The following is a 72,089-nucleotide window of genomic DNA, read 5'->3' as shown; positions in this document are numbered from 1 at the left end:
AGAGGTCTCAAAATGGACCCCGAGACTCCTCAGGGCCCCTTCACAGAGAGAGATCCCCGCGGGCACATCCGTCCTACCGCGCCATCTTCCGAAATACTTAACGGAAGATTTTGCATGATTCAGATCTGCCCCCGACGCTTGGGTGAAATCCCCAATGATGGCAAGCAAGGGACCTTGCCAGGCACGAGTCCTTACATAACAGCAAGGAAGTGTCGTCGGCGTACTGCGTCATCTTAACACGCAGCCCACCGCTCCCAGGGATCAACAAGCCCTCCACCCCTGTGTCTGCCCTAATGGCAGCCCCCAGAGGCTCCATGTACAGTACGAAGAGGAGGGCCGAGAGTGGGCATCCCTGCCTGACCCCAGACGAGGTCAAAAACTTCACCTAAGTGACTAGTTACACTAACTTGACACCCCGCTCCGACATATAATGCACGGATCCATCCTATAAACGTCTCCCCAAATCCTAATCTACCTAACACCCTGAATAGAAAAGATCTATTCACGCGATCAAAGGCTTTCGCCTGATCTAGCGCTGCTACCATTAAAGGCAGCCCTCTATCTTAAACCCAGGCGATGGAGTCCCTGATCAACTGTAGGTTCCATCTTATTGAGCGGCCCTCTACCCCGCACGTCTGATCCTCATGGACGACGTAGGGAAACCTTTGCAAGAATCTTGTAGTCTACACACAGCATGGTCAACGGCCGCCAGTTGCCAAGGTCAGTTGCTTCCCCCTTCTTATAAAGAAGTGACAGCACACCAACAGCCATTGATCCCCCGTCTCAAGGATGGCCTTCAAGACTTCGAGGACCACTGGACCAAGTATACCCCAAAACTTGAGGTAAAACTCAGCCGGCAGCCCATCCATCCCAGGCACCTTCCCTTTCTCCATCCTCCTAAGAGCGCTCAACCTCTTCTAGTGAGATCTGGGCCTCCATCACGTCTCTAATGTCCTCCGGCAGCCACCGGGACAAGTGTTCTAAACACGTTTCCCTGCTCTACATCTTTCTCCCTTTCTTTAAAAAACCCTCGGAAATGATCAGTTGTCTCCCTGACCATTTCCTCTGGTTTTCTAACTATACTACCATCTTCTTTTCTAACGCCATGCATTACCTTCCTACTTTGCCTGGCCCTAACCGACTTAAAGAACATAGCGGAACAAGTCTCATTATGTTCTAGAAAGCCACTATGCGCACGCTCCAGGAAAGCTCGAGCCTTCTGCTCCTGCAGCTCCCTGAGCTGCGCCTTTAGGGTTGCAGATCTCTCCCAGTCAATCGACCCGCCGAGGTTGCCTGCCTCGTACTCGAGTTCGATTAACCTTTGGATACGATCCACCTCCCTCCTTTCCTCCCTTTTTTTTCCTTCTACAATATCCTATTATAAAAGCCCTAATCCTCACCTTAACTAAATCCCACCACTCTAACACCCCCTCGCACATGGACCGGAGGCCGTCAAGCCTCCGAAAGAAACAAAAAAATGCGTCAACGAAGGCCTGTTCCTCCAGTATATCCCGATCTAACTTCCAGTACCCCCTACCGAAGAGGCAGACTGGCGACCCCACCTGCAGGAACACCCCGTCGTGATCCGTGAAGAAAACAGGCACCAGCCGCCCAGACAACCGACCCCAAAAACCTGGATACAAAAATGTAGTCGAGCCTCCGCGCAACCCCCCTGGAGTTGCGCCATGTAGGACCGACCATTGCCGGAGTAGTGTGCAGGCCACCATCAACCAGACCATGGCAAGCCATTAGCCCAGAGATGGCACCTGCACTGCTATCACCGCCTACCCCTAAATCTATATTAAAGTCTCCTCCTATCACCAAGTGCCTGTTTGTAACACACAGGGGCGCCAGACAGTCCACCATCTCCCTCCTGTCTGCCGCCACCTGTGGCCCATACACCCCAATTAACCTATATCTAGCTTCTCTAAACTTAACATCTATCCCCAAAACTCTACCATGCATTATTACAAAAGTGTTCTCTATTTTAACCTCTCTATGCCCACACAAAATCCCTACTCCTGTTGAGTGCACCCCTCCTATGCCCCAAAAAGATTCCCCCTTATCCCACTCCCTCTTAAATCTACACACATCCCCACCATCCCTCAGGTGAACCTCCTGTAAAAAAACTGAAATCAAACCCCACACCCTCTAAATAACAAAAAACCGCCCTCCTTTTAACATTATTCCTTAACCCCCTAACATTTAGACTAAAAAAAGAAACAGAACTATTCATTTAATTATTAACAAATAAAAAAACCAAAAACCAAAAAAAACAGGAGACTCACCCGATGCTCCCCTGGTCCATCTCCACCGGCGGGGACGTCCTCTCCTCTCCTGACGCCCCCCCGTCCTCCATCCCAACCCATGACCCAGGCAGTGTGTTGGGTCCTCCCTCCCCACCCACCATCCCCCCCCTCCCTGTTTGCCTCGGGGCTGCATGTAGGGTACCCCATCTCCTCAAACAGGAGTTGGGATCCCTCTAACAAACAGCCCACCGACCCCTCACTGGAGTCATCCACTAAAATGCAAGTGGCTGAGGCAAACCGTGAGGACAAATTACCCCCCCCCCCCCCCCCGCCACTCTCTTACCCCCCCCTCCACACCCCCCCCCTCTCACTTCCTGCCAAGCTCCCCCTCTTCATCCCTTTCTTCCTTGGTGAAGGAGGTAGCGGGGAGACAACGTCCCACCCCCGCTAACTCCTCCACCAAATCCCTCATTTCGACCTCGAGGAAGCCTGGCAGGCTGTCCCCCCATCCCCCCCTCCCCTCCCACCTCCACTCCTCCCTCCTTCTCCGTCACTGTCCCCGTTCCCTCTTCCACTCCTTCTCGTACCACTGTCCCCTTCTCCCTCTTCTCTGCTCCTCCACGTTCTTCCACCTTCTTTTTAATCTCTCCTTTTTCCTTCTTTCCATCTTCTCTCCTCTTTCTTTTCGCCTCTTCCTCCTTCCCTTCTTCGTCCTTCTCCATCCTTTCCCCTGTGCCATCCGTACAATCCGCACGCGTCCTTTCTTTTCTCCCCCCATCCCCCGCTCCCCCCCCAGCTGCAGACGCGTATGACCTGTGACGAGCCAGGCAATCACGCCACAGGTGTTCTCTGGAGCCACACCCATGGCAAGCCTTGGGCTCGTCACACTCCCTGGCCTCGTGCTCTTCCAACCCACAAAACCGACATTTCTTGTTACTGCACGTATGGCCATAGGCCATACAACGCCTGCAGAACGGGGGCTGACGTGCATAGTAGAGTGTTCCCCTGTCATCTTTCACCTTCAACTTCAGATGCCCCATCAGAATGGTCCTCGCAAAGGTTTCTCTCCCCCAATGCTCCATCTCTCTTTCCCTCCAAGAAAAACGCACCGTATTGGCCAGCCCAACTGCTGGAACCGACCGTGACGCTTTTTCCTGCGCCATCTCCGCAAGGAGAATAGCACACCTGGCTCTCCAACCTCTTCCAAAAAAACAAGAAAAAGTTAAAAACAGGAAACAAACCAAAACGGTGGCGCAACTAAAGGTGTTGACTCTCCACATCTATCATGACAACTGGAGCACTGGGCCAGACACTCTTAAATATAATCTGGACCAGCTCAGGTGAAAAACCTTCCCACTAACGAGATGGACAAGCCAGCACATGTGTAACACATACTGACTAACGAGGTAACACCAATCAGTGCTAACGAGCTAAAGTCCAACCTCAAAACATAAATGGAAAAACCAAAGCCTGGAACACCTTCCCCCTTAAGACAACAAATATATCCTATATTTTTGTTGGACAAGTTTGCTCACCACCAACAGAACTTCCATTTCACATTATAATCAACTAAAATGCTTCACCAATAAAAACATGGTGTCTACTGGCAGGCAACAATTAAAAACAAGAAAAAAACACATATTCCTAAATAATAATAAACAATCATATGATTTGTTTTTCCTTTTTCTAGAATCCTAAAACTCACTAGCTTCTAGAACTCTCGTTCCCTTGGAAAGAGCCCAAACAAAACTCAAATCAAATTGTATTAGTCACATGTGCCGAAACTCCTGCGATATCCGTAGTAACTTTCCACCTCACTGCGGAGCTTCTCTCTCTTTTCAGGGTTCACTCGATAGGCATGTTGCTGGATCGGGGCCCAGTCCCCAATGTCATCCTCTAGAACATTTGGTTTGGCACATGTGAGAATTAACCTTGATATTCTAAAAACAGGGCAACAAAAAAATGTCAGTGAATAAATGAATAAATATCACTACCAAATGTTACCTGAAATGTAAATATGAAATATTTGATTGCATAGTCATATTATAAACATCTTTTCAATTACATTTTGCTTGGTGGGATAGCCCCAATGTCAAAACACAGTTTTAACGTGTCCAAATCAATAACCAATATGCAGCAACAGTTTGAGATAAATTGAAAACATAACATGTGCTATATGCACACACATCTGCCACAATAATCGTATTACTTGTATTTTTTAAAACAAGCTCCTTATAAACTGCACAAGCACCAAAAACGCTGTTGTTTTGACAAGTAACAATAAATCACTGATATCAATTTGGGGGAAAATCAGGATGTACGTGTGTCACGTCCTGACCTTAGTTCCTTTTCTATGTCTCTATTTTAGGTTGGTCAGGGCGTGAGTTGGGGTGGGCATTTTATGTTTTGTTTTTGTGTTTAGATTTCTGTTTGACCTGGTATGGTTCCCAATCAGAGGCTGCTGTTAATCGTTGTCTTTGATTGAGAACCATACTTTAGGCAGCCTGTTTACCAACTTTTGTTTGTGGGTGGTTATTTTCCGTTTCAGTGTTTGCACCATATGGGACTGTTTCGGTTTTCATTTATTCTCTTGTTCTTTTGTATTTTGTGTTCAGTGTATTAAAAGTAAATATGAACACATACAATGCTGCGCTTTGGTCTACTGCTTCTTCCACCAATGACAACCGTTACAATGTGCTGTTGAAACTACAAAAAACACACGGAAATGGGAGATATTGTCCTCTAACCAGTGAGGTAAAAGATTTGTAGAAAACAGCTCACCACATTTTGAAGTGTTGCATTTTGATTCAAGTGGGTCACCAATGTGTTAAGTGTAACACAACTCTTTTTTTGTTAGTCACTTTTTGTTGGAACCACATACAGTGGGGCAAAAAAGTATTTAGTCGGCCACCAATTGTGCAAGTTCTCCCACTTAAAAAGATGAGAGGCCTGTAATTTTCATCATAGGTACACTTCAACTATGACATACAAAATGAGAAAATCCAGAAAATCACATTGTAGGATTTGAAATGAATTTATTTTCAAATTATGGTGGAAAATAAGTATTTTGTCTGAATTACAGCTGTAAAGACCCTTTGGGAAGAATTAAACTTGGTTAAGCTTCTCTGGTGTCCATGAGTTATTTACTCTGAAAAATTTGAACCTAACACCAAAATATAAAGAGGAGTGGGAGGCCCCGGTGCACAACTGAGCAAGAAGACAAGTACATTTGAGTGTCTAGTTTGAGAAACCAGACACCTCACAAGTCAACTCCGGGATGCTGGCCTTCTAGGCAGAGTTGCAAAGAAAAATGCATATCTCTGTCTAGTGTCTGTGTTGTTTTGCCCATCTAAATCTTTTATTTTTATTGGCCAGTCTGAGATATGGCTTTTTCTTTGCAACATCTCGGAGTCGCCTCTTCACTGTTGACGTTGAGACTGGTGTTTTGCGGGTACTATTTAATGAGTTGAGCACTTGTGAGTTTTTATTTAAAAAACAAGGACATTCCTAAGTGACCCCAAACTTTTGAACGGTAGTGTAACTTATAAATGCCTCAAATATTTCAACTGTCTTAAATCATCAGAAACCAAAACATAACCAAAAATTGCATAACTCCACTGTATAGCCTCGAAACCTGGTTAAACTACCATTATGACATCATGGAAGGCCAGTCGTGGTATTCATAGTGTAGTGAATTCAGGGGGTAGCCCTGAGCTGAACTCAAACCTGGGTCCAGCAACTGTCAAGCCAACACCCTATAACTGTTACGCCAAGATGTCTGAACCTCTTGACGAGGTCGCAAGATTTTGGGTTACGGTTGCTACAATAGCTTTCTCTATGAATTTGAGAACAGTAACAATTCCCCAGAAAAATCTGCAGTTGAAACAATATCAAAGCTGTAATTCCACCACTGTTTTGGTAATAAGATGATGGGGATGGAGAAATGTAACTACTCTCTATCACGTTCTGACCATAGTTCTGTTATTTTATTCTTTGTTTTAGTATGGTCAGGGCATGAGTTGTGGTGGGCAGTCTATGTTTGTTTTTCTATGTTGGTTTTTGTGTTCGGCCTAGTATGGTTCTCAATCAGAGGCAGGTGTCATCAGTTGTCTCTGATTGAGAATCATACTTAGGTAGCCTAGGTTTCACTCTTGGTTTGTGGGTGTTTGTTTCCGTGTGAGTGTTTTGGCCACACGGTAATGTTTCGGTTTTGTAAATTCACGTTATTTTTTGTTTAGTGTTCTGAGTTTGAATTAAAAACCGGCATGAACACTTACCACGCTGCACTTTGGTCCGATCCTTACTCCTCCTCAGATGAAGAGAAGGATATCCATTACACTCTCAAATTCATAGACAGAGCTATGGATGCAAGGACTGACCATCCATGATATCAACATTATAGTTTTAACCATGTAGAGGCTACAGTGGTGGGTTACATTGTTTCTAAACATAGGAGTGAAAAAAATATTATATTAACAGTTGAACTAAGCTCATGAGGCATGTGTTTATATTCTTCAAGAATCAATGGCTATAAATAAACAAATTTAAAATGTCTAAATATGGATGTAGCTATTGCAGATGTCCCCTTTAACACAACACATTAGTTCAACAACTGCAGAGTTTGTGCCTATGTTTTTAAGACTCCTCTATTTTTAAGCTTCCTCCCTAAGTTTGTTTTATTCACTGCTTTAGGACACTCCCTGATGTCCTAGTCGTGCCTGAATCATTCATTAGGAAGGCCACCAAAATTCCTGAAATTTCCATCTCCAACTATATCTTCCGACAAGATTGAACTGCCAAAGGGGGCGGAGTTGCAATCTACTGCAGAGAAAGCCTGCAGAGTTCTGTCATACTATCCAGGTCTGGACCCAAACAATTCAAGCTTCTACTGTTAAAAATCTACCTTTCCAGAAACACGTCTCTCACCATTGAACCCCTTCAGCCCCAATCTGTGCCCTGAAAACCATATGTGAATTGATTGCTCCCCATCTATCTTCAGAGTTAGTACTGTTAGGTGACCTAAACTGAGATATGTTTAACACCCCGGCCATCCTACAATCTAAGCTAGATGCCCTCAATCTCACACAAATTATTAAGGGACCTACCAGATACAACCCTAAATCCGTAACCATGGGCACCCTCTACGCAGACGACACCATTCTGTATACATCTAGCCCTTCTTTGGGCACTGTGTTAACCTTTTGTGACTAGGGGGCAGTATTTTAATTTTTGGGGAAAAAAACGTTTCCGTAGTAAACGGGATATTTTGTCAGGACAAGATGCTAGAATATGCATATAATTGACAGCTTGGGATAGAAAACACTCTAAAGTTTCCAAAACTGTAAAAAATATTGTCTGTGAGTATAACAGAACTGATGTTGCAGGCGAAAGCCTGAGAGAAATCCAATCCGGAAGAGCCTCATGTTTTGAAAGTGCTGCGTTCCAATGCGTCCCTATTGAGCAGTGAATGGGCTATCAATCTGATTACTCTTTCTCTGTATTCCCGAAGGTGTCTACAGCATTGTGACGTAGTTTTACGCATTTATGTTGAAGAATACCCGTAAGCGGCTATATTGCGCAAGTGGTCACCTGATGGCTCCCAGGAGGACTATCGTGTAAAAGAGGTAGCCATTACTCCAATCGGTCCTACTGAAAAACAAATTGTCCCGATGGATATATTATCGAATAGATATTTGAAAAACACCTTGAGGATCGATTATAAACAACGTTTACCATGTTTCTATCGATATTATGGAGCCAATTTGGAATATTTTTCGACGTTTTCGTGACTGCAATTTCCGGGCGATTTCTCAACCAAACGTGAAGAACAAACGGAGCTATTTCGCCTACAAAAATTATATTTTTTGGAAAAAAGGAACATTTGCTATCTAACTGGGAGTCTCTTGAGTGAAAACATCCGAAGCTCATCAAAGGAAAATGATTTAATTTGATTGTTTTTCTAATTTCCGTGACCAAGTTACCTGCTGCTAGCTGGACAAAATGCTATGCTAGGCTATCGATAAACTTACACAAATGCTTGTCTTGCTTTGGCTGTAAACCATATTTGGAAAACCTGAGATGACAGGGTGATTAAAGGCTAAGCTGTGTCTCAATATATTTAATTTGTGATTTTCATGAATAGGAATATTTTCTAGGAATATTTATGTCCGTTGCATTATGCTAATTAGTGTCAGTCGATTACGCTCCCGCATACCATGCCTTCGGGGAAACCGAACCCAGATATCAAGTTTCCTCCTCTTCATCTTCTTCTTCCAATGTGAGTCATCTCCACCTCCTCCTTCACTCCAAAAACTGCATCTTCCTCTTTCTCTTCCTCCTCTTCTTTTACTGTAACATCCTCCTCCTCTTTCAGTCTGAACGCGTCTTCCTCTTCTTTCACTGTAATGTCTTTCTACATTTACATTTACATTTAAGTCATTTGGCAGACGCTCTTATCCAGAGCGACTTACAAATTGGTGAATTCACCTTATGACATCCAGTGGAACAGCCACTTTACAATAGTGCATCTAAATCATTTAAGGGGGGGTGAGAAGGATTACTTTATCCTATCCTAGGTATTCCTTGAAGAGGTGGGGTTTCAGGTGTCTCCGGAAGGTGGTGATTGACTCCGCTGTCCTGGCGTAGTGAGGGAGTTTGTTCCACCATTGGGGGGCCAGAGCAGCGAACAGTTTTGACTGGGCTGAGCGGGAACTGTACTTCCTCAGTGGTAGGGAGGCGAGCAGGCCAGAGGTGGATGAACGCAGTGCCCTTGTTTGGGTGTAGGGCCTGATCAGAGCCTGGAGGTACTGCGGTGCCGTTCCCCTCACAGCTCCGTAGGCAAGCACCATGGTCTTGTAGCGGATGCGAGCTTCAACTGGAAGCCAGTGGAGAGAGCGGAGGAGCGGGGTGACGTGAGAGAACTTGGTAAGGTTGAACACCAGACGGGCTGCGGCGTTCTGGATGAGTTGTAGGGGTTTAATGGCACAGGCAGGGAGCCCAGCCAACAGCGAGTTGCAGTAATCCAGACGGGAGATGACAAGTGCCTGGATTAGGACCTGCGCCGCTTCCTGTGTGAGGCAGGGTCGTACTCTGCGGATGTTGTAGAGCATGAACCTACAGGAACGGGCCACCGCCTTGATGTTAGTTGAGAACGACAGGGTGTTGTCCAGGATCACGCCAAGGTTCTTAGCGCTCTGGGAGGAGGACACAATGGAGTGATGGCGAGATCGTGGAATGGGCAGTCCTTCCCCGGGAGGAAGAGCAGCTCCGTCTTGCCGAGGTTCAGCTTGAGGTGGTGATCCGTCATCCACACTGATATGTCTGCCAGACATGCAGAGATGCGATTCGCCACCTGGTCATCAGAAGGGGGAAAGGAGAAGATTAATTGTGTGTCGTCTGCATAGCAATGATAGGAGAGACCATGTGAGGTTATGACAGAGCCAAGTGACTTGGTGTATAGCGAGAATAGGAGAGGGCCTAGAACAGAGCCCTGGGGGACACCAGTGGTGAGAGCGCGTGGTGAGGAGACCGATTCTCGCCACGCCACCTGGTAGGAGCGACCTGTCAGGTAGGACGCAATCCAAGCGTGGGCCGCGCCGGAGATGCCCAACTCGGAGAGGGTGGAGAGGAGGATCTGATGGTTCACAGTATCGAAGGCAGCCGATAGGTCTAGAAGGATGAGAGCAGAGGAGAGAGAGTTAGCTTTAGCAGTGCGGAGCGCCTCCGTGATACAGAGAAGTGCAGTCTCAGTAGAATGACTAGTCTTGAAACCTGACTGATTTGGATCAAGAAGGTCATTCTGAGAGAGATAGCGGGAGAGCTGGCCAAGGACGGCACGTTCAAGAGTTTTGGAGAGAAAAGAAAGAAGGGATACTGGTCTGTAGTTGTTGACATCGGAGGGATCGAGTGTAGGTTTTTTCAGAAGGGGTGCAACTCTCGCTCTCTTGAAGACGGAAGGGACGTAGCCAGCGGTCAGGGATGAGTTGATGAGCGGGGTGAGGTAAGGGAGAAGGTCTCCGGAAATGGTCTGGAGAAGAGAGGAGGGGATAGGGTCAAGGGGGGTAGGGTTCTTCTTTCACTGTAACATCCTCACCCTCTACTTGTTTTTGTATTTTGACATCCTCTTCCTCCTCTTTCACGACAACGTTCAGCCACAGACCCTCTTTCTCGGTCCAGCAGACCTCCTCTTCTTGAACAGGAGGAGAGTAGTTGAGTGAACTCATGGTCGGGGATGTTTGCTATCTATCATTAGCGACTAGGCTAGTGCTAACTAAACCAGCCAGCTACTATAGCTGACTAATACAAAATAACGTAATATTAAATGAAACAGGTTAACAAGTTTAGACACAGAAGTGTGTCTCAAACACAGTAGCTCATATACACCGAAAGCGTATAAATAGCTTGAATCTTTCGGCTATGTTGTCTAGCAAGCTACCGAGGTGGCTGACTAACTGTTGCTGCTGTTGAAAGAAGCGTTCAGTCCACTAGATTTTACATCACACTAGCAGTATGGCCTTAAAGCCCCACACCAGACCTAGTCTGTTCATTATATACATCTACATGATGCATTGTTACACCATGTAGGAGCAGTATAGACCTAGTATTTTCATTGTATACATCTACATGATGTATTGTTACACCATGTAGGAGCAGTATAGACCTAGTCTGTTCATTATATACATCTACATGATGTATTGTTACACCATGTAGGAGCAGTATATACCTACAGTAGCTAGCTACTTATTTAGATTTAGTATGACTGAATGAAACTGCCTTAAATGTGCTGTAGTAAACATTTTTTATTCACACTAATCAATCAACACATTCCTGTCTTTTTATGTCGCAATTTAATAGTATTATTGAATTAAATCCATTTAAAATCATCTTTGTCTGAAAATAAAATATGATCCTCAACTGCGTTTCCCCTCCAGTCAGCAGACGGCGATGTGCGTCTTTCAGGCGATGCTGCCAGCGTGACGTATAATCTAGTGGACGGTTCTTCAGAAACATAGCCGAACGATTAAACATAGCCAACATAGCCGAACGATTGAAGTTGTTACGCTTTCGGTGTATATTAGCTATTGTGTTTTAGACACACTTCTGTCGTATCTACTTGTTAACCTATTTAATTTAATATTACGTAATTTGTATTAGTCAGCTATAACCTGCCAACTATTAAGTTAGCACTAGCCTAGTTGCTAATGACAGCTAGCTAGCTAACATCCCCGACCATGAGCTCCATTAACTACTCCCCTCCTGTTAAAGAAGAGGAGGTCTGCTGGACGGAGAAAGAAGCTCTTGTGAAAGAGGAGGAGGAAGAAGAGGATGTCACAGTAAAAAAAGAGGGTGAGGCTGTTACAGTGAAAGAAGAAGAGAAAGATGTTTCAATGAAAGAAGAGGAAGACGCGTTCAGAGTGAAAGATGAGGATGTTACAGTAAAAGAAGAGGAGGCAGAGAAAGAGGATACAGTTTTTGAAGTGAAGGAGGAGAAAGAGAGAATATTGACAGAGGAGTCAGGAGATCTGATTACCACCCGTAAGTACTGCCTTAAACGGGCTCTAACTCTCCAAAGGTTTTTGAACGAATGTGTGTTTTTATAACAGCATGCTACTGAAATTCTATACTTGAAAATGTTGTTCTCTACTATAGGAATTTATGTTATAATATAATGTTAAAGCTACATTTTAAAATAGGTGATAAAGCCCTGAATGATGATTGGCTGACTACTGTGGTATGTCAGGCCGTATACCATGGGTATGACAAAACATGTATTTTTACCCTTCTAATTACACTGGTAACCAGTTTATAATTGCAATAAGCCACCTCGGGTTTGTGATATATGGCCAATATACCACGGCTAAGGGCTGTATCCAGGCACTCTGCGTTGTGTTGTGCATAAAAACAGTCTTTAACCATGCTATATTGGCCATATACCACACTTTCTCGGGCCTTATTGCTTAACTGTGACATGTGTAGAGAGTCCCCCCACCCACCACAAAATCACAACTTAATTGTCTCACAGAGTGGCAAACAAGTTATAAATGAAACGTTTGACGCGTGTCTATTGTAGACCTTGCATGGCGTGTGTATACCCACAAAAAGCAGATTTCTAAATAATGTTGGAGAAATACAGAAAATAAGAAGCATTATTGACATGAAATGGACAAGTGTTTTGGGGAGACTGAATATATTAGCAAAAGGACAAGCGCTTTGGGGAGACTGAACATATTAGCAAACGTTTTTTAGTCGACAAAAAACATGGGCAAAATAGTAATTTCAAGGAAAGGCTGAACTAAAGAATTATCATTTAGAAAAGATAGTAATTATAACTTTAGAGATGAAGTGGGCCACCAACAAAATGTTACTAACATTGGATCAAATGCAGCCTATAACATTGACTGAAATAGTAATATATGTTATTATAGAGCTCTGCTCAGCCTGTAAACATGACATGATCTATTAATATAGAGCTCTGCTCAGTCTGTTGACATTACATTATATATTATTATTGAGCTCTGCTCAGCCTGTAAACATGACATGATCTATTATTATAGAGCTCTGCTCAGCCTGTAAACATGACATGATCTATTATTATAGAGCTCTGCTCAGCCTGTAAACATGACATGATCTATTATTATAGAGCTCTGCTCAGCCTGAAACATGACATTATCTATTATTACAGAGCTCTGTTCAGTCAATAAACATGACATTCCCTGAGAAATTAGATTTGGAGCTCTACATCATCTGTTTTTAAATCTCACCGTCACCAAGTTTATTATTAATGATGTAATGTTGTGAAGACTGACCTTGAGTTATTGAGGGATCTAGTCTGGATTAAACCTCATAGGAAGACAGTTTTATCATGTGGAGATTTCATTCAGGTCTCTCTTTAGACAAATTACTCTTTCTTTGGCAGGAGAGAGACCAGACTCTCACTCTGACAGCAGAAAGAGTCCTTCAGAGGAACCAGACACAGAAATGCCCAAACCAGCGAGATGACACCACTGCTCCTACTGTGGAAATAGTTTTACCCGATTACTACATCTGAAAGCACATGAGAGAATACATACAGGAGAAAAGCCCTTCCACTGTTGCCAGTGTGAAGAGTTTTAGGTTGTTAACGAGTCTGAAAAAGCATGATTGGACACACACACAAGAAAAGCTCTACCAATGCTCCCTGTGTGGAAAGAGTTTTACCAAGTCAATGTGCCTGACTAGGCATGACAGGACACACTCAGGAGGGGATAAGACCTACCACTGCTCCCAGTGTGGAAAGAGATTTAACCGGTTAAGGCATCTGAATAAGCATGAAATAATACATAGACAGAAGGAGAAGACATACCACTGCTCTCAGTGTGGAAAGACATTTTCCCAGTCAAGAGTCCCTGACATCACATGTGAGAATAGAGAGACTGTGTTCTGACTTGTGTTTTTGACTGGGAATTTGTGTTTTTGTTTGTCACATTAAATCATATTGTTTAAATGAAATCGGACATGAAAATCTGACCAAAACAACAGGCCTGTTTCTGTTGTTTATTCATCTTGATCGTGTCTAAAAATCAAATTAAATATTTTAAAATGTGTATTTCATTTTGAACTTTGATTGATTGTATGCAAGTATAAACCCTCTGATGTAATTCATAATATGATTTGGATATTGCTAAATGTAAATTATTATATAAGGAAGGAAGTAGCCTTGGCTTGTAGCTGTTTCTGTAATGTGATGCAGCTTGATGTACAAGTACTTCCCCTGGACAGGACTCTAGTCTATTAAGTTATTATATAGATTAATTGAATTTTGCTACTCTTCACTCCAACCTTGAATTTGATTTTGATATATGATTTGGATATTGCTAAATTACTAAATTACAGCTGCAGCCAAATATATTGGCACCCTTGCACTTAGATATAATTCCCTATCTCTTCTCAAGTCAGTTGAAATTGATGGTGGTCTAGTACCACTACTTTACTATGATGGTCTCCACCTTGTTATTGTACTAGTACCACTACTATACTATGATGGTCTCCACATCTTATTGTACTAGCTCCACTACTATACTATGATGGTCTCCACACCTTGTTATTGTACTAGCTCCACTACTATACTATGATGGTCTCCACATCTTATTGTACTAGGTCCACTACTAGTACCACTACTATACTAGGATGGTCTCCATCTTGTTATTGTACTAGCTACACTACGAATACCACTACTATACGGTCTCCACACCTGGTTATCAAATCTATTTTTATAAAGCCCTTTTTACATCAGCTGATGTCACAAAGTGATATATAGAATCTCAGCCTAAAACCCCAAACAGCAATGCAGATGTAGAAGCATGGTGGCTCCCCAATTAAGGTTCAACCAGCTGCCTGTAGTTGAGAGGTAGTTCTGTAGTTTTATACATCCAGACTGGAAAGGTTCATGCAGATTGTTGGTAGCGAGGTAGTTCTGTAGTTGTATACAGGCAGACTGGAAGGGTTCATGCAGATTGTTGGTAGAGAGGTAGTTCTGTAGTATCTAGTCAGACTAGAAGGCTTCATGCACATTTTCTCAAGTTTGGTTTGATGGAGGCAGTTTTAAGGGAATTAGGCACAGTGCCTGAATTAAGAAAGTGATTTATGATTGTATCCTGTGGGAACAGGGTCCAAGGGGCAGGTAGTTGACCTCATATTATGGACCATTTTAGAGACAGATGTTGGGGTGGTCAATGAGAATGTGGTGAAACTGTAGCTGGGAGGCTCAGTGTGAAGCAGGGGGGCAGGTCTGAATCAAGGGGTAGATTGTACAGTGAAGTAAATGCTCTTTATTTTGGATTTTAGGATTTGAAAAATGCATGAAAAATAGTACTTTTATTCAATGGAGTGGGTAAAGGAGGAGTTAGCGAGTGGTTGAACTAATTTCTTTACTACAAAAAATATCATTCTGGGGTTCCCGTCACCAATTGCAATGAGATTGGTAAAGTATAACTTGTGTTCAGTGCCTCTTTGTATGCAGTCTGTTGAAATACCAGGGCCTAACTGCATCAGTTAACTGGAGAATAGCTTGAGGAAAACAAAGCTTTCTCCCAGCAGCTTTCATAGAACGTAGATCACTGTTAAACTAGGCTGCAGAGCGTTTGTTTGACTGAATGAATATGACATTGCCTTAAATGCAGCGTTAGATGTAAAGTTTAAATTCTCATTCATTACAAATCTTCACTAATCAATCAACACATGCTTTCATTTCGACATATCAATATAATATTATTATTTAATGACACATTTTAAAAAATACCCTTTTTTTGTCAGGAAATAAAATAAACATTTACATATACTGCGTTACCCACTCCAGTCAGCTGATAACAATGCTGCCAGTGTGATGTATAATCTAGTGGACGGGACCCTTCAACAACAGCGAGTCAGTCACTTCAGTAGTTTGCTAGGCGACATGGCCTAAACGTTCAAGCTTTTTAGACTGTTTCAGTGCATATTTGCTAATGTGTCACTACATACTTCTGTTTTATAGTTAGTTGCCCCATTTATTTTCATATTTACGTTGTTAGTCAGGCAGATGTCTAAAATTTTCCTAGCACTAGGCTAGTCGCTAATGATATCTAGCTAGCTAACATCCCCGAACATGAGCTCCCTAAACTACTCTCCTCCTGTTAAAGAAGAGGTCTGCTGGACGGAGAAAGAAGCTCTGGGGCTGAACATTGTTGTGAAAGAGGAGAAGGAAGAAGAGGATGTCACAGTAAAAAAACAAGAAGTAGAGGGTGATGCTGTTACAGTGAAAGAAGAATAGAAAGACGTTTCAGTGAAAGAAGAAGAGGAAGAAGGGAAAGAGGAGGATGCAATTCTTGAAGTGAAAGAGGAAGGAGAGGAGGAGGAGACAGAAGGTCAGATTAACACCAGTAAATACTAATATTTAATAACGTGGGCACAAACGCTGCAGTTGTTGAACTGATGAATACAAACGTGGTTTTAAAGCAGCTGTGGTTTTTGTTTTGCATACATTTTAAAATGAAAAATCAGAGTCTGGTGTAATTTTGTTACTCTGGAATTGCCCAGCTCCTAACTTCTCAACAAATATATAAACGCAACAATTTCAAAGATTTTACTGACTTACAGTTCATAGAAGGCCCTAATCTATGGATTTCACGACTGGGCAGGTGTGCTGCCATAGGCCACCCACTGGGGTGCAAGGCCCAGCCAATCAGAATGAGTTTTCCACACAAAAAGGCTTTATTACAGACAGAAATACTCCTCAACACCCCCTCCTCAGATGATCCCGCATGAAACATGGGACCAACACTTTCCATGTTGTGTTTATTTTTTTGTTCAGTATATAAACTTAGGAACACATGTCAGCGTAGAGCCCTGAACTATAATAATAAGTCAGCAGTTTATCTGGCAGGACATTGTGGTGTGTAGTGATGTTTTGTGATATGGAGGCACTTTGGTGATTCTTGATGTTCACTTGTACAACTATTCATCATTACTATTGTATTTAAATTAATTATTTTAACGCATTGATTAAAAGACTCTTGTCACAAAAATGTGATTACATGGAGCAATATACCACATTACTTCATGCTTACATTTCTTGTTTTACAAACATTGCCAAGCTGCTCATTCATTTCTTGTTGTGATTATTGGTGTAGTCAGTCAGTGCAAAAAAAATATTTGGTAGAAAATCAGTGGCGTGTATTTACTTTCATCTGCCTGCTACACTGGCTGGTGGACCAACAAGACAACAGGACCAACAGGACTTAGAAAACATTTGTCAAAGTTTAAAAACATTCACTACATTAACTATCTGACTTTCACACAGGAGAGAGATGTGACCATCGTGGATCCTCTGGGGAGTCTCAACAGCATCATGATGCTGACGAGGCAGAGAAGAGTCTCTCCAGATCAGAACACCTCAAGAAACACCAGCAGAGACACACAGGAAAGAAACCACACTGCTGCTCTGACTGTGGGAAACGTTTCAAATCTTCATCAGAACTTAAAAATCACCAGCGAGTACACACAGGAGAGAAGCCTTATAGCTGTAATCAATGTGGGAAGAGTTTTACTCATTCAAGTAATCTGAAAACACACCAGAGAACACACACAAGAGATAAGCCTTACAGCTGTGAACAGTGTGGCAAGAGTTTTACTCAGGCAAGCAACCTGGTATCACACCAGAGAACACACACAGGAGAGCAGCCATACAGCTGTGATCAGTGTGGCAAGAGTTTTACTCAGTCAAGCAACCTGGTATCACACCAGAGAATACACACAGGAGAGCAGCCATATAGCTGTGAGCAATGTGGGAAAAACTTTTCTCGGGGAGAACGCCTTAAAGAGCACCAGAGAACACACACAGGAGAGAAGCCTTATATCTGTGACCAGTGTGGCAAGAGTTTTACTCAGTCACGCAACCTGCTATCACACCAGAGAACACACACAGGAGAGCAGCCATATAGCTGTGAGCAATGTGGCAAGAGTTTTACTCAGTCAAGCAACCTGGTATCACACCAGAGAACACACACAGGAGAGCAGCCATATAGCTGTGAGCAATGTGGGAAAAGCTTTTCTCGGATAGAACATCTTAAAGGACACCAGAGAACACACACAGGAGAGAAGCCTTATAGCTGTAATCAGTGTGGGAAGAGTTTTACTCAGTCAAACAGCCTGAATAGACACCAGAGAACACACACATGATAGAAATCGTATAGCTGTAATCAGTGTGGGAAGAGTTGTATCACCAGAGAGCACACACAGGAGAGCAGCCATATAGCTGTGAGCAATGTGGGAAAAGCTTTTCTCAGAACACCTTAAAGGACACCAGAGAACACACACAGGAGAGAAACCTTATAGCTGTAATCAGTGTGGGAAGAGTTTTACTCAGTCAAACAGCCTGAATAGACACCAGAGAGCACACACATGATAGAAATCGTATAGCTGTAATCAGTGTGGGAAGAGTTTTATCACCAGAGAGCACACACAGGAGACACTGCTCTGCTCTGACTTTGAAGAGCTTTGCTTCCCTAAGAAACCTGACACAACACCAGAGAACACACACAGGAGAGAAGCCTCGTAGCTATGATCAGTGTGACAAGAGATACTCTCATTCAAGTGGTCTGATTAAACATCAGAAAATACATGCAGGAGATCCACAGGGTGTAGAATGACCAACACCAGACCTATATACAGTGCCTTGCGAAAGTATTCGGCCCCCTTGAACTTTGCGACCTTTTGCCACATTTCAGGCTTCAAACATAAAGATATAAAACTGTATTTTTTGTGAAGAATCAACAACAAGTGGGACACAATCATGAAGTGGAACGACATTTATTGGATATTTCAAACTTTTTTAACAAATCAAAAACTGAAAAATTGGGCGTGCAAAATTATTCAGCCCCTTTACTTTCAGTGCAGCAAACTCTCTCCAGAAGTTCAGTGAGGATCTCTGAATGATCCAATGTTGACCTAAATGACTAATGATGATATATACAATCCACCTGTGTGTCATCAAGTCTCCGTATAAATGCACCTGCACTGTGATAGTCTCAGAGGTCCGTTAAAAGCGCAGAGAGCATCATGAAGAACAAGGAACACACCAGGCAGGTCTGAGATACTGTTGTGAAGAAGTTTAAAGCCGGATTTGGATACAAAAAGATTTCCCAAGCTTAAACATCCCAAGGAGCACTGTGCAAGCGATAATATTGAAATGGAAGGAGTATCAGACCACTGCAAATCTACCAAGACCTGGCCGTCCCTCTAAACTTTCAGCTCATACAAGGAGAAGACTGATCAGAGATGCAGCCAAGAGGCCCATGATCACTCTGGATGAACTGTAGAGATCTACAGCTGAGGTGGGAGACTCGGTCCATAGGACAACAATCAGTCGTATATTGCACAAATCTGGCCTTTATGGAAGAGTGGCATGAAGAAAGCCATTTCTTAAAGATATCCATAAAAAGTGTTGTTTAAAGTTTGCCACAAGCCACCTGGGAGACACACCAAACATGTGGAAGAAGGTGCTCTGGTCAGATGAAACCAAAATTGAACTTTTTTGGCAACAATGCAAAACGTTATGTTTGGCGTAAAAGCAACACAGCGCATCACCCTGAACACACCATACCCACTGTCAAACATGGTGGTGGCAGCATCATGGTTTGGGCCTGCTTTTCTTCAGCAGGGACAGGGAAGATGGTTAAAATTGATGGGGAGATGGATGGAGCCAAATACAGGACCATTCTGGAAGAAAACCTGATGGAGTCTGCAAAAGACCTGAGACTGTGACGGAGATTTGTCTTCCAACAAGACAATGATCCAAAACATAAAGCAAAATCTACAATGGAATGGTTAAAAAATAAACAAAACTGATAGAGACATACCCCAAGCGACTTACAGCTGTAATCGCAGCAAAAGGTGGCGCTACATAGTATTAACTTAAGGGGGCTGAATAATTTTGCACGGCCAATTTTTCAGTTTTTGATTTGTTAAAAAAGTTTGAAATATCCAATAAATGTCGTTCCACTTCATGATTGTGTCCCACTTGTTGTTGATTCTTCACAAAAAAATACAGTTTTATATCTTTATGTTTGAAGCCTGAAATGTGGCAAAAGGTCGCAAAGTTCAAGGGGGCCAAATACTTTCGTAAGGCACTGTACATCACATCACATTTTATTTGTCACACACTTGTTTAGCAGATGTTTTTGTTGGTGTAGCAAAATGCTTGTGTTTCTAGCTCCAACAGTCCAGTATTATCTAACAAGTAATATTTAACAATACACACAATCTAAAGGAATGGAAGAATATATAAATCTTTGGCCGAGCGATGCCAGAGCAGCATAGACTAAGATACAGTAGAATAGAATACAGTACATACAGTGGGGCAAAAAAGTATTTAGTCAGCCACCAATTGTGCAAGTTCTTCCACTTAAAAAGATGAGGCCTGTAATTTTCATCATAGGTACACTTCAACTATGACAGACAAAATGAGGAAAGACAATCCAGAAAATCACATTGTAGGATTTTTAATGAATTTATTTGCAAATGATGGTGGAAAATAAGTATTTGGTCAATAACAAAAGTTTATCTCAATACTTGGTTATATACCCTTTGTTGGCAATGACAGAGGTCAAACGTTTTCTGTAAGTCTTCACAAGGTTTTCACACACTGTTGCTGGTATTTTGGCCCATTCCCCCATGCAGATCTCCTCTAGAGCAGTGATGTTTTGTGGCTGTTGCTGGGCAACATGGACTTTCAACTCCCTCCAAAGATTTTCTATGGGTTTGAGATCTGGAGACTGGCGAGGCCACTCCAGGACCTTGACCTTCTTACGAAGCCACTCCTTCGTTGCCCGGGCGGTGTGTTTGGGATCATTGTCATGCTGAAAGACCCAGCCACGTTTCATCTTCAATGCCCTTGCTGATGGAAGGAGGTTTTCACTCAAGATCTCACGATACATGGCCCCATTCATTCTTTCCTTTACACGGATCAGTCGTCCTGGTCCCTTTACAGAAAAACAGCCCCAAAGCATGATGTTTCCACCCCCATGCTTCACAGTAGGTATGGTGTTCTTTGGATGCAACTCGGCATTCTTTGTCCTGCAAACACGACGAGTTGAGTTTTTACCAAAAAGTTATATTTTGGTTTCATCTGACCATATGACATTCTCCCTATCTTCTTCTGGATGATCCAAATGTTCTCCAGCAAACTTCAGACGGGCCTGGACATGTACTGGCTTAAGCAGGGGACACGTCTGGCACTGTAGGATTTGAGTCCCTGACGGCGTAGTGTGTTACTGATGGTAGGCTTTGTTACTTTTGTCCCAACTCTCTACAGGTCATTCACTAGGTCCCACCATGTGGTTCTGGGATTTATGCTCACCATTCCTGTGATCATTTTGAACCCACGGGGTGAGATCTTGCGTGGAGCCCCAGATCGAGGGAGATTATCTTTGGTCTTTTATGTCTTCCATTTCCTAATAATTGCTCCCACAGTTGATTTCTTCAAACCAAGCTGCTTACCTATTGCAGATTCAGTCTTCCCAGCCTGGTGCAGGTCTACAATTTTGTTTCTGGGGTCCTTTGACAGCGCTTTGGGTATCAATAACTAGGTGCTTATTTTGATATCTAGTTACGACTGAATCAGAAATACAGATGTGGAGTAGATGTCGAGTTTGTTTTAAATTCTCATAAAAAATCTGAACTAATCAAACAACACTTGTTTCTCTTTGTACGTGTTGATATAATATTCTTATTTAATGGAGTGGGAAAAAAACATTTCCCTAAACTGCTTAATAATATTATAATTCAATGAAGGAATAAAAAAGTGTTCCCTCCTCAACTGCGTTTCCTCCCCCCAGACAGCAGATGGCGATATGTGTCTTTCAGGCGATGTTTCTAGTGTGACAGAACGCTTCTTCAACAACTGCAGCCACCTCGGTAGCTCGCTAGCCAACAGTCGGAACACAAAGTTCTTTAGACAATTTTGTGGTTTAATTGCCTCTATGATTGAAACATACTCATGTGGAAACAACGAGACCCCATTTAATTTAATATTTAAGATGTGAATATCGTGGATCCTCTGGGGAGCCTCAACAACATCAGGATGCTGACGAGGCAGTGTAGAGTCTCTCCAGATCAGGACACCTCAAGAAACACCAGCAGAGACCCACAGGAAAGATACAACACTGCTGCTCTGACTGGGAAACGTTGCAAATCTTCATCAGAACTTAAAAATCACCAAGTACACACAGGAGAGAAACCTTTTAGCTGTGATCAATGTGGGAAGAGTTTTATTAGATCTAGCCATCTGACTAGACACCAGAGAACACACACAGGAGGGAAATCTCATAGCTCTAGTCAGTGTGGGAAGAGTTTTACTCAGCTAATCAGCCTGAAAGAACACCAGAGAACACACACAGGAGAGAAATCTCATAGCTGTGATCAATGTGGGAAGAGATACTCTGGTAAAAGATATCTGATCAAACATCAGACAAAACATACATGAAGGAGTTGAATTTGAAAAATCATATCAAATAATGTCACAATGTAGAATGTTTTAACATTGTAGTAGGAGTATTTTAATGATGTCACAATGTTGAACCCAAAATGTTTGTCCTCTGTTCTATTGGTTTCAACATGATATGGATATTAGCCTCAGGGGGGAAATCCAGTCTCTGAATTGAAAGAGTACTATTTATGTTATTTAACAAAAAAGTGACAAACAAAAAAAGAGTTGTGTTAAACTTACCACGTTGGTGTCCCACTTGAATCAAAATGCAACACTTCAAAATGTAGCTAGCTGTTTTCTACAAATAATGTACACATTATTCTCAGATTCCGTGTGGTTTTTGAGCTGATAGTTTTAACAGGACGTGCAACCTCATTTCCCTTCTGTCTCACAAATGATTTTAGCATGATATCGATGAGTTATGATAAATACGTGTTGTGTTCCTTTGTTCAACGTCCCCTACATTTAAATGTATCACTCCCAAATGCAGCTGACTGTCTTCTGCAGGTTGTCCTCTCACCAGTGAAGTAAAATATTTATCCCGTTTACATGTGTTTTGTTTAGTTGTGTTAGTTTCAAAAGCACGTACAACCTGATTTTCCCCCCTAATCAATATCAGTGAGTTATTGCTACTTGTCAAAACAACAGTGTTTTTGGTGCTTGTGCAGTTTATAAGGGGCTTGTTTAAAAAAAAACAAGTAATATGATTATTGTGGCAGATGTTTGTGTATACAGTGGCCCATTTTACATTTAGGTTTTCAATATGTCACAAACTGTTTCTGCATATTGGTTGTTGATTTGTACATGTTAAAATTGTGTGTTGACATTGGGCTATTCCACCTTGCAAAATGTAATTAAAAAAATACTTTGAAAAAAGGACTATGCAGCCAAATATTTCATATTTACATTTCATGTAACATTTAGTAATCATAATTATTTATATAACCAACTGACAATTTTGGGTACAATTATATTGACATTTTTGCTCTGCTGTTAGAATATCAGGGTTCATTCTCAGATGTGCCAACCCAAATGTACTAGAGCATGACATTAGGGACTGGGCCCAGATCCAACAACATTCCTATCGAGTGAACCCCAAAAGATTTTCTCAAGGGTTGGCAGTCAAATAGTTTTGCGTTTAGCCATTGCGTTGCCATGGATCACAATTTATTTTGACACTTTGGAGATGAGTTTTTGTCAGGAGAATTCTATACTCCTGTTCATTTACCAATTCAATTAAGTTACCCTTAGTCTGTTATATCAGGATTTGTAAGATACTGATAGAAAAGGAAACAGACAGAGGCCCAGTCTACCAAAGTTAAATGTTTATTCACGGGAACGTTCTGACGTGTACAGTACAGGACCTTCAATTTATAGCGACACACATACTTCCACACCAACCATCAAATCCGCCGCCAATAGAGCCTAGGGGAGTACGTGAGAATAGTGTCTTCCTACCCTCCCCTAAGATAGGGAGAGACCTGGGACTGGGAAGTTCAGTGTCCCAGCCAAGGTCTCCCTGGATCTGGCTCAGACAGATAGTCTGTTCTCAAAACACTAGACACATTGTTCGTTGATTCGGAGTAAAACCACACAACCACACAAGTATTATAATATATTATATAATATAATCATCGAATGAGTCTAACACTTACAAACATGTGTTATAATAATCTAATGATTCAAATTAATTACATACAATCACATGGTATCAGACCTATGGTTTCAGGACTGTAACATTCTAATCATTTATTAAAACACATTTCCTTATCAGTTTTGTTTGGGCTCGTTACAAGGTGACGAGAGTTCTAGAAGCTAGTGAGTTTTAGGAAGACGAGAGTTCTAGAAGCTTGTGGGGAAAACATTTTTCTTTAGAAAGAAAAGGGAGAAAAGATACGATTGTATATTGTTATTTAGAAATGCGTGTTTTCTTGTTTTTACAAGAAACAGAACAAATCATTTAACATTCAGATATGCCATTTTAAATAGCTCAATTCAATGCAGCTGGGCCTTTTTTTAACACAGTTGTTCCAGCTGTAGATGTTATGCCTTTGTACAGATCTAGGAACAGTTCTCCTCCACAATGCATACACAGCACCGGTCAATTGTTTGGACACACCTACAAATTCAATGTTTTTTCTTTATTTTAACTAGATCTGTACAAAGGCATAACATCTACAGCTGGAACAACTGTGTTAAAAAAAGGCCCAGCTGCATTGAATTGAGCTATTTAAAATGGCATATCTGAATGTTAAATGATTTGTTCTGTTTGTCAATACAAGACGGGGTCTGTAGAGGCTTGCCCTATTAGTGGTAGATTTGGGGGAGAATTTGACATGTCAGTTGGAATAGTGATAGATTTTTGGAGGGACTCTTTTCACTACAGCCAATCAGTGAAACAGTTCTCCTCCACAATGCATACACAGTACCGGTCAATTGTTTGGACACACCTACAAATTCAATGTTTTTTCTATATTTTAACTATTGTCTACATTGTAGAATAATAGTGAAGACAACACAACTATAAATAACTCATATGGAACCATGTAGTAACCAAAAAAAGTGTTAAACAAATCAATTTTATATTTTAAATTCTTCAAAGTAGCCACCCTTTGCCTTGATGACAGCTTTGCACACTCTTTGCATTCTCTCAACCAGCTTCACCTGGAATACTTTTCCAACAGTCTTGAAGGAGTTCCCACATATGCTGAGCACCTGTTGGCTGCTTTTCCTTCACTCTGCGGTCCGATTCATCCCAAACCATCTCATAGGCAGTTGTCTTGTCTTCACAGTTAACTCTTTTGAACCTATCTTCTGCAGCAGAGGTAACTCTGGGTCTTCCTTTCCTGTGGCAATTCTCATGAGAGCCAGCTTCATCATAGCGATGGATTGTTTTTGTGACTGTACTTGAAGAATCTTACAAAGTTCTTGAAAGTTTCCGCATTGACTGACCTTCATGTGTTAAAGTAATGATGGACTGTCATTTCCTTTTGCTTATTTGAGCTGTTCTTGCCATAATATAGACTTGGTCTTTCAGCAAATAGGGCTATCTTCTGTACACCACCCCTACCTTGTCACAACACAACTCATTGGCTCAAATGCATTAAGAAAGAAAGAAATTCCGCAAATTGACATTTAACAAGGCACACCTGTAAATTGACATGCATTCCAGGTGACTACCTCGTGATAGATAGATGATAGGAGATAAAAGTCCCCCCCAAAAAAGGTCAAAATAAAACAATAAAAAGTACATTTGAATGACACTAAGAGGCAGTGTTAAGGAAGAGTCATAGCACAGCTACTTCAGTGTAACCAGGAAGTAATTACCACTATTAAACCAGTAGGCGGCACAGTAACTCACTGCTCTCTGACATCTTGTACATGATGTCATCTTTGCCAAGTCCCATAAGAATCTCATTCTATGTTGCCATCAAAAGGAACGCTTCAAGGTTCTCTTGAGTGAGGGAGGTTCTTATGCGGCTCTTCACGAATTTCATGGTGGAGACGGTCCTCTCACAAGCCACCTGAATGATGGATTGGGTGAGGAGGAACTTGTAGCCCAAATCAATGATGTGATACGCATCCGTGAGCAGATAGCAGCATATCGGGCAGTTTTTACATGTGGAACAACTTCTGCTCACCAACTCCACCCTTTCATCAGGATCCTCAAAGCCTTCACATGATTCATCACTGGCGTCGGCAGCCTTGATGTTGTACTCCTTCAATGCTGACTGTTTCAGTCTTTCCTACTGTTGTGCAAGGCTGATCAGTTCAGCCTGCAATGCATTGACGGGGGCGTGTTCATCAAATAACAGTAAACATTTGCTGAGCTCCTGCATGGCTGTCTTTGGAATGCCCCTTTCTCTGATCTCAGGAAATGGATTGGGATTCATGCAGGAGACATCGACACACAGCACTGCATTTGCTGCATATCGGCGGTGAATACATTCAACAACAGTGTCCAGTACCACATTGTGGATCTTGATTTTGTAGTCCATGTCTGCATTAGCAATGGGTTCATCTTCTGCAAACTCAACTGGTTTTCTCTTCTTTTTTTCTGTTGTTCTCTTCTCTGGCAGAGCAGTCTGAGCTTCGGCATCACAGCCCTGCTGCTCCTCCAGAATGCCATTGGCCCACTCAACAAAGTCGTCTGCTGCCCTCTTCACACCCTCAAAGTCTCCGGCACACTTTCTCAGGTTATCCTACGTTCCCGTCACCATGTGCTGTGCTGTTACTATATCCATGCCACTTGTTAACAAGTATTTAGAGAGAGGGGGACTTCTGCTCAAAAAATCCTGAGAAAAACCTCAGCTGTAAGTATGGTTTCATATTTTAGGAGAGCATTCTTGTACTCTTGGTCGGATATCAGGTTTTATGATCACATCCTTTTCAATTCTTTTCATAGTGATGACCACATCCATGTAAATTGCACGGTCAGGCTTTGCTTCCAAATACTTTCCTCAAGGCCTCGTCTTTGGCCCACTAGCATGTTTCACCAATTACATCAAGCCGTCCGTGTCTCCTGTCCTCACTGGTTTCCCCCATAGATTCATGCGCTTGTAGGAATCTCGAACGAACACTGCAATGTCATTCAGTAGTGAGAAAAGGGATTCACTTGCCACAACAACCCAGTGGTGTCAGTAAAGACAAGGTTGGGGACATGTGAGTAACACCTTATGTGTACATGGTTAGGAGACTCCTGTGAGCGACGCAGAGAAGCCCCTGTATTGTCCCTGAATATTCACTGCTCCGTCTGTTGCATTACCAACACACTGTTTGATATCTATATCCATCTTCTCAAGGGTCTGTTTCACCAGGTCCACAAAGTACTGTCCAATCGATGACTCACAGTCAATGACTACAATTAGTCACCCGTGGACAACATCAGTGACATATCGCAGAACTACTGCACACTGGTCTTTGGATGTTAAATCCTGTGTTGTGTCCATTTGTATTGAGAACATCCATGCCTTTCTCACTTCAACAGCAATTGTCTGCTGAATCAACATTCTGATGACTTCAATTACTTTATTTGCTGTTGTTTTGGACGTCATAGTTACCAAGGACCCTCTTCCTTTACTTCCCATCTGCTTCTTGCTCTCCTCAATGCAACCACTAACATGCACTTGTAGGCAGACATCATATTTGCTTAGCAACAATATAAGCTCAAGAAACGTGTCATGATTGACAGCCATGTTTTCCAAGTTATATGCCGCTTCGTGTCTGTGTCCTCTGTAGCTAAGCCCACATTTACCAATAACTTTAAATACATCAATCACACGTTCCATGAGCTGACTCCTCATTCTGACCTGGTCTCGTTGAACTGACATTATCACTCAGAAGGGTACGGATGTCTGCTTTGCTGGCTCTGAGGAAAAAGGCTTCTGCACTTTCTCTATGGGTCTTGCTTCTCTCATGTACCTGTACTCTCTGATGGGCATGTTTCCAGGCCTGCATGCCTCCTTTGACAAATGCACTGGCTTAAGGTTTTCACTGGCTTAAGGTTTTGCGAATGGAGGACATACTGAGCAGAACAAGGAGTGAGTTACTTAATAGTATGTCAGTCATTTTCTGTTTGTGCCATCTTTGGAGTGGAAGACATTGGGAATGACCTTTTGAGGGGTTTGTTTTGGGTGATACTGAAAAAATACGTCAAAATCCTTGGACTGGGGACAGTCAAAATAATCAAATGGATTTTCAGTGCTTTCGCTGTCCCTTTCTATTTTCCCTGTACTGGGCTCTGAACCTCTCTCTCTCTTTGTGCATCTGGTTGCTCTGCAGAATTGTAAGAACCGATGCCGGACAGGAGAAGCCGGTACGGGGGTCAAACATTTATTCTGGAACGGACAAAGAACAGGAAGGAACAGTGTCAGCACACGGATAAACAAGGAAAAGAAAATTACACAAGCAATTGAGTCCAATGAGCACTGATGCGCGTGGCGGGGAAAGGCAGGTGGTGTGCGTACTGAAGGTGGCTTGAGTGTGTAATGTTGGGGAGTCTGGAGCCCTCGAGCGCCAGAGGGAGAAAGAGCGGGAGCAGGCGTGACAAGAATGAGATTAACATTGTAAATAATCTAAATTTCATCTTCTATTACATGTGCAGTCATCGATTGTATGCCCCCCCCCCCCGATTACAGTCCTACTGATAATCTCATAAATAAGCACATATTAATCTAAAAGCCTACATGTTTAGGTTTGTGCTCTTAAAATGTACCTGAAGGTTCCTGCTCTGAGTCAGACTCTGAACTGACCACCTTCTCAACATTCTGCAGGAGCACCTGAAGCTCTAGTGCTGCTGCTGCTTCCTTCTCCACCTTTGCAAAGAAAATACTCTATTATCAAACTATCATTAGTGTATCAGTAGGCTACAATAATACGGCTCTGGGAAAAATTTAGAGCGGTCTCTTAGTTTGGAGTGGTCTGTTAATTTTTCGCAGTGCTGTAGGTTATTGTAATTTGTAATGCTGGTACTAATGGTGTTAATGATCTTTGTCATTTCCTGTGCGGTGTCACACAGGCTACTGTGTTACGTTCATGGATGTATCATGGTTACGTTACTGTAGTCTGTTTCGCTGTACAGTGGATGTGTACTTTCCCCAGCTTATGTGGCATGAGTCATGACCGAGTCCTGGCAAGTCCATAGTCTAGGTTTACTATTAGTTTAAACATATTGCCTTCAATGTCATATTCTGATCATTATCTTGCACTCATTGCTATGATATAATTCCTCCACAAAGACGGCCGTTGTGTCGCTCTTATTATCTAGGCTACTTAGCTAGCCATGCTGGGTGTCGTGTGTGTGTATCAGTGTGTGTGTTTTTGACTGACCTGGTCCCTTACTGGCGTATATGTCGCTTATTTTGCAGCATTTAGCTGCATCTGTGGCAAGGGCCTTTCTCTTTTTTTGATTCTCTCCCTCTCTGCTCCATCTTTCCATTTCTGACCATCCATTTCGCCTTGTAACTTGTCTAAAATGTTATCAGTCGAGAAGCAGGTACACGGTTGCTATGTGCATCTCGGAGAGACCTGATGTAATTTCTGCGCAGGGACACTGCAGCAAGAGAGTGAAAAGGTGCGCCTGATGCGTGGATTCTACGTCAACTCATTCCTGCTTACTATATTATCGCTGGTCAAGTTGACTATTCACGGCAAGCCAAAACGACCCTCAGGCCACCGGGAAATGTCCTGGTTTCCCGACGGCCAGTCCGCCACTGCCGCTCCGCAATCGCTCATCCAAATACTTCTATGTACATATTCTCATTCACCCCTTTAGATTTGTGTGTATTAGGTAGTTGTTGGGGAATTGTTAGATTACTTGTTAGATATTACTGCACTGTCAGAACTAGAAGCACAAGCATTTCGCTACACTCGCATTAACATCTGCTAAGAATGTGTAAGTGACCAATAAAATTAGATTTTTGATTCTATTTTCCAGTTAGCTACCAACTTGAAAGAGGAACTTTAGCATAAAACCCACATGGAAAACTGAGATTTGGCAAATAACATATAAAGAGGCTTATTTGACACCAAACAAACAACAGTAGTTACTGAAACATAACTTGATAACTTGATTTTATGATGTAATGTCAACTTTATACATTTCTATCTCCGGGACCAAAAACTCATGCTTCCTACATTGAACTTGTCTGCACATTTTAAATATGTTTTACTCAACTGCGTTACCCACTCCAGTCAGCAGATGGGGATCTGCGACTTTAAGGCAGTGCTGTTAATGTGATGTATAATCTAGTGGATGGAACGCTTCTTTCAACAGCAGCAACAGTTAGTCAGCCACCTCGGTAGCTTGTTAGACAAAATAGCCGGATCAATAAAGCTCTTTAGATGCTTTCGTGTATATTAGTCACTTTGCTTTAAACACACTTCTGTCGTTGAGTTAGTTATCCGATTTAATTTCATATTTACCTTGTGGTTTTTGGTCAGTTTAGAGGGCTGTTTAAGTTAGCACTAGCCGAGCTAGCTAACATCCCCGACCTTGAGGTCACTAAGCTACTCCTCTTAAAGAAGTGAAAGAAGAGGAGGAGGAAGAGGAGGCTGTTACAGTGAAAGAAGAGGAAGACGCGTTCAGAGTGAAAGGGGAGGAGGATGTTACAATAAAAGAGAAGGAAGAGAAAGAGGGGGATGCAGTTTTTGGAGTGAAAGAGGAGGAGATGACTGTGACATCCAAAAATTAGGAGGAAGAAGAGGAGGAAACTGGATATCTGGGCTCGGTTTCCCATCCAAAGATTTTCCCATCCAATGGTTCTAACGATGAACGGGTTAACACTAGTAAGTACTGTAGGCACACACTCTGCAGTTGTTGAACTGATGTTTGGTGTTCAAGGGGAAATCTGCAATTGCTACATCCATATTTGGACTTTTTAATTATTTTTTATAGCCATTGATTCTTGATGAATATAACACATTCCTCATGAGCTTAGTTCAACTGTTGTACCCCATCAGAACCCCAAATAAGCTTTTTTTACTCCAATGTTTAGAAACATTGTAAATCAACACTGTATAGCCTCAACATGGTTAAAACTATAATGCTGATATCATGGATGGTCAGTCCTTGCATCCATAGGTCTGTCTATGAATTTTGAAAGTAGTTACATTTCTCCAACCCCATCATCATCTTATTACCAAAACAGTGGTGGAATTACATATTTGTTATTGTTTGAACTGCAGATTTCTGGGTTGTGTGTTTTTTAAACAGCAACAAAATGACTGGACAGAGACTTGGTTTGGTAAACAGCTGAGGGATGGGGGAAGGAGAAATGTAACCACTCTCAAATTCATCGAGAAAGCTATTGTAGCAACTGTAACCCAACACCAAGCGACCTCGTCAAGAAGTTCAGAAATCTTGGCATAACAGTTATAAGGTGTTGGCTTGACAGTTGCTGGACCCAGGTTTGAGTTCAGCTCAGGGCTACCCCCTGAATTCACTACACTATGAACACAAAGACTGGCCATCCATGATGGCATAATGATAGTTTAACCAGGTTTCTAGGCTATATAGTATATTCTAGAATTACCAGTGTAGATTTCCTGTGGGGGTCAAATTGTTAGAGCTGTTGATAAGTCATTGTATTGTATTCAGCCAATTTTTTTCATTCCATTACATTAAAGGCGAAACATACCTAGATTCAATTACAATCATTAATTGGTTTGAAACCTTTGTTTTAAACCCCTCTCAGAGTTGGTGCCTTGACGGATTTGTAAAAAATGGTTTGTCATGAAACATTATTTAAATGTAACCTTTATTTAACTAGGCAAGTCAGTTAAGAACAAATTCTTATTTACAATGAATGCCTACCCCAGACAACGCTGGGCCAATTGTTCGCCGCCCTATGGGACTCCCAATCACGTCCGGTTGTGATACAGCCTGTATTTGAACCAGGGTGTCTAGCGACGCCTCAAGCACTGAGGTGCAGTGTACGCTGCGCCACTCGGGAGCCTCAAAATCCTGTTCTAGTGCTGTCCCCAACTAAAATACATCTTGGTCAACCAAGAGTCATCTGTTCTTTCTACCAATCGCCCCATGTGTTTTTGTAAAATCAAAATGTACTGAACTTGTTTGATGCTTTAAGCACGCTGTTTGATTAAATAAATAAGACACACAAATGACTAGAGGGAACCAGTCATCAATATAACCTGACTAGAGGGAGCCGGTCATCGATATAACCTGACGAGAGGGAGCCGGACATCAATATAACCTGACTAGAGGGAGCCAGTCATCAATATAACCTGACTAGAGGAAACCGGTCATCAATATAATCTGACTAGAGGGAGACAGTCATCAATATAGCCTGACTAGAGGGAGACAGTCATCAATATAACCCGACTAGAGGGAGCCAGTCATCAATATAACCCGACTAGAGGGAGCCGGTCATCAATATAACCTGACTATAGGGAGCCCCGGTCATCAACATATCCTGACCAGAGGGAGCTGGTCATCAACATAACCTGACCAGAGGGAGCTGGTCATCAACATAACCTGACCAGAGGGAGCTGGTGTTGAAGGAATTCTAAATTTCTCTGTATTGTTTCCCAATCAGAATTAAATACTCTGTCAATGCATTCGAAGGGTTTGTAAGACCCAATATTTTTATAAGAATGGACAGAGCCCCGGTCTTAAAAGTCAGGTAACAGCGTTTAATTCAAGAGAGTACTGCTTACATACACATTTTTTCACAGGTTATAAACTGAAAATGACGTCAGCGTTTTCTAAATGTTCTATCTCTTCATGACACTGGTAGAGAGGCCCTATAGTTCTCGAGCCTTCACTCCTCGCCTGAAGCCAAGGTCAGTCAGTGTAAATCAGCATTCTAGACAGTCTGGAGTCTGTCCCTGCCATCTGGAGATAGTTCATTCATTTGTACAAAGGAACAGACCGTCATTGTTACTATACTCTTGACCACATTCACTTCAGTACTGGGATCAGATAAGAAAATTCATACATATACAGTAACATTTAGTATTTTAATTAGTACATATACAATACCATAATTGTATTCTGATTATTACACCCTGATTGAAATGTATACATAATTAGTCATTATAGATAAAAAATTCCCTTAACAGCTGGTCATCAACATAACCTGACCAGAGGGAGCCAGTCATCAACATAACCTAACCAGATTGAGCCAGTCATCAACATAACCTAACCAGAGGGAGCCAGTCATCAACATAACCTAACCAGAGGGAGCCAGTCATCAACCTTTTATTTAAAAACAAAAAATGTTACCTTTATTTTACTCTGCAAGTCAGTTAAGAACAAATTATTTTTTACAATGATGGCATAGGAACAGTGGGTTAACTGCCTTGTCCAGGGGCAGAATGACAAATTTGTACCTTGTCAGCTTGGGGATTCGATCTTGCAACCTTTCGGTTACTAGTCAAATGCTCTAACCACTAGGCTACACTGCCGCCCCAACCTAACCTGAAGAACCCACCCACTTCGCTGCTGGACTTCGTAACTTCTGCCGTTCTTCTCCTGAAGTTTTCAGGAATAGACTACAGATAGACAGACTAATAGACTAGTAATAGACTACACCAGCAGTCGGCAACCTTTTCCAGTTGGAGTGCCAATGTATCTGACCATTACAACAAATCTGGTGCCAGTTATGATTTTCATATGCACGTTTACTGGAACAGTTTCATTTTATTTATAATAGTATCTCAAAATCATTGTCTGTGATTAATCTACATTCTATCTAAATTTGAATGAAAATTATACAAATCTAAAAGTAACTTTGCCATTGCCAACTATGTTAAAAAATAGCCTACATAAAGCCAACAAATAAAAACATTGCATTCTGCAGGTAGAAAATATCCTGATAAAAATAAATATCCTAGAAATGACCTTGGCTGCACATGGCCTGTCTACAACAAACTTGAAACATTGTATCAACTATGAACTGGGTCTTCCGAAACTTGCAACATTGTATAAAATATTCTAGGCCGTCAGTTTCCCTGCGCCAGTGAGTTCGGGAAAGACACAGCAGTCGGCTATTTGTGCAAAGGATAAGAAGTAATCCAGATCTTAAGGGATCTGGGTAAGTGTAGGCGATAAGAAACTGGGTTAACTCTCCTGGCAACCTTGAAGGGACCGATGTATTTTTGGGACAGCTTGCGAGACTCCACCCGTAGAGGTAAGTCTCTTGTGGAAAGCCAGACTCTCTGGCCGGGCGCAGGGTAGGCCCGGGACGGCGACGTCTGTTGGCTTGTTGTTGATACCTCTGTGTGAACGCATCAGATTAAGACGGGTCTTCCTCCACATAAGCCGACAGCGTCAGGCACGAACCTCAAGGCTCAAAAGGCACTCTGACTTCTGCCTCCTGGTCCAGGGAACAATGGAGGAGCATAGCCAAACTGACACTCGTGCGGGGACATACCAGTGGAGGAGGGGCGCAGGTGTTGTGCGCGTATTCGGCCCAAACAATAAAGGATGACCATGTGGACGGGTTGTCACGAGTCATACATCGGAGGGTGGTTTCCAGCTCTTGATTCATCCTCTCTGTTTGGCCGTTGGACTCCGGATGGTACCCTGAAGATAGACTGGCAGAAGCCCCCATGAGTTGGCAGAAGGCCTTCCAAAACCTTGAGGCGAACTGGGGACCTCTGTCAGAAACCACATCTTGAGGAATGCGAAGATGGAACACATGATTAATTACCAACTCAGCCGTTTCCTTGGCAGAAGGTAACTTAGTCAGAGGGACGAACCTGGTATCCTTTGAAAACCTGTCGATTATGACTAGGATAGTAGTATTGCCATGGGATGGAGGAAGTCCAGTAATAAAGTCCAAATATGGGAGGGTCTGTGATGGTGAAAAATGTTTTTGTCTGAATGACAGCTGTAACCAGACCCTTGGGGAATAGGATGAAACTTTAGTTTGCCCTGGCAGCACACGGGGCAGGCATTAAAAGTTATAACGTCTTCTCTTATGGTAGGCCACCAGAACTTACGCTGGATGAACTCCAAGGTGCGACCTACACCCGGATGACAGGTGAGGCGGATTAAAGTGCCCCCACAGAAGGACCTGAGTCCTCACTGCCTTGGGGACAAACAACCGATTGGCAGGGCCTCCTTTAGGGTCCGGTTCGCTAGCTTGAGCACGTCTCACGGTATCCTCAACTTGCCACGAGATCGGAGCCACAATCTTAGCAGCAGGAAGGACAGGCATGTCCGTGTCATCTCGAATGTCAGGAGCGTAGACTCGGGACAGGGCATCCGGTTTGAGATTCTTCGAACCCTATCGATTTAGTGGCTTTAAACTGGAATCGATTGAAGAAAAGGACAGAAATCTAAATAATTTCAGAGTTTGCTAAATCCAATGGTTTTTAACTGAGTCATCTTGTATACTCCAGATTTTTGTGGTCCGTAAGCACTTGAAACGGGTTGTAAAGCCCCCTCGAGCCAGTGTCTCCATTCCTTCAATGCCATCTTAACCGCTAGGAGTTCACGATCCCCACATCGTAGTTCCTCTCAGTCGGGGTAAGCCGGTGTGAGAAAAAGCGCACGGATGAAGGATCTTGTCTTCACCCCTCTGAGACAGGACAGCTCCAACACCAACCTCTGATCGTCTACCTCCACCACAAATGGTTCATCCGTAGTCGGTAGTATCAGGATGGGAGCAGCGGCCGCGCTGCTTGAGCTCAGACACCAGTCCAGCTTCTCTTAGCCTGGAAATACCTGCAATTGCCACCTTTGGTTAAAGCATATTGGACTGCTGATCTCCACTACATCACCGTAGTTCTTGATGAACTCTGGACTATTAAAACCATCCCAGCCCCGAAGCTAGCCTTGAGCCAGGCCCATCTCAAAAACCTTGCATTGCCACCCTGGCCTACTACCTTCCTAGGGTCCATTTGGACTCACCGGGTTCCACTACAAATCCCAGGAATTGTACTCGGGATGAATGGAATTCACATTTTTCCGGCTTAACGTACAGATGGCTGTCCAGGAGGCGTTTGAGTACTTGTCTGACATGCTTAGTGTGTTCTTGAAGGAGCTCAAAAGATGAGGATGTCATCCAAGTAAACGAACACAAATATGTTAAGCATATCCCTAAGCACATCGTTTATGGCGCTTTGGAACATCGCTGGGCCCTTGGTCAGGCTCGAAGGGCATCACCAAGTATTCATAGTGACCAGTAGGCGTGTTGGCGGTCTTGCTGTTCACAGGTATGATCCTTGGCACATAGTGACTGCCGGACTGTTCAGGTATTCCATTTAGTTTGCCCCAGCCTCAAACTCAGGTCTCCACTCGTCACCAGGTCTGATCCGCACAAGATGGTATGCGTTCCGCAGGTCAAGAGTGAAAACAACTGCTTCCTGGAGCAGCTCGAAGGCTGTGGCCATAAGGGGTAGCGGGTAACGGTTACGGACGGTTATGTCATTGAGTCCCCGGTAGTCGATGCAAGGTCGTAATCCACCGTCTTTCTTGGCCACAAAGAAAAACCCTGCTCCCGCCGGGAGGTAGATGGACGCATGAGGCCTGCTTCCAGAGAGTCCTTGATGTAGGTATCCATAGCAGCTCGTTCGGGTGGAGATAGTTTTAAAAGATCCGACCCCTGGGGGGCAAGTGCCCGGAAACAGGTCGATGGGGCAATCGTAAGATCTATGGGGTGGTAGCATGGTGGCCCTCTGTTTGCTAAACACCAGTTTGAGGTCATGGTAACACTTGGGAACTCGGGTCAGGTCGATGGATTCTAAAGACCCATGGTTTTTGTAAAATCAAAAGAACTTGTTTGATGGGACGCTGTTTGATTCTAAGACACACAAATGACTAGAGGGAGCCAGTCATCAATATAACCTGACTAGGGGTAGAACTCGGGGAATTCTGGAAAATACTTGGCACGTAGGACCCCACTGCTTGATAGTGCCCACAGACCAGTCGATGTGAGGGTTATGGCTGTGAAGCCAGGGGTATCCAAGGACGAGAGGGAACTCGGAACAGGAGATCAAATGAAAGTTCATCAATTCCTGGTGTTGTGAAACTGAAAGTCTCAAGGAGGTAGTGACATGAGTGACAAGTCCAGATCCCAAAGGGCTTCCATCCAATGTAGTAACCCTCATGGGGTCACTTAGAGGTTCAGATACGCCATTCTCCTTCGCCCAGACACCATCCATGAAGTTACCTGCGGCTCCAGAGTCTACCAAGGCTTGAAGGTGAAGCTTGTGGTTGTCCCAGGAGAGGGTGACTGGAATGAGCAGACGGGAGTTGGACGGATGGGAGGAGGTTATGTTGACCCCGTTACAGTTCCCCCGGTCTGTTTCCCACATCAGAATTAAATACTCGCATTCAGAGGTTTCCCTGGAGCCCGGGACACGTGGAGAATGGAAATGGCCCGGTTTGCCGCAATATAGACAGCGTCGCTCCCTCATCCGGCGGTCTCTCTCAGCCTGGGAGATGCGTCCAATCTGCATGGGTTCCGGTGGAGCCAGCGATGATAAAGGTGGGGACTCGGAGCTGGGACTGATAGGGGCTAGAGGTCTACGGTTGAGTTTCTCTCTCTCAGACGCTGGTCAATGCGTGAGGCCAACTTGATCAGGGACTCGAGATTGTCCGGTGGTTCCCGAGTGGCCAGTTCATCTTGGATAGTGTCGGAAAGGCCTTCAGAAAGCACACCGTGAGCGCCTCGTTGTTCCAGCCACTCGCTGCTGCCACCGTGTGGAACTGGATGGCATAGTCCGTCACGCTGCGCCAACCTTGATGGAGAGTCAGGAGCTGTTTGGCTGAGTCAGAACCACTGCTTGGGCCTTGAAACACTTGTTTGAATTCCTCAGCAGTAGCCCAGGGCAGAGTAGCTGGCACAGCAGGAACTATGGGCATCCCACACAGCAGTAGCCCAGGCCAGGGCTTTTTCCGACAGCAGGGTGATGATATATGCGATCTTAGACCGGTCGGTGGGAAACGCCAGGGTTGCAGCTCAAAGGAGAGAGAACATTGAGTGAGAAAGCCTTTACAAGCACTTGGATCACCTGAGAACCGTTGGGGAGGTGGAAGACGAGGTTCAGCCAGGGGTTAACTGCCATGGGTACGTGAACCTGAGGTACTGGAACGGGAACTGTTGCCGGGGTAAGTCGATCAGATATTTGCTTAATGGAAGTCAGCATCTCCGACAGAAGATGAGAATGTCTAGCCATTAAGGCCTCTTGCTGAACCAGGGCGGCTTCGTGGCGTTGGACAGTCTCCTGGTGGTGGGACAGCGTGGCAAAAAGGTCCTGGGAACTGGCTGCCTCTGGGTTCATTTTTGGCTCTGTGTTTCTGTCAGGGTTTCGTCACCCGGTTTCCTGGGTCTCCGGAGTGAGAAACAGTCACTTAACCAACTGAGCCACGAATAGACAGCAGAACCCAGAAGATGAGGCAGACACAGCAGTACTTAAGACGGTGTATTTAATAAAGAAAAAATCCTAAAATACAAAAATGGCAAATCCAAAAGGTGGTAGGTAAAACACAAAAAGACCTCAAAAGAAACTCACCAAAAATAAACAAAAACAAAAAACAGAATATCACAAGAACGTCACCCGGCATCGACAAGAGCACACAGAACACTAGGGCAGGGTGCTAACATACAAACACAGAGCACAGAACTGAGGGAAACAAAGGGTTTAAATACAATCAGGGGAAACGAGACACAGGTGCAAATAATAATGGGGATCAAGGGAAAAACATAGGGACAAAAAGCACAATGGGGGCATCTACTGACCAAAACCCGGAACAACCCTGGCCAAATCCTGACAATTTTATGACATTTCCACTGGATCAGAGCATTACATTTTTCGCTTTAATGCCGAGTGGTTATCGAAAGGGTGAGAGCTGAAAATGTTACTAAAATACTTTGAGGAACTATTGTCATACGCAATTGATTTTGATTAGACTTTGTTTACTTGCTGTTTAAGGCGAAGAAAATTGTATTTACGAACTCATTAGTGGTGGTGTAAGACAAGCAGAAGTACTATCAGACATCCCCAAATGGGCACATTTATAGGCCTACATTTGCGTGCAGGCAAGATAAACTAGTACTACTTCAAAATGCATAATTAGGTGTGTGTCCTTACTCAACATTGACAGAAGTGTTTCAAACAAAAGACAATTAATAAATTGACAACTGACGCATCTTGCGGGGTCAGGTCTGGGTGGTCTGCCAGGGGCTGTTTCATTTAGTATCCATTTGGGTCGGCATGGGGAATGATTGTATTTCCCCATAGTATGTTGTACCGAAGTTGACCGACTGAAAGGGAGTGTAACTTTATGACTATTGTTGGATTCGGGCTACACTTTGAACATTGAGATATTGAAGACATGATAGATCAGAAGCAGAGTATATAAAGGAGTGAGATCTGTAGAAAGACAGAGTGGCTGTGGCATGTGCTGGGTGGACGGAGGAGATGACAGGATTGCTTTAGGGGAAGCAGATGGACATCTGTGGATTAGGCGAAGGAGGGGTTGAGTTCAGGAGGTCAGGTCAGATCCCCTGAAGGGAGTAATAAGAGTATCCTTTCGTTTCCTGTTACCCTCTTCCTGTCGAACCAGAAGATGTAAGGATTGGAGAGAAGGAGGAGTGTCCAAAGTGGGGTATATATACTTGTGATGGTGAGAAAATGTTTTTGTCTGAATGACAGCTGTAACGACCCTTTGGGAATACTTAAACTTAGTTAAGCTTCTCTAGTCTCCGTGAGTTATTAAAATTATAACCTAACACTATAACTAGTGTTCCCTGAAGGAAACGAGGTACAACACCTGTTTGGTCCTACACCTTCCTGGGTCGGTGAAGAGCGGTATTAAATTTAAGGAATAAATCAGAGGAGCACGCTCATCACCTGTAGAAGGCGGGGCTTCCAGCGCGGCGTGAATTTAATAGTATGTTGTACCTCGTTTCTCTCCTTAAGGGAACAGTAGTTAGAGTCATAACGTTATGCTTGTCATATGATGAACTTCTCTCTCCTTAAGGGAACAGTAGTTAGAGTCATAACGTTATGCTTGTCATATGATGAACTTCAACTTAAATACTTGCTGTTGGACAGTTTTTTTGTGTTCTGAAATGCACTTTCGAACTACGTATCATTTAGTGGCTTTATATTACGCTGGAAAAGGCACAGAAATACTAAATAATTTCAGAGTTTGCTAAATCCAATGGTTTTTAACTGAGTCATCTTGTAATCCAAGATGGCATAGCAGTAAGAGGTGTGTTGTAAATGTTATGTTTTCGTCTTTTTGTATATATTGCAATATATTTCAATATCTTTTTCCATTTTTAAATTAAATATACCTTCTAGCAAATCACCTCACCCATTATGATACGGATCTGCTATTTTTTAGACCTTATAGCTAGAAGCTCCATCAGAAGCTAGCCATCAGGAGCTAACCAGCTAATTACATACTAGCTATTTAGTCATTGTTCGCCACTGCTAGCGGCCTCTGCCTTTTTTAGCTCAGACACCAGCCGCTTTTAGCCTGGATAATACCTGCAAGTCTACACAGCACGATATCTAGCATATTGGACTGTTGATCTCCACTACATCACCGTATTCCTGTCGTAAACTCTGGACTATTACAGAGGATAATCGCAGCTAGCTAGCTGCTACCGAGTGGCCCAGCCCCGAAGCTAGCCTTGAGCCAGGCCCATCTCCTGGCCTACTCAGTGGACCCTATGATCACTCGGCTACACAACTGATGCCTCCCGGACTCTTCACTAACACGATAGAAGTCACTACATCACCGAATTCCTGCCGTAAGCTCTGGATTTTTGCACCAGACGCACCATAGTGGCTAATGCCATTGTCCCAAAGCTAGCTACAATACATATTTTGCCAATTGGCTTGGACCCTTTGTCAACACGGCGCCCCGCCGATCCATCACGACTGTTCTGCCGACGCTATTCCGTCCAATGTGCCCTCAAACGGCCTTTGCCAGACATCGGTGACGCCCTTGTCCCGACCAGTTAGACTCGAGCCAGGCGCATCGACCGGCGAGCGTCGTATTGACTACCTAACGGCTTCCTTGGTTCATATATTGCTGTTCACTGGACCCTATGATCACTTGGCTACATAGCTGTTGACTGCCGGACTGTTCACTAATCACGGTATTCCATTTAGTTTATTTTGTCGGCCCCAGCCTCAAACTCAGGCCCTGCCCTCTGTGTAGTTAACTGACCCTCTCTGCCCATTCATCACCATTTTACCTGTTGCTGTTGTCTTACCCGTTGTTGTCTTAGCTAGCTCTCCCAATCAACACCTGTGATTGCTTTTTGCCTCGCTTTATGTCTCTCTAGTGTCAATATGCCTTGTATACCGTTATTTAGGGTAGTTATCATTGTTTTATTTTACTGCGGAGGCCCTAGTTCCACTCAACATGCCTCAGAGAACTCTTTTGTCCCACCTCCCACACATGCGGTGACCTCACCTAGCATAACTGGTGCCTCCAGAGATGCAACCTCTCTTATCGTCACTCAATGCCTAGGTTTACCTTCACTCGACGCACCCTGCCATACCCTGTCTGTACATTATGCCTTGAATCTATCCTACCACGCCCAGAAATCTGCTCCTTTTATTCTCTGTTTCCAACGCACTAGACGACCAGTTCTGATAGCCTTTAGCCGTACCCTCATCCTACTCCTCTGTTCCTCTGGTGATGTAGAGGTTAACCCAGGCCCTGTGTGTCCCCAGGCCCTCTCAATTGTTAAACTCTGTAACAGTAAAAGGTTGGTTTCATTCATGTTAACATCAAAAGCCTCCTCCCTATGTTTGTTTTGCTCACTGCTTTAGCACACTCTGCCATCCTTGATGTCCTTGCCATGTCTGAATCCTGGTTTGGAAGATCACCAAAAATGCTGAAATTTCCATCCCCAACTACAACATTTTCTGTTAAGATAGAACTGCCAAAGGGGGAGGAGTTGCAATCTACTGCAGAGATGACCTGCAAAGTTCTATCATACTTTCCAGGTCTAAGCCCAAACAGTTCGAGCTTCTAATTTAAAAAATGAATCTCTCCAGAAATAAGTCTCGCACTGTTTTGCTGCCTGTTTACTACCCCCCCCCCCCTCAGCTCCCAGCTGTGCTCTGGACACCATATGTGAATTGATTGCCCCCCCCCATCTATCTTCAGAGTTAGTTCTGTTAAGTGACCTAAACTGGGATGCCTGGTTGATCGTTAAAGTAATTTCCTCATCACCGTAAATAAGCATGCCCCTTTAAAAAAATGTAAAACTAAGAAAAGGTATAGCCAGTGGTTCACTCCAGACCTGACTGCCCTTGACCAGCACAAAAACATCCTGTGGCGTACTGTACTAGCATCGAATAGTCCCCGCGATATGCAACTTTTCAGAGAAGTCAGGAACCAATACACACAGTCAGTTAGGAAAGCAAAAGCTAGCTTTTTCAAACAGAAATTTTTATCCTGTAGCTCTAACTCCAAAAAGTTTTGGGACTCTGTAAAGTCCAAGGAGAATAAGAGCACCTCATCCCAGCTGCCCACTGCATTGAGGCTAGGAAACACTGTCACCACCGATAACTCCACGATAATCGAGAATTTCAACAAGCATTTCTCTACGGCTGGCCATGCTTTCCTCCTGGCTACCCCAACCCCGGCCACAGCTCCCCCACCCCCTGCAGCTACTTACCCAAACCTCCCCAGCTTCTCCTTCACCCAAATCCAGATACCTGACCGGTTTGGTGGTGGGTCAGTCATGGTGTGGGGTGGCATTTCTTTGGGGGGCCGCACAGCCCTCCATGTCCTTGCCAGAGGTAGCCTGAATGCCATTAGGTGCCGAGATGAGATCCTCAGACCCCTTGTGAGACCATATGCTGGTGCGGTTGGCCCTGGGTTGCTCCTAATGCAAGACAATGCTTGACCTCATGTGGCTGGAGTGTGTCCGCAGTTCCTGCGAGAGGAAGGCATTGATGCTATGGACTGGCCCGCCCGTTCCCCAGACCTGAATCCAATTGAGCACATCTGGGACATCATGTCTCGCTCCATCCACCAACTGGCCCGCTCCATGCCACGTTGCACCACAGACTGTCCAGGAGTTGGCGGATGCTTTAGTCCAGGTCTGGGAGGAGATCCCTCAGGAGACCATCCGCCACCTCATCAGGAGCATGCCCAGGCGTTGTAGAGAGGTCATACAGGCATGTGGAGGCCACACACACTACTGAGCCTCATTTTGACTTGTTTTAAAGACATTACATCAAAGTTGGATCAGCCTGTAGTGTGGTTTTCCACTTTAATTTTGAGTGTGACTCAAAATCCAGACCTCCATGGGTTGATAAATTTGATTTCCATTGATCATTTTTGTGTGATTTTGTTGTCAACACATTCAACTATGTAAAGAAAAAAGTATTTAATAAGAATATTGCATTCATTCAGATTTAGGATGTGTTATTTTAGTGTTCCCTTTATTTTTTTGAGCAGTGTAGTTCTTAGCCATATTTGTAATTTGGACCACTGTGAAGAAGGAGAGGGCATTTCTTTTAACTAAGGGTATGCTGCTTTAAGTCTTTTTTCCTATGACCATAGGTGTTAAATAATTTTTCTTTGTGGAGTTTTTTCAGTTTCGTGATTTTAATTTGATTAGGTTAAGTTGAAATTTTGTTTTATATTTTTTTTCCAGTTTTGTTTTTTACATTACTCTCATACGGAGAGATATGTGTAAAAAATGGGGGAGGATTTCATTTTTTGAGGGTTTGAATTGAAGTTATACAACTTAAGTGATATGTGAAGGAGTGTATTGTATTGTTGTGTTTGTTTTGTTCTATTCCCGAGGTATAGGTCTAATTTCTTGATCCTTGGCTCTACGATGGTGTTGACAGTGAGATGGGGAGTATAAACCAATTTGAAAGAATAGTTTCAATAGAATGTTTTGATATTCTCTGTGAAATATGTTTAGATATGTGTGTTAAGAATAATTGGTAAAAGTAATAATTTATCATGTAGTTACTGAACTGAACTAAACTGTTGTTCTGATCTGTTCTTTCGAGGTTATCATGAAAAGTGACATCAGGCGGTATCTTAATGCATGGAAGAGATAATTGGACCGAATAGTGTGTGTACTTCAAAACCCCCTCTAACTGGCCGAAGAAGAGTGACAAGAGGAAGGCATTGATGCTATGGACTGGCCCGCCCGTTCCCCAGACCTGAATCCAATTGAGCACATCTGGGACATCATGTCTCGCTCCATCCACCAACGCCACATTGCACCACAGACTGTCCAGGAGTTGGCGGATACTTTAGTCTAGGTCTGTTAGTCCAACTTAGTGAGCATTTCTATGTTATGTTTTTATTTTCCTCAAATGGATTATTCTGTGTTATTAAACATGTGCAATTTTGTCTTGTAGAATAAAGGTTGTAAACTTAGTTTCAGAAGGGAGAAAGCTTACACATAAGCTAAGGTATTTGACATTGAGGGGATTTATTTATTTTTTTTTTTTTTAATATTGAGTATGTAATTAATGTTCTGATTCTTTAGAGGGGACAATGTCCCTAGAGAGGGGCATGTCGTGGCAGAATCAGAATTCTTCAGGTTACATTTATAAATAAGATGTTTTATTCATTTTATAGCATGCTTATGTGGGAAAAAGATACTTGGGTCCAGAGAGGGGAGAGGTCTGGTTAGTCTTATCTGTGAATGTGTCATGTGTAAACGTATCTTTTAAACCATGTGAAGGGATGATTGAGGGGGAACCAATTATCTCTTGGCTCCACAATGTCTGTGTGCCAGTCACTGTCTCTCTGGGATCTTGTCCAGGAGGGGGTGTATTTGATATATGCCATTGGGTGAGATAGTGGTGTTGGTTCTGAGTGGTACCAAGAACGAGATAAGAACATAGTTTAGGAGACCAAAGCTGAACAATAATTTATAGCCAATGCAGTCTGGCTATGTGTGTCTTTGCTATAAAGGATCTCAGTTGCAATGTGTAAGCACTTTCAGAGAATTCATTTATAGACACTGAATTGATCTGAGAGTCACAGGGTTGTGATGGAGCTCATATAATTAAAGATGGACTTTATGATAACTCTGACTTGTGTGTGGTTTGCTCTCTTGTGATTTGGTAATACAGGAAATTTCCACTACAACAGCAGACGTCCAGTTGTTGTTGCAATCTCCCCTCTGGTGTGGTCGACCCGGGTAGGGTGTCTGCAAATGAAGAAGTCCGCTCCATGGCTGGGCAGTGGATGTCCAGATTGGGATCGCCGTTCCGGACCCGTCGTCTGGTCGTCCAGACTGGAAGATCTGGGCAGTAACTTAGGCAGATGTTAACATGCACGCACGCACACATACTCATGAAATATATCATTACATTTCCTCCCAAATGAGCGGCGTTGTGGCACTAACTGATGGTTGCATGTGGAAGTTGTTTATGGCTCTATCACTTTCTATGTGCCAAAGAAAATTAAACAAAATGAATGAAAGCATAAACAAAACAAAATATAGTTATGCCACCTTAATCATCTAATTGGTCTGTATTCTATCTACGTCCATGGTCTTGGCAAAATGACCCTATCATGGCATTGTCTAATGTCATATCTAGGGCTTTCCTAATTTGCGGGGTGTTGCTTAGGGTACTATCCTAAGTTGATAACTATATGATAAGTCTACAGCTGTAGGGCACTAGTTTTGGGCAGTCTACAGGGATGACCTATGGACTTCTGAGAAGAAAACTGGTGAGTGCTGTAGCTGTAGAGTTAAAGGCCTCAAAATAAATGTTCAACTTTACTAAGGCTGGTATTTTGCTCGGACCCTTAAGTGATCCGAGCATAAATCCTAATTGGATGTTCCGTTGTGTATGTGCGTTTATGCTTACACAAGCGCACATGTCAAGGGAAGGAAACCAAGTATCCTGGCAGATTACAACTTGTTCAGAATGAGTCTGACGTAGTCAGGTAATTTTCAAGTCAATGCCTGGAGGTCAGTCAAAATTGGTGTTGAGGGAGTCTGTAGTGGTTTTACTACCAGTCACTGTCTTCCACTATTGTAGTGGCGGTAGGTATGAAGAAGTATACTTAATAGCTATGTTATCCACAGAGGAGCTAACCTCATGACGGAAGTACTCTAAGTATTAGACCAGTCGTACGTGGTGTGATCGTGGTTCCTGACTTCTAATAACTTTTCTCCTGAATGGAGGGTTCTATTTATTAGTGGCGTGTGTAACCATTGAAAGAGTGCAATGGAGATTCCCTTTCCTGTGTTGCACTCTGAGTGACTCAGACTCAGTTGAAGTTATGAAAAGCAATTTAACTTATGAGGTTACTAATCCTCTTACTGAGTGTTGCTGGACTGTGGTATTGGTACTGGTACTCAAGGGGCCCAGTTATCCTACCGATTTATTCTGAAATGTTATCCTACAGGAATACATGATTAGAGCATTTTACTAGTTGTCTTGTAGTGACTACTACACATGGCAAGGAATGATTATTGTTGCCATTTGTTTTGGAGGTGGACAAGTCCACTGGACTTCCTTTACAACCAGTGTGGTACACCTCAGTACTACCTTAGATGTGTTCTAAGATAATCCCCGTCTAGGGCCCTGTCTGCTCCTCGCTGTTCTCAAAGGGGAGTATACAACTAGATTTGATTTATGCTCTGAGGGCCTCGTACGGTGTTGTCCGTAGTCTCGACCCCCCCACCGGCCTCGATAAGACTCATCATGGATCTGGGCTACTATTCCCCCCCATTTGTGTCTCGGAATCCGCCCACCAGCGTTTGGTGTTGGTATCCGAGGCGCAAATGAAAAGTTCGGACCCTATGTACGAGTTGTCAGTGGCCGCGTTATTATGAGAGTGGCTGTACCTTTTCAACCAAATCTCCTGGTGTTTGTGCTTCAACGCCCTCAGAGGCTGTCGAGGTCTGTCAGTCACCACCGCGTCCGCATGTGGCAACCTCTTCAGTACCTGCGAACTGAGATGAGGATATCAGTCTGTGATATCGCAAAGTGTTTCACCAGTGGGAGTCATCGGGTCAGTTACTGGACTGACGCCATTAGTGTCATTGTAAGAGTTGACAGTCCCCCACAAAGCGGAAGGTGTATCATCGGAAGCAGAGTATACTCTGCGCATCAATGTTTTTCTTGCTGAGACGGCCGCAGTGATTGCGGAAGTGTCCGAAGGGCAAGAGAAGTTCATCTCAACTACCGTATTGCATGACTGCAAGGAGGAGGGTAGTTGCTCATTCACAGAGACAGTTGGCTCGAAATCATGACAAGAATGGTCAACCAGATTGGCTGATGGAATGTGTCGAGATGGGGATGTAATATCTCCTTGGATCGGATTTTGCACCAAGTGTTTCTTAAACTTCATTTTCCAAAGGGGTGCATTTGACAGCTACCCCTCGTGAATGACTACGTTTTAGCTAGCATTAGGGGAGGACAGTGTGGTCGGTGGAGAAGGCACTGTGGCCTGTGACCATATCTGGTTGGTTTTCCAATCCATCAATGGGAGTAACCGATCCATCACGTCTGCTCCAAGTAGCAGGGGTACAGTTTCGAGGCTGGTAACATACACAGGGTGAACGAGCGATACGTCCTGGAAGTGTATTTTCAGCATGACTCTCAATGTGAGAGGCGAGGTAGTCTGAGTGACCCCTCGAAGTGTAGTGTCGCATCGATCCAATTTTAACCTATGTTTAGTTGGCTTCAAAGCCCTTTTTAGATCATCAAACAATGTTTGAGAGATGAGTGATATTGTCTCACCCAAATCAATTAGTGCATGACAAGTTAAGCAGTCCTCCAGGACTGTTTCCAGGTATGGGCGTTTCGATTCGTGTGTAGTGGGCATATTCCCCACAAAGTGGAGTGGTCGTTCGCAACAACGTGATGTGTCAATTCTGTTCAAGGTGGAAACAGATCGACTATTCCGATTTTGATTGGGCTTGGCTTTAACTTTTTCTTCGCAACTTTTGTATCAGAGTCTATAGACAAAGCCAGTGAGCTTGTTTCTTGATCAAGCAGGCCCTGGATAGGGTCTCGAGTGAGAGCGGGAGACTTTTGAATTTTAACGTCCCTGTGTGTTAATTCCTGCGGACCTGGTGTCCAGTAATTCCCTGTCTAGTCCTTGCTATGGGTGTTAATTCCTGCGGACCTGGTGTCCGGTAATTCCCTGTCTAGTCCTTGCTGTGGGTGTTAATTCCTGCGGACCTGGTGTCCGGTAATTCCCCGTCTAGTCCTTGTCTTTTACGCTTTTCTCAAATGTTTCTCGCTTTAGTTCTTCACTTAATGGAACTTCTGGAGAACATTGGTCTACGTTTTGATCATCCTTCAACCCTTTGTTACCCTTGTGCTCTGACACTTTGTGTGGGTTGGGTGCAAGAACGTAGTGAACAGGTCGATTGTAGCTATAGTCATGTTGATGGCGACGTACTTTACAGTTATTTGGACCATGGAGGTTATTGGAATCATGGTTTTGTGGTAGAAACTGTTGTTGTGCGTCATCTCTTAATGCTCCAATACCTGATAATGCATCCTCTGACTGGAGTGCGTGCTCCTGGTCACACTTATAAACAGGTCTTCCATGCCTGTTTCAGTGAGTAGGCCAACGTAAGCTGAACGAAGCCTATGATAGTAAGCTTGTGGGTGTTCGTTCTGAGCTTGTTTGACCGTGTTAGCCAGTGAGCTATCGTGTTTGCGATTCGCAGAACCACTGAATTCTAATTTCAAAGCTGTGGCAAGTTAAGCGTAGTCATTTAGCACGTGTTGCTGTTGCAGGCGAATGAACCTTGTCACGTGTCTATTTGACGTTCGCTTCAACAGGTAAACCCTGTCAGAACCCATAGCGTTCGGGTAGCCATCCAACGCGTCCTCTATGTCAGCTAGGAACGTCTCAGTATCGTTTGGCTGACCTGGAACGGAGTCAAAGGTGGGGAAATTCTTGACGAGTTTGTCAAGGTATTCTGTGTCAAGTGGGCGGAGACGGTTGGCTACATCCTGTGGGGAAAGTGGGGCCGAAAGGCCAAGAGGAGAAGCCAAGCTTTGGCTTTGTTGGCCAAGAGGCGCCATATTACTCAGTGCCGAATGGCCAAGAGAAGAAGACTGAGGGACACATGATGAAGGCAATGTCTGAAACCTATCGTCTTCACTCCTTTGAGTACAGGGCTCCGGTTGCTTGGATGGGTAGTCATGCTGAAGAGTGTGACCATTCTGGATTTCCTCCAGATGGTACCTAATGGTTGTATTCTGCTGCATTGCAGAGTCCACTTGAGCGCTTAGAGTACTGATTTTGGACATGTGAGTGTCGCACTTGCTCCTTTCGGTCTCAAACTTATCTGTCATGGTTTGCAGATAGAGGTCTTAAGTACAGAGTGAGAGATTCAGTGATGAGATTTCTTCCGCTTGCTTAGATATCAAGATTTCCATCTTCATCCCCCGAGATCTCTCATCATTAATTTGGTCAGCGACTTCAATGAGTTCTGCTGATGTGTCATCCAACTTAGTCATTGTGTTCATCAATTGATTGTCTTTGGTCTGCAGAATTTTGAGTAGAACCGTGTTACTCTGAGTAACTTTCAACAAAACTGCCTGCATGTTTGTCACGCCCTGGTCAAAGTATTTTGTGTTTATCTTCATTTATTTGGTCAGGCCCGGGTGTGGCATGGGTTTTTGTATGTGGTGTGTTGGTATTGGGATTGTAGCTTAGTGGGGTGTTCTCGTTAAGTCTATGGCTGTCTGAAGTGGTTCTCAATCAGAGGCAGGTGTTTATCGTTGTCTCTGTTTGGGAACCATATTTAGGCAGCCATATTCTTTGATTGTTTTGTGGGTGATTGTCCTTAGTGTCCTGATGTCCTTGTTCTGTGTTTATTTGCACCAGTATTAGGCTGTTTCGGTTTTCGTTACGTTCATTGTTTTGTAGTGTTTGTATTTAGATTCGTGTTGCTTCAGTTTAATAAACATGGATCGCAATCTACACGCCGCATTTTGGTCCGGCTGTCCTTCACACCTAGAAAGCCGTAAAAATGTTATCAAATTCTGCGCTCCTATTTGTAGATAACTCAATAGATGTATCTAGTTTGGAGTGGACTACGTCATATTTAGTTTTGGCTAAATCGAGTTGTTCCTGGAGACAACGATTTTGTTGAAGAGTTTCTGCTCGTTCATCGTTATAAGTATTCTCAATTACTTTTAAATAAAGTGTGCTTTATCAATGTAGCATATTGTGACCCGTCCACTGTGGGGCGCTGTAGAGTTGTAATATCCATAACAACTACAGGTCAAACAGTGAAATGGATCACATCGTTTTTCCACCATTCATTTTTCCCACAGGGCTGTGTTTTGTTTAGGCTCACCCTGGTGGACTACGTAATTGAAAAGTGAAAGACTGAAGTCACATACATGGTATGCTTTAGTGAATTTCAGAATGTCTGGAATAGAAAAGGCAGAAATAAAACAATTCAATAAACGTTTTGATAATCATGTAAATCTCTCTCAGACAAGGTGACTGAGGGCACACAGTGTGTTGTGAATTTATTGTGATTTTTAATATTGTATAACTGCCTTTATTTTGCTGAACCCCAGGAAGAGTAGCTGCTGCCTTGGCAGGAACTAATGTGGATCCATAATAAATACAAATACTGGTAGCAATATATTTGTGTCTCTTTACTCTCGGATTTGAAAATGAATCAGAATGGTTCACAGAATTGTCCATTGAAATACATTTTGACAATTTAATCATTGCAACATTAAGGCCTGATTGGTGGAGTGCTGCAGAGATGGGTGTCCTTGGAACGTTCTCCCATCTCTACAGAGGAAATATGGAGCTTTGTCAGAGTGAACATTGGGTTCTTGTTCACCTCTGTGACCAAGGCCCTTCTCCCCGATTTCTCAGTTTGGCCAGGCAGCCAGCTCTAGGAAGAGTCTTGGTGGTTCCAAACTTCTTCCTCTCAAGAATGATGGAGGCCACTGTGTTCTTGCTGAAATGCTGAAGACATTGTTTGGTACCTTTCCCCAGATCTGTGCCTCGACACTATCCTGTCTCAGCGCTCTATGGACAATTCCTTGGTTTTTGCTCTGACATGCACTGTAAACTGTGGGACCTTATATAGACATGTGTGTGCCTTTCCAAATGATGGATAATCAATTGAATTTACCACAAGTGGACTCCAATCAAGTTGTAGAAACACCTCAAAGATGATCAATGGAATCAGTATGCATCTGAGCTCAAGTTTGAGTCTCGTTTTTATTTTACCTTTATTTTACTAGGCAAGTCAGTTAAGAACAAATTCTTATTTTCAATGACAGCCTAGGAACAGTGGGTTAACTGCCTGTTCAGGGGCAGAACGACAGATTTGTACCTTGTCAGCTCAGGACTCGAACTTGCAACCTTTCGGTTACTAGTCCAACGCTCTAACCACTAGGCTACCCTGCCGCCTCATAGCAAAGGGTCTGAATAATTAAGTAAAATGATTCAATTTTAGAATAAGGCTGTAACGTAACAAAATGTGGAAAAAGTGAAGGGGTCTGAATACTTAACGAATGCACTGTATCCCGCTGGCAGAGTTTTCTACCTCTGGCATAATTTTCTACCGCTGGCAGAGTTGTCTACCATTAGCAGTTTTGTACACAGTCACGTGATACGTGGTATAGAAAAGTCCAATCCTAGGAGAGTATGTGGGAGGCACTATACTGTGTGTCTGCAGGTGTCAATCTGGTCAAAACCACTGATATAGGTGCCCCTCCACTGTCTGGTGGGATGGATCATGTCTATAGAGAAACCTAGATTCAAATACTTAGATTTGTGTGTATTGGGTATATGTTGTGAAATTGTTAGAAATTACTTGTTAGATATTACTGCACTGTCAGAGCTAGAAACACAAGCATTTCACTACACCCGCAATAATATCTGCTAAACACATGTATGTGACCAATAAAATGTGATTCGGTTTTGATTTGAAATAAAAGTCCTATTTATCAAAGGTGCTTTTGGCTGGGGTCAAAATGACTCCAAAGGATTTGAATTTATTAAACGTCCATTTTGATACAGAAACATTAAACCATGATTTCGATTTATTAAGAACAAGTTGATTGACAAAGTCATGAACATTTGGAAGAATTGAATAAGCCACATTTTGGCTATGATAAAAGATATGCCTCTGGGGTCAAAATGATCCATGTTAGAAGTATGGTTCAGTGCAAATATGTAGTGGGTGTACAGTTTGTTTTAAATTATCACTCATTAAGCACGAATCAATCAGCACATGCTTCTCTTTGAACGACTTAATATAATATTAAACTTTTATGAAATCAATGAAAAATGTACTTTTTGTTCCTCAACTGCGTTGCCCACTCCAGTCAGCAGATGGAGATGTGCGTCTTTTAGGTTCAGGCGACGCTGCCAGTGTGACGAATAATTTAGTGGACGGGACGTTCAACAACAGCTTGTCAGACACCTCGGTAGCTTTCTAGCAAACATAGCTACAACATTCACGCTCTTTACACTGTTTTGGTGTATATTAAACACACTTCTGTTGTATGTACTTGTTGGCCCATTCAATTATATATTTACGTTGTTTGTCAGCTAGCTGATTTGCTAAGGTAGCTTGGACCTAGGCTAGTCGCTGATGCTAGCTTGCTAACATCTCCGAGCATGAGTTCACTAAGCTACTCTCCTGATAAAGAAGACGAGGTCTGCTGGACGGAGAAAGAAGCTCTGGTGAAAGAGGAGGAGGAAGAGGAGGATGTTACAATACAAAAACAAATAGAGGGTGAAACTATTACCATTTCAGTGAAAGAAGAGGAAGACCCGTTCAGAGTGAAAGAAGAGGAGGATGTTATAGTAAAAGAAGAGGAGAAAGAGGAGGAGGGGGTGATTTCTGTCACATTGGAGGGAGAAGAGGAGGTTGGAGATCTGTTTAACACCAGTAAGTACCGTCTCTGCAGTCGTTGAACCAATATGCAGTAAAGGGGTTTTTACACTTTAATGTTGATCTGTAGGAATGGCTGAAGCTACACTGTAACGTGTAGAACATCAAGAGTTGACCATCAGCAAAACGATAACAATTGATCATATGCATCCAATGACAATGCCTGAAATACTGTAGTCCTCAATATCTCCTATTAGCTTAGCCCAATATGTAGTCTTAAAGGGGCAATCGGCAGTTACATCCATTTTGGGACTTATATCAAATCAAATGTATTTATATAGCCCTTCGTACATCAGCTGATATCTCAAAGTGCTGTACAGAAACCCAGCCTAAAACCCCAAACAGCAAGCAATGCAGGTGTAGAAGCATGGTGGCTAGGAAATACTCCCTTGAAAGGCCAAAACCTAGGAAGAAACCTAGAGAGGAACCAGGCTATGTGGGGTGGCCAGTCCTCTTCTGGCTGTGCCGGGTGGAAATTATAACAGAACATGGCCAAGATGTTCAAATGTTCATAAATGACCAGCAAGGTCGAATAATAATAAGGCAGAACAGTTGAAACTGGAGCAGCAGCACGGCCAGGTGGACTGGGGACAGCAAGGAGTCATCATGTCAGGTAGTCCTGGGGCATGGTCCTAGGGCTCAGGTCCTCCGAGAGAGAGAAGGAGAATGATTGAAATGAAATGATTTATAGTCCTATGTCTATATTATTGTTAGGTGAAGTTATGGGTCCTGCAGTAGGTTTATGTTGTTGTTAGGTGAAGTTATGAGTCCTACAGTAGGTCTATGTTATTGTTTATTGTTTTGTGAAATTATGGGTCAATTTGTTAAACACTTAGTGTTATGGGAGGTTAGTGTACAAACCCTAATTGTCAGGCTGATGGCAAAGCCAAAGAGCATTTTACTGGTTGAAGTGTTTAAGTATAAAGCAGTTGATTTGCGGCAATAACACAAAATTAAGTTGGAGATTCAAACGAGCCTTACAATTATAATCTAACATTAGTGTGAAATACACTCATAAGCAACCTGGAAATGGAGGCTATTTTTGCTGTCAGCCCATGAGAACTCCCCTGGGTTTTCTCCCACGGTGGTGAATTAGTGAATAGACACAGAGCTTAATGTGAGTTTCCTTGAGTAGCACTCCTGATCTTGCGCTGATAGTGTGCTGTAATATTCAGAATACATTGTGAAAAACTCAAATCTTTGCTCACCCTTTTTTCTCAAGGCTACATCCATCACTTGTGGTTTCCTTGTGAGCAGGGAGGAGATTCTACAACCAGATATACTACATCCATAACTAGCGGTTTCCTCATTACCAGATATAATGAGGAACAGAGTGGTTTCCTCATTACCAGATATACTACATCCATAACTAGTGGTTTCCTCATTAGCAGGGAGAAGTTTCTGCAACCAAATAATGTGTGCTTTCCCCTCGTGCCGCAATTTTAGCAAACACAGAAAGTGGCCTATATTGGAGACCAAAAGTTGTCTGGCACATTGCTTAGGGTTTCAAGAACTTTAACTTATTTCTAGCCTGCAATCATCGATGTTACTAATAATTTGAAAACAAGACTAAATATGACTATTGTTGCTCATTTTGAGACAATTGTCAAATAATTGTAACATTCATTAGACATTAATTGTTGTACAACATCATGGCTACGTTGTTGGCATCACCTTTTACAGTGGATTCAGCTGTTGTGGGCCTTTAACCATCTGTCTGACTTTGTTGTTCACACAGGAGAGAGACGGGACTACCGTGGGTCCTCTGGGGAGCCTCAACAACCTCATGATGCTGACGAGGCAGAGAAGAGTCTCTCCAGATCAGAACACCTGCAGAGATCCACAGGGAAGAGAATTCACTGCTGCTCTGACTGTGGGAAGAGATTCACCTCCTCATCAGGCATTCAAATTCATCAGAGAATCCACACAGGAGAGAAATCTTATGGCTGTGATCAATGTGGGAAGAGTTTTGTTCAATATCGCCATCTGAAGATACACCAGAGGACACACACAGGAGAGAAATCATATAGCTGTGATCAATGTGGGAAGAGTTTTACTCAGCTAAGCAGCCTGATATCACACCAGAGAACACACATAAGCGAGAAACCTTATAGCTGTACGCAATGTGGGAAGAGTTTTACTCAGCTAAGCATCCTGATATCACACCAGAGAACTGTTGTGACGTTGTATTAGTTAATGTGACGACTGTTGCTCATCGAATTATTAAATGTTTCTAATTGCGTGCTGAAATGAATCAAGCAATTATTAACTCATTAACCTGGGGCACCATGGGAAAATTAGTTTTATTGAGTTTCTATTTCCCAAATTAACTCAAAGAATATCAGAATATCGATTTTATAACCTTCGCTAATTAATCAGTTTCCTTTACAATCTCATTCTGAACGTCGCATAATCCTTCAATCTGCGCAAACCCGAGTCCCACCAATGAGTTCGTACCACACCAATCTTAGTTGAGTATTTATTTACTAGAAAGCTAAAATGATGATAAAAGATACACATACACCAAAAACACAGTCTAGGCTATTGATTAGAACGTAGTATTATGGGCCAACACACTATGGCGCGTGTTACCCAAAATGGGGATTTAAAAGAGAGAGAAAAAGTGAAAGCACACGAGAGAAATATACATTTGGATGCATTTGTCAGCTATGCTTATTTTAACCCTAGCCTTGCCCCAAACTGCCGCTCTTATGGGTCAGAATATTATGATGTAATTACGTGTGGCAGGTCTCAGATGGGAAGCTCCGCGTGGGTCGCTTTGGCTTCTCAATGACGCACTTCTCCGGCGCAACTCTCTGGTCATCCTCACGATGTCAGTGTTCATTTGGTCTGATTCCTCGCCCTTTCTCTGGGAGGAGTCTTCTGAGGACAGACAGATCTGTAGCTCAGGGCTCACAGCCTAGGAATGAAACAGTGTATATACCACGATTCAATGGAGAGTGGAGGTTAGGTGGTCCGGCTTAAATTCACCCGCTAAGACACAGCTACTCATCAGTAGCATGGGTAGAAAAATATTTCTTTGTCTTCAACCTTGGGTTGAGTTTTGGGTTCGTTTACTTTTTAGACCTAGGCTGCAGCTTGGGTCACTTAGTCTGATCTGTTCATTCTGACTCACAGGTCTTATACCCTCGGGTCAGAAGTGGGCGTAACCGCCTTCAGGGCAATTCTCTGGGTGTACCAAGTTAAGAGGCATGGTCTAGATTTTACTCAAATCCAATTTTAGACAACTAACTTCACATTTCAACTTTACCAAAACATTCTCTTTGATTTGAACATTTTCCACACAATGTCCAATGAATAAACATCAAGTGTATCCTAGGGAAATTCTTAAAGTTACAATGTTTTGGTAAAGATATTGTCCTTTAACCTTTAATAACCAGACAAAAATGACATACATTTTCATATTCCATCTAGCGTCATGACCACCATTGTGGCTGATGGAAACCATTGTTCCAAAGTCCCTTTATTGCATGTTCAATGTTCTGAGGCTGGTTCTCCATAGTGAAAGGAATGTTGTCTGTGGCCTAAGATTTACCTTGGGCGTGAGGGGTCATAAAACCCCCACATCTTCAGACCCCTAGATCTCTCCTCTGTTGGGGGTGAGAGATTATCTGTAGGGTTGTGGTCTCCTGTAACCTGTCCTGATCAGGACAGTCATGACAGAACACACACAGGAGAGACACCATATAGCTGTGATGAATGTGGGAAGAAATATTTTAGCTGTACTCAGTGTGGGAAGAGTTTTACTCTGCTAAGCAACCTGATATCACACCAGAGAACACACACAGGAGAGACATTTCTTAACTGTGACCAGAGATAATCTGATAAAAGATCTCAGATCAAATATCAGAAAGTACATACATTAAGTATTTGTTTCATGATATCAATTAATTCATGTCATAATGTAAAATGTTTTAACAATGTACTAGGAGTATTTTAATAATGTCACAATGTAGAAGCCTAAATGTTTGCCCCTTAATCAATTGATTTCAACATGATATGGATATTAGCCTCAGGGGAAAAATCCAGGCTATGAATTGAAAGTTGTGTTGTTTTACACTTACCACATTGGTGACCCACTTGAATCAAAATGCAGCACTTCAAAATGTAGCTAGCTGTTTACCACGTTGTTGTCCTCTAACCAGTAATGTTTACATTATTCCCAGATTCCATGTGGCTTTTGAGCTGTTAGTTTTAACAGGACGTGCAACCTCATCTCCCTCCTCTCGCACAATTGATTTCAAAATGATATCGTTGAGTGATGAAAATAAGTGTTACGTTCCTTTGTTTAGTGACGCCTACATTTAAATGCATCTCTCCAAAATGTAGCTGACTGTCTTCTGCAGGTTGTCCTCTAACCAGTGAGGGAAAATATACCTCCCATTTCCATGTGTTTTTTTTGTTGTGTTAGTTTCAACAGCATGTACAACCTCATTTCCCCCCTAATCGATATCAGTGATTTATTGCTGCTTGTTCATTTTTATAAGGTGCTTGTTTTAAATAATACAAGTAATATGATTATTGTGGCAGATGTTTGTGTATATTGCACATTTTATGTTTAGGTTTTCAATATATTACAAAGTGTTTCTGCATCTTGGTTATTGATTTGCACACGTTAAAACTGTGTGTTGACATTGGGGCTATCCCACCTAGCAAAATTGAAAAGAAGACTATGCCCAACGGCCAATAATCAATAAATCTGTAATCAATTTTATTGATCTACATCACTCCAGTATTTCTTTACAACATTCAAATCCTAGTTGTCTTTATTTCCACTACTGAAGAAGCATGACTCAAATCACCTCATATTTCAAACATCCAGCCTGACAAAAGATACATGTTTTATTATTCCATGCCTCACCATTATGATAATTATTGCCAATGCATATTAACAAAGGGGTGTACATTTGGTTTTGATATTTCATATTTACAATTCATGTAACATTCAGTAATCATAATTATTTATGCAGCCAACTGACAATTTTTGGGTACAATTTCATTGACATTGTTACCTTGCTTTTATAATATCAGGATTACAATTTATTTTGACTGCACGTTTTTCCATATTGGAGATGAGTTTTGTTTCGGCTCCTTCCAAGGGGATGAGAGTTCTAGAAGCTAGTGAGTTTTAGGAAGACGAGAGTTTTCTAGTGGGTAATAAATGTTTTTTTTCTTGTTTTTAATTCTTGAGAGCCAGTAGACACCATGTTTATAATGTAGAAGGTGAAGCATTGTAGTTGATTATAATGTGAAATGGAAGTTGTTTTCTGTTGGTGGTAAGCACACTTGTCCAACAAAAATATACAATATATTTGTTGTCTTAAGAGGGAAGGTGTTACAGGCTTTGGTTTTTCCATTTATGTTTTGAGGTTGGACGTTAGCTCGTCAGCACATACTGATTGGTGCCACTTCGTTAGTCAGTATGTGTTACACCTGTGCTGGCTTGTCCATCTCGTTAGTGGGAAGGTGTTTCACCTGAGCTGGTCCAGGTTCTATTTAAGAGTGTCTGGCCCAGTGCTCCAGTAGTCTTGATAGATGTGGAGAGTCAACACCTTTAGTTGCTCCTCCTTTTTGGTTTGCTTCCTGTTTTTAACTTTCTCTTGTTTTTTGGAAAGGGTTGGAGAGCCAGGTGTGCTATTCTCCTTGCGGAGATGGCGCAGGGAAAAGCGTCACGGTCGGTTCCAGCAGTTGGGCTGGCCAATACGGTGCGTTTTTCTTGGAGGGAAAGAGAGATGGAGCCTTGGGGGAGAGAAACCTTTGCGAGGACCATTCTGATGGGGCATCTGAAGTTGAAGGTGAAAGATGTCCTCTGCCTTCAGGGGAATCCGGTGGAGAAAGGGTTTGATGTGACTGTACATTTGGAAGAACAGCACGACGAGATTATGAAGATGGTGAGGGAAGGGAAAGAAGAAGGACCCCTGTGCAGAGAGGAATGAGTCAAAGGTATACGTGGGGAGGTTAAAGTCGCCCCAGGACTGTGAGAGGTGAGTCAGTCATTACATGGTGACCAGCCTGGCAAGGAACAACTTCAGGGTGGTCACCGTAACCATGTACAATCCGCATGTGAAGGATGAAGAGGTGAGGGCCTTTCTGGGGAGATATATGGACAATGTCTCCTCAGCGAGGTACCTCAGGGACTCCCTGGGTTTCTGGAATGGAAAGAGAGGTTTCCATGCGTTACTCAGGGAGTCCCCGAAGAGTGTGGATGGCTACCTCCATCCTCCGGCGATGTTCTCCCTGGGGGCTGACAGGGGAACACTCTACTATGCACGTCAGCCCCCGTTCTGCAGGCGTTGTATGGCCTACGGCCATACCCTGGCCTCGTGCAGTAACAAGAAATGTCGGTTTTGTGGGTCGGAAGAGCACGAGGCCAGGGAGTGTGACGAGCCCAAGGCTTGCCACGGGTGTGGCTCCAGAGAACACCTGTGGCGTGATTGCCCGGCTCGTCACAGGTCATACGCGTCTGCAGCTGGGGGGGAGCGGGGGATGGGGGGAGAAAAGAAAGGACGCGTGCGGATTGTACGGATGGCACAGGGGAAAGGACGGAGAAGGACGAAGAAGGGAAGAAGGAAGAGGCGAAATTAAAGAAGAGAGAAGATGGAAAGAAGGAAAAAGGAGAGATTAAAAAGAAGGTGGAAGAACGTGGAGGAGCAGAGAAGAGGGAGAAGGGGACAGTGGTACGAGAAGGAGTGGAAGAGGGAACGCGGACAGTGACGGAGAAGGAGGGAGGAGTGGAGGTGGGGGGGGGGGAAATGGGGGGAAGGAGTGGGGGGACAGCCTGCCAGGCTTCCTCGAGGTCGAAATGAGGGATTTGGTGGAGGAGTTAGCGGGGATGGGACGTTGTGTCTCCCCGCTACCTCCTTCACCAAAGAAGACAGGGATGAAGAGGGGGAGCTTGGCAGGAACTGAGAGGGAGGTGGGTGTGGAGGGGGAGGGGGGGCTAAGAGAGTGGCGGGGGGGAATTTGTCCTCCCGGTTTGCCTCAGCCCCTTGCTTTTTAGTGGATGACTCCAGTGAGGGGGCGGTGGGCTGTTTGTTAGAGGGATCCCAACTCCTGTTTGAGGAGATGGGGTCCCCTACATGCAGCCCCGAGGCAAACAGGGAGGGGGGGATGGTGGGTGGGGAGGGAGGGAGGACCCAACACACTGCCTGGGTCATGGGTTGGGATGGAGGACGGGGGGGCGTCAGGAGAGGAGAGGACGTCCCCGACGGTGGAGATGGCCTAGGGGAACATCGGTTGAGTCTCCTGTTTTTTCTTTGGTTTTTGGGGTTTTTATTTGTTGTTAATAATTAAATGAATAGTTCTGTTTCTTTTTTTAGTCTAAATGTTAGGGGGTTAAGGAATAATGTTAAAAGGAGGGCGGTTTTTTGTTATTTAGAGGGTGTGGGGTTTGATTTCTGTTTTTTACAGGAGGCTCACCTGAGGGAAGGTGGGGATGTGTGTAGATTTAAGAGGGAGTGGGATAAGGGGGAATCTTTTTGGGGCATAGGAGGGGTGCACTCAACAGGAGTAGGGATTTTGTGTGGGCATAGAGAGGTTAAAATAGAGAACACTTTTGTAATAATGCAGGGTAGAGTTTTGGGGATAGATGTTAAGTTTAGAGAAGCTAGATATAGGTTAATTGGGGTGTATGGGCCACAGGTGGCGGCAGACAGGAGGGAGATGGTGGACTGTCTGGCGCCCCTGTGTGTTACAAACAGGCACTTGGTGATAGGAGGAAACTTTAATATAGATTTAGGGGTAGGCGGTGATAGCAATGCAGGTGCCATCTCTGGGCTAATGGCTTGCCATGGTCTGGTTGATGGTGGCCTGCACACTACTCCGGCAATGGTCGGTCCTACATGGCGCAACTCCAGGGGGGTTGCGCGGAGGCTCGACTACATTTTTGTATCCAGGTCTTTGGGTCAGTTGTCTGGGAGGCTGTTGCCTGTTTTCTTCACGGATCACGACGGGGTGTTCCTGCAGGTGGGGTCGCCAGTCTGCCTCTTCGGTAGGGGGTACTGGAAGTTAGATTGGGATATACTGGAGGAGCGGGCTTTCGTTGACGCATTTTTTTGTTTCTTTCAGAGGCTTGACGGCCTCCGGTCCATGTGCGAGGGGGTGTTAGAGTGGTGGGATTTAGTTAACGTGAGGATTAGGGCTTTTATAATAGGATATTGTAGAAGGGAGGAAAGGAGGGAGGTGGATCATATCCAAAGGTTAATTGAACTCGAGTACGAGGCAGGCAACCTTGGCGGGTCGATTGACTGGGAGAGATCTGCAACCCTAAAGGCGCAGCTCAGGGAGCTGCAGGAGAAGAAGGCTCGAGCTTTCCTGGAGCGTGCGCATAGTGGCTTTCTAGAACATAATGAGACTTGTTCCGCTATGTTCTTTAAGTCGGTTAGGGCCAGGCAGAGTAGGAAGGTAATGCATGGCGTTAGAAAAGAAGATGGTAGTATAGTTAGAAAACCAGAGGAAATGGTCAGGGAGACAACTGATCATTTCCGAGGGTTTTTTAAAGAAAGGGAGATAGATGTAGAGCAGGGAAACGTGTTTTTAGAACACTTGTCCCGACGGCTGCCGGAGGACATTAGAGACGTGATGGAGGCCCAGATCTCACTAGAAGAGGTTGAGAGCGCTCTTAGGAGGATGGGAAAAGGGAAGGTGCCTGGGATGGATGGGCTGCCGGCTGAGTTTTACCTCAAGTTTTGGGGTATACTTGGTCCAGTGGTCCTCGAAGTCTTGAAGGCCATCCTTGAGATGGGGGTCCCGGGGGGATCAATGGCTGTTGGTGTGCTGTCACTTCTTTATAAGAAGGGGGAAGCAACTGACCTTGGCAACTGGCGGCCGTTGACCATGCTGTGTGTAGACTACAAGATTCTTGCAAAGGTTTTAGCAGACCGGTTGCGCACAGCCCTTCCCTACGTCGTCCATGAGGATCAGACGTGCGGGGTAGAGGGCCGCTCAATAAGATGGAACCTACAGTTGATCAGGGACTCCATCGCCTGGGTTGAAGATAGAGGGCTGCCTTTTTAATGGTAGCAGTGCTAGATCAGGCGAAAGCCTTTGATCGCGTGAATAGATCCTTTTCTATTCAGGGTGTTAGGTAGATTAGGATTTGGGGAGAAGTTTATAGGATGGATCCGTACATTATATGTCGGAGCGGGGTGTCGAGTTAGTGTAAATAGTCACTTAGGTGACGTTTTTGACCTCTCGTCTGGGGTCAGGCAGGGATGCCCACACTCGGCCCTCCTCTTCGTACTGTACATGGAGCCTCTGGGGGCTGCCATTAGGGCAGACACAGGGGTGGAGGGCTTGTTGATCCCTGGGAGCGGTGGGCTGCGTGTTAAGATGACGCAGTACGCCGACGACACTTCCTTGCTGTTATGTAAGGACTCGTGCCTGACAAGGTCCCTTGCCATCATTGGGGATTTCACCCAAGCGTCGGGGGCAGTTCCGAATCATGCAAAATCTTCCGTTAAGTATTTCGGAAGATGGCGCGGTAGGGCGGATGTGCCCGGGGGGTTATCTCTCTGTGAAGGGGCCCTGAGGATTCTCGGGGTCCATTTTGAGACCTCTGGCTCAGCGACGCTAAACTGGAACATGCGTATTGCAGTGGTACAGAGGAAGCTAACAAAGTGGAAGGCTAGGTATTTGTCTTTTATGGGCAAAGTCCTGGTCCTAAAGGTGGATGTGTTGCCGTCTCTTTTGTATTTGGCATACATCTACCCATTGCCGGCTTGTCTGAAGAGGCCTCTAGTGAGGCTTGTGTTTCAGTTTATGTGGAGTGGCAGGTGTCCAAGAACTGCTTGTGGCAGGGAGGAGGCTGTGCGCCATGCCTTCTGGGACTGTGCCTGTGCCGAACTAGTATGGGCTAGGGCACGGGTGATGCTAGGTGTGGTTAGGAGGGATTTTGTTTTGACATGGGCTAGGCTAGAGAGAGGCGTAGGGAGAGCAAAGGGAACGGATAGGGACAGGTTTCTGCTCTGGCTTCTCATGAGTCTCTTTAAAAAGGGACTGTGGTAAGCCAGGAAGAATTTAGTCAAGACAGGGAGAGATTGGGGGGTGGAAGGGATAGTGAGAAGGGTGGAAGGTGATTTGAGGGGGAGGATGAAGAGGGAGGAGAGGAAGTGGGGGAAGCATGTGGCACGGGAGAGGTGGAAAGGGGGTTTAGGGCTGGGAGTGTTAGAGTGAGTTTGGTAAGGGGATAGATTAGGGAAGGGGAGATAGGGAAAGGGTTAGGTAGTGGTTAGGTATGACGGGGAGGGACGATGCTCCCCTGAGGTTTGTTTTTGTTTGGTGTTTGGTGATTTGGTTTTGTAAATATAAGTAAATATAAGTAATTAAGAATGAATGAGAGATATGATTTTGTAAAGTGTGGTATTGATGGTATTGATTGTAAATAAATTATTTTAACCACCTTTTTGGTTTGCTTCCTGTCTTTAAGTTTGGTGTGGGTGTTTCTTTTGTTTGCCTTTTCTTGGGCAGATTTAGTGGGTCTCATGGTGGGTGTCTTTTAGGTCCCAGTTGTTGTCACTCGTCAACTTTCTGTGGGCACCCCCATAGTGTCTTTCAGAGCCCCTCCTAAAAAACAAGCTTGTATTTTGGGTTGGATATTGCATCTAATTGTTGTTTTAATCAATGGCATTTACTTAGGGTGCTCATCAGTCTTTCAGCTGTTAGTCTTGTTTGTTGTGTACTAAATATTTCTTTTTTAACATTTATTTATTTATTTCCTGTGAAGCCATTATGTTGCAACCATGTCTGAAAAGAGCTGTATAAATTAAGCTTGATTTGATTTCAACAAATGTACCCAGTGACTGACCAATCAACAGACTCTTGGTCCATCTTAGTATGAAAAACAGTATCAATACCACTTTTCAAGCATGCTGAATGCGTGGTGGAGTGGTAAACACCACCGGGCTTGAGGTGGTCTCCCACAGCTCTGCTTATGTCATGTTCTGTGGCCTTGTCATGACTTGTTGACTGCCCTGCAACACAGAAAGAAACACAATTGGTCATATTATATACAACACTCAAAGTAATGGCTATGGAGCATCTATGGTCTCATGGCACCTAAATGTGACTTCTGTCATCTGATCACTCCAAGCTGCATTAGGTTCAGATCTACCAAGATGGGCCTTTGACATAGTCTGGACGCAGTCAGGCCACCGAATATGCTTAAGCAATGTAAAGAGATGGGGTGAATTAGTGGGGCGGAAAACAGACAAAAATGACCTTCATAATAACAAAGAACAAATGTGTGTGCCTGAGGGGAAATTAACTTTCATACAGCTGAAAGGGGTAAGAAACTACACCAATATCAGTTGACAATTTGTACTAATGTAAATAAACATAGATGATGGAACATATTCCATTTTGCTGACGTGATGAACCGCTAAGGGGACATAAATATTTACCATCGAAACCATGTGTGACCTCTCTGGCTGGAGAAGTGTTCTTCCTAACCAGTCCCTCAACAGCTCTCTGACTGAGCTCCACCCTCACTGGGTCTTCAGATGAGAGGAAGGCTGAGGAGGGATGGAAGGATGAATGGATCAGTCACTCAAAGTTTACAGCTGCTGTCTGACAAAATCATTATTTTAGTAGTTCATTAAAGGAAATAAGGCTTTATGACTGCTGAATGCCAATTATCAATCACTTAGATAATGTATTTTCAGGTAGAGATACATCCTTGGGACGTTCCTGGCCTATTGAAGTTGACTTTTAAAATGGCAACGGTTAGGGTTTAGGGTAGTGATGTCCCAAGGATTCCAGATAGCATTGACCATTGTGCATTATTCTGTCTCTTTTACATAGCAGGTGTAAAAGAAACACAGACAAGACAAGTAGGTGCGCAGGACATTTTTTGTTTAGAGGGAGGGGGTGACTTCAGCACAGACCTATACAGGAAGCAGACGGACACGAATTCCTTCTTCCGCGGAGACAGCTTCCACCCTACACCCCTAAAAAACAATTGTAATACTTGAGTAAAGAAAATATTTCAAATGTAAATTTGTCATTTTAATTTTGTAAATTTAAAACCTAACTGTTTGTACCTGTAGGTAATCAGATCGCGACTTCAACTCAGTTACTAAGTCTTTAACCACACTGTGTTGTTACATTGGTGAATAAAAACTCATGCTTCCTAAACTTTAACTTTTTGTCTGAAAATAAAATCTGTATTTTCCTCAACTTCATCCAGTCAGCAGATGGACGAGATGCAGCTGAGACCGCCCGTTGTGACTCCGTCAAGAATTCAGCAGAGCAAGTTTGTATGAAGGGCTGGTTATTAAATGGGTTCATAGTTCAATAGTAATATCCTCTAAAACGCTCTGGTGATGAACTTTGCTGCCCTGTTTCCAGTTGTCCATGTGGCTGGGAGAACCTATTCAAGTAAGTAAATAAATAGATTTTGAAAATGGAAAAAAAACGATTATATTATTAGCTAACTAGCTACAGTGCAGGCTAACTCAAATGAGCTGCTAAATTAGCTATCTGGACAACTTCACATACTGTATAGATAGATAGCTAAGTGAATTAAATATCACCAGCTACCTAACTTCATATCAGCTCGCTATCTTGATGTATTTATCACTGTAAAAAAAACTCCAAATGCATTTGTAGGTAGCTAGCTAACAGCCATGGAGGAGGGTGAAAGGATAGCAGCCCCAACTGTCAGTGAGAGGAGGCTATTCTGGATAGGTCAGGTACTTTTGTGTAGTTACTGGCCCAAGAAGTGAGGACGGAGATAATAGTAACATAATATTCAGTGTGGTGTAATTTGACTATGACGGAGTGTGTTTCTTGTGAGGTTTTCTGTCCTCAGATAAAGAGCGCTGTGAAAGCCAGTCCACATATGAAGAGGTCCCAATGAAGACCAGTGGGTCTCAGTCCTGGGGACTCAGAGGCACATTGTTGTTTTTGCCTCAGCACTGCACAGCTGATTTAAATTATGAACTCATCATCAAGCTTCGAGTGGTATTTATGTATTCATTTGAGATGCCATCCTTGATATGATCCTGTTATTATATATATATCCCATTTAGCAGACGCTTTTGTCCAAAGCGACTTACAAGTCGGCTGGGGCCACTACTTCTTTTACATATGGGTGGTCCCAGCGGGAATCGAACCCACGACGCTTGGCGTTGCAAGCGCCATGCTCTACCGACTGAGCCACACAGGACCCTGCACACATGTACATATTATTGTCACCTGCACACATGTACATATGTGTGTCCATGCATCTATCAATCCAATGTTGTCATGATATTATACTTTAGTAATCCACAATGACCTGGTGATGTAACAGTCTAATAATTACATTGTCTTCCATATTCCTACAGATACCTTGTAACTGGAGATTCCTTCAAAATGATTTCCTACAGTTACCGTGTAGGGCACTGCAAGGTTGGGTGACCAGGGTCATCTGGGACTGCCTCCTGGAGGAATTCAGATGTGTGAAGGCTACCTGTGTCCTGCGAAACTACATGAGGATGGACACAAGGACCAGGAGGGGATCTGCAGCTCACCACCGTGTGCCAGAGGAGGAGTCTACTGCTCTGCAGGATGTTTCAAGAATGGGGTCCAACAACACAGCAAAAGAGGCAATCCGTGTGCAGGAGATCTTCACCTCCTACTTCTTCAAAGAGGGTGCTGTTCCCTGGCAACACCATAGACTACACTATGCACAACCAAAGGCTTTTTTAAGAGCCATTTACATTGCAATAAGATTATTCTTCCATTTACTTAGCTATGTCAACTGCAGTTATTCAATTCACAGTTTCTCTCCCTTTGATTTCTACTTCTCATGTGAGGTTGCTGTTTAGGTAAGGGTGTGATGTCTCTGCAAAAAAACAAACAGGCTATTTTAAATTACCCATATTGAAAAAATGTAGAACAATTAGACACCCTATAACCCACACCTACACACTCATGTCTCAATCTGATTGATGGATTGTGTTGTGCAGTAAACAGGCTCAGGTGTGCTGTGGCTCCTTCCACCTTCAAGAATAGGCAAGAGGGCCAACCATGGAAAATAGTAAGACACTTCATTATTTCTATAACTACGCTATATTGTTTGTCCTTGTGGGTCCGTTCATGTTTTTCAGCATAAAGTACCCTGCAGCCATTTAGTGTGGTGTGGACACCAGGTGAGGCCACACAGATTCCTGTTGAACACTGTCGCTTTAACTACCTTATTTTCTCAATAACAGTCTCTCCTTCACTTCATCCCTCTCTCCCCTTCTCCCTAAATCCTCTAGGTTATATCAGCTGTGTCGGTGAACCCCTACTGCATCTGAACTGGCTACATAGAGGTCACTGCATGATCGGAGGTGAGAGGTCAGTTGGTCAGGTCAACAGGAAGTATTAGTAAAGATATGCTTTACATTGAAATGCAGATGGATGCAGTAGTCCCAGAGTTAATGATCCCAGGTCCGTTTATATTATAAAGGAAGTATTATTAAAGAGATGCTTTACATTGAAATACAGATAGAGATGCAGTAGTCCCAGAGTTAATGAGCCAAGGTCAGTTTTGCATTTCACCTCCTGATTGATGACTAACAATGTTAGAATTAAAAAATAAAAACACAAGGCTTAAACATGCTCTCTCTCTCCATCTGTCTCTCGTCTGCAGATATGTTTTGATGTGAGAGGATGCCAACCCCCAGTCCCATCATCGACCCTCTCACCTGCTTTTAAGATAACCATTGTGCCGACTAGACACTATTATGTAATTGTGATGAACTGAGAGAATATTTAGGTAGCACTGTGATTCATTAATCATGTGCTGCCTTCCCTGCTCCTATGTGCTTACCTCTTTCCCTTTCTGTCTTTTACACCTCTTTCCACCTCTTTCTTCCTCTGTTTTTATAATGCACAACAGATGTGCATTGAAGTACAGATTGAATTTATAACACTTGGATAATGAGCTTTTCAATAAAGCGTTGCACCTTCTCTACTGGTTGAAATGAAGTGTAATTTGATGAAATACTCCACCTATCCTGTGTTTATCATATCATTGCAGATGGAGGGCATTAGATGTTGAGATGAACCGGTGTTAGAGTATTTACATGATGCATAGTAAGTGTAGTGTTGTTTTTTAACATTATATTTTTGTATACATGAATTAACTAGTTAAATCCTGTTTCTAGTCTATTAGTTACAATGTGTAACCATTGATGTCCCAGGACCAAGATTGGTAAACACTGTTAAAGTGTATAATTGTAATACATACATGCAGACACAGCGTCATTCAAAGACTGGAACTTGATACTCCTGGTATTGGATATGACTGAAAAATAATCTCAAAGACATTCATACCTAAACTGCACCTTTATTTGCCAAGGTAGAGTACATGATCAGTGAATATATTAAATGTACAGGATACAATGTGGGGATCTCATGCATGGTAATAAATATATGTATATACGACTTGTATCCTTTGCACAACATGATATTATATATGTCATTCAGGCTGTTTTGAAGTTAATACAACTGGCTATGATAGCTGAGGTTCCTAGCTAGGTTCTGAACTAATATGTATACCAAATGTTTGAGTCCATACACAGATCGGCTAGATAGCTAGCTACACATCCATAGGCATACAGGTACTTTAATCATCCACTGCACAATAGGAAGATAGCTAGCTACACATCCATAGGCATACAGGTATTGTAATCATTCACTGCACAATAAGGAAGAACATAGCTAGCTATGTTATTTAATCTATCTGCATGGCAAATATCAGCAAGACAAGCTCACAAAATTGTACATTCAATTTGCAGTAAACTTGATAAAATAAAATGCATAATCGTTTGTCTCTACATTAACTAACACTTCTGTCAACTGTACGTTTTTTTGCATGTTCAATTCTGTGTAGGGTTACCCCTCTCTCCTAGTATTTCTGTCTGCCATCTTTGATCCAGTTCAGTTCTGTGTAGGGTTACCCCTCTCTCCTAGTATTTCTGTCCGCCATCTTTGATCCAGTTTTGTGTAGGTGTACCCCTCTCCCCTAGTATTTATGTCCGCCATTTTTGCTGAAGAAAGTCTAATAGTCACTAGTGCAGCAGCAGCAGCCTCCCGCGGTCCAAGTGCCTACCCGGTAAGAAGTTTAAGATGCGTTGGAACGGTTGACGAAAAAAATAAATCACATAAGAAATATTGACTGTTATTGATTTATTTAGGGGGGAGCTAAATCATATTTTTAGGACTAACGACGTCCCTGATTCATACCCTTTAACTTTTTGTCTGAAAACTAAATGTACATTTTACTCAACTGCGTTACCCACTCCAGTCAGCAGATGGCGGTATGAGACTTTAAGACAATGCTGTTAGTGTGACGTGTAATTTAGTGGACAGAACGCTTCTTTCAACAGCAGCAACAGTTAGACACCTCGGTAACTTGCTAGACAAAATAGCCAAACCAATAAAGCTCTTTAGACGCTTTCGTGTAAATTAGCCACTGTATTTTAATCCCACTTCTGTTGTCTAGTTAGTTATCCTATTTAATTTCATATTTACGGTGCTGTTGTTATTATTCAGCTAGCGGTCTGGTTAAGTTAGAATTAGCCTAGCTAACATCCCCGACCATGCGGTCACTAAGCTACTATGCTTCTGCTAAAGAAGAGGAGGATATCACAGTAAAACAAGAAATAGAGAGTGAGGCCGTTACTGTGAAAGAAGAAAACGCGAGTGGAGTGGAAGAGAAGGAGGATGTTACAGTAAAAGGAGAGGAGGGAGAGATTACTTTTACATTGAAAAAGGAGGAAGAAGAGGAGGAACCTGGATATCTGGGCCCGGTTTCCCAAACGCCTCTTAAGAAGGAATCCGATGGTTTTAATGGTGAACTTATTTTTGAGAAACCGTTCCCTGATTTACACTAGTAAGTACTGTCTTAAAAACAGAGGCACAAACTCTGCAGTTGTTGAACTGATGTTTGGTGTTAAAGCAGAAATGTGCAATTTCTACATCCATAGTGACTTTTAAGTAATTTATTTATAGCCATTGATTCTTGAAGAATGTAACACATTCTTCATGAGCTTAGTTCAACTGTTGTACCCCATCAGAACCCCAGATAAGCTTTTTTTTTTACTCTGTTTAGAAACAATCTACATCAACACTGTATCGCCTCAACATGGTTAAAACATGGTTAAAACTATCATGTTGATATCATGGATGGTCAGTCCTTGCATCCATAGGTCAGTCTGTTTGTAGTTACATTTCTCCAACCCCGTAATCATCATATTACCAAAACAGTGGTGGAATTATTTGAATTGCAGATTGCTGGGTTGTGTGGGTTTTTTAAGCGGCAACAACATGGCTGCCCAGAGACTTGGTTTGGTAAACAGCTGAGGGATGGGGGAAGGAGAAGTGTAACCACTCTCAAATTCAAAGAGAATGCTATTGTAGAAACCGTAACCCAACACCTAGAGACCTCGTCAAGAAGCGTAACAGTTATAAGGTGTTGACTTGACAGTCGCTGGATCCAGGTTTGAGTTCAGCTCAGGGCTACCCCCCGGATTCACTACACTATGAATACAAGGACGGGCCATGCTTGAGGTCATAATGATAGTTTAACTAGGTTTCTAGGCTATATAATATATTCTAGAATTCATCCATGATGTCATAATGATAGTTTAACTAGGTTTCTAGGCTATATAGTATATTCTAGAATTGCCTGTGAAGATTTCCTGTGGAGGCAAGTTATTAGAGCTGTTGATAAGTCATTGTATAATATTCAGCCAATTTGTTTTCATGCCATTACATTAAAGGCAAGATTATACCTAGATTCAATTACATTCATGAATTGGTTGGAAACCTTTGTAAAAAATGGATTGTCGTGAAACACTTGATTTATTTATTTAAACTTAACCTTTATTTAACTTGGCAAGTCAGTTAACAACAAATTCTTATTTACAATGACTGCCTACCCCGGACGATGCTGGGCGCTGCCCTATGGGACTCCCAATCACGGCCGGCTGTGATACAGCCTGGATTTGATCCAGGGTGTCTGTAGTGGTGCCTCAAGCACTGAGATGCAGTGTCCGCTGCCCCACCTGGGATTCCCAAAATCATGTTCTAGTGCTGTCCCCAACTAAAATACATATTGGTCGATTTTAGTATAAAAAAAATATCAAATTAACCTGAAATATTACTCAAAGTCTCACACTGGTGGCAAATAAGTATAATACACCTAAACTAATAAAACCGGCTAAAAAACTCGCTGGTGTTCATGAGTTTATAAAACATATACTTTATACATTTGTCATAAATGACCTGCATTGAGTCATCTGTTCTTACTACCAATCGCCTCGTGTTTTTATAAAATCAAATATACGTACTGAACTTGTCTGATGCTTTAACCCGTCTGGCACACTCGCGTCCCACCTCGACAACAGCAAGTGAAATTGCAGGGCGCCAAAATGAAAACAACATTTTAAAGATAAATGTCTTGTTCATCCAGCCGCTGTGTCAGATTTCAAAAAGCCTTTACAACGAAAGCACACCATGAGATTGTTAGGTCAGTGCCTAGCCACAGAAACCCATATAGCCATTTTCCAACCAAGGAGAGGTGACAAAAGTCAGAAATAGCGTTAAAATTAATCACTTCACTTGATGATCTTCATCTGGTGGCACTCCCAGGTCTCCATGTTAGACAATAAATGTTCATTTTGTTCAATAATGTCCCTCTTTATGTCCAAAAATCTTCATTTTTTTTGGTGTGTTTAGTTCAGTAATCAAACGGCACAATGCACGCTCTCAACATCAGATGAAAAGTTTTTAGAAAGTACAATAAAAGTTCGTAGAAACATGCCAAACGATGTTTAAAATCAATGCTTGGATTGTTTTGGACATAAATAATCAATAATATTTCAACCGGACAAAAGCTTTGTCAATAGAAAAGGTTCAGAAGAAATACACGCTTCCAATCACGTGCTGGGCTCATGGCTGGAAATTTCCGCTGTCCACTCATTGAAAGTACTGTATCTCCCTCATTTTTCAGAGTAAAAGCCTGAAACAATGCCTAAAGACTGGCCACGCGTAGAAGAAGCCAAAGAGATTGTGAAATGGGTCCTTAGTCTTTGTTTGGTGGATAGGCTTTCGATGGAAAAACAGCCTTTCAGAATAATAGTACTTCCTGGATGCATTTCCTCAGGTTTTCACCTGCCATATCAGTTTCGTTATACTCACACACATTATTTTAACAGTTTTGGAAACGTAAGAGTGTTTCCTATCCACATCTACTAATTATATGCATATCCTAGCTTCTCGGCCTGAGTAGCAGGCAGTTTAATTTGGGCACGCTTTTCATCCAAAACTCCGAATGCTGCCCCCTACCTTAGTGAAGTTAAGCATTCTGTTTGATTAAATAATTAAGACACACAACTGACTCGAAGTCATAACTAGAGGGAGCCGGTCGTCAACATAACCTGACCAGAGGGAGCCCCCCCTCCTCTGCCGGACTTCGTAGATTCTGCCGTTCTGCTCCTGAAGTTT

At 43.1% G+C, this 72,089-nt stretch overlaps 2 protein-coding genes across 3 annotated transcripts; both read left to right on the top strand.

Annotated features, from left to right (window-relative positions):
* Positions 1-11,249: 11,249 nt before the first annotated feature.
* On the top strand, positions 11,250-19,704 carry LOC135521297 (zinc finger protein 239-like). 2 transcript variants are annotated; one of them, XM_064947219.1, is made up of 2 exons: positions 11,250-11,783; positions 17,062-19,704. In XM_064947219.1, the coding sequence occupies exons 1-2, from the start codon at positions 11,480-11,482 to the stop codon at positions 17,937-17,939; spliced, it is 1,182 nt and encodes a 393-aa protein (XP_064803291.1). In that variant the 5' UTR covers positions 11,250-11,479; the 3' UTR covers positions 17,940-19,704. The 2 variants fall into 2 exon arrangements, with proteins under 2 accessions (XP_064803291.1, XP_064803298.1); XM_064947226.1 differs by lacking the exon at positions 17,062-19,704 and adding an exon at positions 13,165-13,831.
* A 32,372-nt stretch (positions 19,705-52,076) lies between these two features.
* Positions 52,077-56,338, top strand: LOC135521312 (zinc finger protein 22-like). Its single transcript, XM_064947232.1, has 2 exons — positions 52,077-52,586; positions 54,328-56,338. The coding sequence occupies exons 1-2, from the start codon at positions 52,313-52,315 to the stop codon at positions 54,780-54,782; spliced, it is 729 nt and encodes a 242-aa protein (XP_064803304.1). The 5' UTR covers positions 52,077-52,312; the 3' UTR covers positions 54,783-56,338.
* Positions 56,339-72,089: the final 15,751 nt, after the last annotated feature.

This window comes from Oncorhynchus masou, chromosome 4 (assembly GCF_036934945.1).
Source record: "Oncorhynchus masou masou isolate Uvic2021 chromosome 4, UVic_Omas_1.1, whole genome shotgun sequence".
Classification (NCBI taxonomy): domain Eukaryota; kingdom Metazoa; phylum Chordata; class Actinopteri; order Salmoniformes; family Salmonidae; genus Oncorhynchus; species Oncorhynchus masou.
The sequence above is the reverse complement of the archived record's forward strand: the minus strand, read 5'-3'. Positions and strand labels throughout refer to the sequence as shown.

Coding starts and splice junctions, on each gene's coding strand:
- LOC135521297 (XM_064947219.1), top strand. CDS start 11,480: ATGAGCTCCATTAACTACTCCCCTCCTGTTAAAGAAGAGGAGGTCTGC. Junction 11,784..17,061: donor AGGAGATCTGATTACCACCC/GTAAGTACTGCC, acceptor ACTTTCACACAG/GAGAGAGATGTGACCATCGT.
- LOC135521312 (XM_064947232.1), top strand. CDS start 52,313: ATGAGTTCACTAAGCTACTCTCCTGATAAAGAAGACGAGGTCTGCTGG. Junction 52,587..54,327: donor TGGAGATCTGTTTAACACCA/GTAAGTACCGTC, acceptor TTGTTCACACAG/GAGAGAGACGGGACTACCGT.